A 72,089-nucleotide genomic window follows, 5' to 3' on the forward strand; every position below is an offset into this window, starting at 1 on the left:
TTTTGATTGATTTGGTTGACTTTCTTGATAGGAATTTACGAGTTGTCATAGTAGGTGATCTCTTCCCCCTCTAGGCTTAAGATCATGCCAGCCCCCGACCCTTCTTTATTGGATGCTCCATCGGTGTATAAGGTCCACTTCTGGCTGTCCCCTGGCTAGCCTATCCCTGGTGACTCTTTCGTCTGGATTACTGTCTTTGCTTTGCCCGAAATTTTGAGAAGAAAATCTGCTAACGCCTGCCCCTTGATGCTAGTACACGGGCAATAGCTGACGTGATATTCCCCCAGCTTGATTGCCCGTTTCGCCAGTCGCCCGGATGTTTCCGGCTTGAGTAGTATTTGTTTGATCGTGCAGTTTCTTAGAACTTCTATCTGTTGCACTTTGAAATAGAGCCTCAAGCATCGTGCTATGTAGATAAGTTCTGGAAATAATTTTTCAAGGATGGGTTAGTTGGTTTTGAGGCCTTTTAGTGCTCGGCTAATGAAGTAAATCGGTGCTTGCCTTCCTTACCTTTCTACAACCAGTACTGAAGAGATGGCATCATCTAAGTCTAAGTGGTATACTTGCAGTGTTTTGCCTGGAACTGGACTGGACAATGTAGGTAATTTATGCAAGGCTTCCTTAATTTGCTAGTCTGGTGCTTCTACTATTATTTTCCATTGGAAGTTGTTCTTTTCGATGCATCCTTTAAGGCTGTGGAAGAGCGACAAGGCTTTCTCTGCTGATTTGGAAATGAAATGGCTTAGTGCGGTCAGTTTACTGTTCACCCTTGAGCGTCCTGCAAGGTGTATGGGGATAGCACCTCCATCAACTCTTCCACCTTGGTTAGGCTAGGCTGAATTCCTTTTGTGCTAATGTAGTATCCCAAGAATTGGCCTTCCTAGACATCGAAGGTACATTTTCCTGGATTTAATTTCATCCTGACCTTCTCCAATGTTCTGAATGTTTCTTCCACGTCTTCCAGTAACCTCATGTCATCTGGGCTTTTTATGACCGTATCATCGACGTATACTTTGATGTTTCTTCCGATTTGCTTCGTGAAAATAGAGTCGACAAGGCGTTGATAGGTCGCCCCTGCATTCTTCAGTATGAACGACATCTTGGTGTAGAAGAAAGCCCCGTGGTCCATGTAGAAAGTTGTTTTCTCCTCGTCCTCCTTGCTCATCAAGAATTGATGGTACCCCTTATATGCGTCTAAGAAGCATTTTAGCTTGAAACCTTGCAAGGATTCAACTTTTTGATCAATTTCTGGTAGGGGGTAGCAGTCTTTGGGGCATGCCTTGTTTAGATCGGAATAGTCGATGCACATGCGCCATGATCCATCATGATTTCTCACCATGACGAGGTTGGCAATATAAGTTGGGAAAACTGCTTCCCGAAGTATCCCTACCTTGGTCAGCATAGTAACCTCAACATTGATTGCCCTATTCCTATCTCCCTCTTAAACCATTTTTTCTGGTTTCTTTAGTGTCTGTCTTGATCATAAGTTTGTGCTCTATAACCTTCCTATATACTCATACCATGTCCGTAGGGGTCCAAGCGAAGGCGTGCTAGTATTTCTTCAAGAGGTTAATCAATTCCTATCTTGTTGCTAGTGGGAGGTTACTGCCTACATCGATCGATGGGTCTGATTATTCCTTATTGATGATTTCTTTTCCACTTGTCGGCTCTAACCATGACTTTTTGCTTTCTTGCATGATCTCTTCTAGCTGCATGATTTCATAACATTGTAACTCTCTTGGCGGTGTTGCCAGGACCGTCCCTGGTCCTTCTGTTGTGCTGAACTTTATTATTCCATGCATTGTTGATGAGACTGCCCCGAATTTGAGTAGGGTCGTTCGTCCAACGATGATGTAATGCTCTACGGGATGCCTTATCATGAAAAAATCTATGTGAGTTGTCTTATTCTTTGTTTGGTCGTGGCTGGTCAGCATGAAGGGCAAGTGGATCGTGCTTAGGGGCCATAGGTTGTGCCCTGAGAAACCTGCTAGTCTTCTTGTTGCGGGTTTGAGGCTATCCTACCACCTGTCGTGTAGAAGACAGAAACAATGCTTGTAGATGATGTCCGCTAAACTTCCCGTATCAATGTACACCCGGTGGATCGTAACATTTTTGATGGGCCCATGGATTATGAGTGGGCTGTTGCCTCGCTAGCCCGCCTATCGAGGAACTTTCGCTGAAAACATTAATCGTTGCATGGATCTAGTAAGACTGTCTACATCACCATGTTCCTCCTGCCTTCCCCTCTTGGACCGTATCATCAGGATTTCGTGAGGTCGATCACGCTCCCTAGTTGCGTCCTTGACATTCTCAACATCAAACTTAGCACAGAGGCTTCGTGCTACCTCGACGAGGTTCCCTTTCTATTGTTTTTCTTCTATATCCCTTTTTAACGCTGATCAGTTGACGGTGTCATGCATCTTACTCTTGTGGTACTCACGGTACCGTCCTTTTCCTCCCTTCACCAGTTGCTTGTCAGAAACTACATAGACGTCTGGTCGCCTGCCTAGTCTTTCATCTCTTTAGAGTGGCCTAAAGCGTCCTTGCGAGCGCTTACCTCGCCCAAAGTGTCTACCCCTGCCTTGGGTCTCGGGGTGAGGCGATGGTGAGATCTAGCACTTTGTGACTGAGGCGGTCATGGTGTTCAGGTATGCTTGCTTTGTTACCTCTCCTTCCTCTTGTCTTAGGTAACATTCTACTTTCTCTTTTAGCTCTGCCCGTGTCTGCGGTTTTTCCCCCATTAGCTTCTGAGACAGCGGTCGTGGGAGGAGGCCCCATGTGAATGCGCCTGCTATTAATCCCTCGCTGTGGCCCGGGTCATCCGGTGTAGCATTAGTGAACCTAGTGAAGTATTCCCGCACTGTCTCTCCTTCCTTTTGCTTGCAGCCAATAATCGAGTGTGAATCTCCCTTGTATTTACGCAGTTGTATGAAATTTGTCAAGAAGAGATACTTTAATTTTCCGAAGTTGTAGAAGCTCCCTGGTGACAGCGTCTTGAACCACGTTCCTGCGTTGCCGTCTAGGGTTGTCAGGAAGTACGTTCACCAGAATCGCACGTATAACTTGAGTGAGGTCATCGTCCACTCGTAAGTGTCAATGTGGTTATCAGGATTTGTGGTTCCATTGTAGGTCTTGAGATGTGGTAACTTTGTTGTGTTTGGGATTTCGTAGTCTAAGAGCTCCTTGGTGAATGGAGATGTTACGCTGCGTGATAGGCAGTCTTTGTTTGGGATGGGGAGGGTACCCTATGGGTTATATTGTTGATTGGTATGTACGGTTGCATAAGCATGTTGTTATATCCCGAGGAGTGGCCAAGATTTGGCCCATTGAACGCTTGTTGTGGAAATGGGAAGGTTAGAGTTTGGCTGGGCAAGAGGGGTGAGTTTTGTGCGAGATGATTATTAGACACTATTGGCTGATAATGTGGGATTATGGTGTTGAAGGGTATGTTTGTCACAAATGGAGGTGTTTGGAAAGCGATTGTTTGATCTATCACCATTTGGTTTAGTGGCGGTGTTTGGAAAGTCATTGTTTGATTTTTCACCATCTGGTTCAATGGCGGTGTTTGGAAAACCATCAGTTATTCGCCTATCATCTAGTATACCGGTGGTGGTTGCGAGGAAGTCGGTGTGGCGCTGACGTTTTCCACCGTTGGCGGTGTTGTACTCTTTTATATCACTGTTAGTTGTGGTGTTTGCATTGGAGCGCTTTGTAGTGTTATGGCGGCGGAGGAAGTTGGTCCTTCAACGACCGATCTCTATGACTCGGTTGTTGGAGTGGTGGTTACCGTTGAGCCCTTTTGTGATGCTTCACTGATGAGCAATGTGAGAATCGGGGTGGTGGTTGGTTCTAACGACATCATAGGTCTGATGGGGCTGGTTGGTGTCCCACCGGTGTTGTTGGACGCAATTCTTTCACCAATGAGGAGTGTGTTTTTTGTTTGTTTTTCGTGACACTACAGATGGCACCAAATGATGTGACTTGGTCCCCGGACGGTGGTGTCGTACATCTCTGATGATTCCGATGAACCTGTGAGGTCACAACGAGAAATTATCATCAGTCGTTCTCCGGGAGGAGGCTCCCAGGAAAATGCTCTGGCGGCCAAGTCAGTAGATAGACTTGGGACTGTATTGTGTGTAAATTAGGAGAAGATGACTTACCTTCCAAGGCACCTGGGGTAGCCTTTTATATTAAGTCCCTCTGCTAGTTCATACGGGACAAGGGCGTTAGACCCGACCGAATCAGGGATGTTGATTGGATAATTGTGATCCTTAATCTGTCAGAACCAACGATTGGTTTAGGCAGTAATGTTCTAAGCATCTTCCTTGTCGCCTGAGGCCGTTATATTTGTCTCGGAGTAGAAGACGCCTTTAGCAGTGCCGAGCTTTCTCCGCGAGCGCCCTACTCTTAGAGGCGCTGACGAGCGCTAGACTCCGTCAGGCTTGGTCGGCTAGGTGTGGCATGCCTAGGGCATTCTATGGCGTGTCTATCCGCGACTTCTTCCTTCATGCCAAGGGCACGTTATCAATTAATAAATCAAAATCAAAAAACAAAAACAAGTTTTTGTTCAAAGAATCATAAATCACATTCTATTATGAAATAAGAAATCATTTTTCAATCACAATTCATAAATCTCGTTCATTCGGAAAATCATAAATCACTTATTTTACTTATTCCAATTTCTGTTTTCATTGGCGCCTTGGTGAACTAGATAAAAACAAATTTCAATAAAAGATTTGGATTATCATATAAACAACTTGTAAATGATCAACCATTAAGAGCAATTGAGGTGTGTGATGCGACCGCATCTATGTGCGAGACCAAGAAGCGAGGAGAATTAGAGAAAAAGGAAAGAACATCGATTGTGATTTTTTTTAATTGTTGTCATTAGCAAGTTAAACCATATTTCAGTTTTTTGAAAAAAAAAAGTCCTTTGGAATTTTCCTTTTTTTTTCTCCAATAAATCCGCTATTTACCTATTAAGTATACAATTAAATCTCAATGTTCTTATGAACAGTACATTCAGTTATTTATTTTTTACCGTTTCCATCTTCAGTACATCCTGTTATTTTTTTTTACCGTTTCAAACTTCACACGCGTTTGCTTCTGCTCTCCCACCGTTCCCTCTGCCAATCCTTTTCTTCCACTCATCGTTTTCTTCCGCTGAATATCACCGCTGCTTTTAATCATCTCCTTATGTCTCTCTCTAACCCTCGACTCGTCGAGGTCGATTTCGAATCTACCTCTCACCGCTTACTCTTCCCAATTTTATGCATACATCATTGTTTGCCTCTCTATATCAGAAGAGATCGACTTAGGGTTTAATTTTGGACTTGAAGAAAGGTATGGTTAATTTACATATGGTTTCGATTTTATTTTTCATTTCATTTGGATTTATTTCTTCCCATTGGAAGTGATGTCAAGTTCCTAGAGCTTACTATTAACTAGCTAGCTGAAGCTTTGCATAATTTACATGTTTATCCTTTTCTGTTGTTGTTGTTTTTCTGAACCCGAAGGATGAGGTTGTTTGAAGACTCTCAAAGAGAAGTCATATATTATCATATTGGTATAAAAAGTAACTACTTTTGTTGGTTTTTTTCTGTCAATTGATTCTGCTTTTGTTTCTTCACCAAATTTGATTATCGGGTTGTTTTGTTGTTTATCGAATTTACAGACTTCCATTATTTAAGCACACATGTCAGTTTATATAGTCACCCTAATTATGTTTTTCCCTTAATTTGGTGCCTTTATTTATGTCAATCCTGTTTACAAATTTTTGCAGTTGTCTTGTTGGGGACATTTGGTGCACATGGGTAAATGACACCTAGGTTCTGCGAAGAAGTGAAAAAAACCAACAAGGCAAACAATCAGGCCAGCAACCCTTTTTTTGTCTTGATTTTCAGATTTGAAATAAACTTTCATGATGCACGCCAAATGCTCGATAAAATGCTTCATTAATGTTTTTTTTTCAAACTATTATTAAGGTTGTTGAGTTGAAGACTCGTTTGAAGATTGCGTCATTGGGCTCGGCTGATAGTCCACTTATTTTGTACTCCGGTATTGGGCCTGTCCAACCATGAGTTTGCTAGGTTTATTATATAAAGATATGCTTGCATGCATATTAGGTTAAGAATTCAGAAGTAACGATTACGATAGTATTGCAGATTGATTTTATCGTTCTTGTAAACCTCCAACCCTCAACAGTTGATGTTCTTGATCGAGCTCTTCTGAGGGTTTTGTTTATAATCATTCGACTCGTTTGATTCATCGTTGAGTTGTTCTTTATTTTGCATTCGTTCTAACTGTTTAAATATTTATTCACCTGTTTAAGATCTAATCGATATTCAAGATTAAGTTTTAATCTCATCAATTGGTATCAGAGCAGGAGGCTGTGTAATCGATACACTTCTTTTCTGTGAAAATGTTTCAATTAGGGTTTTTCCGCAATTACTGATATTTATTGAGCCGTCATCTCATTATTGATGTATCTTGATATTTATTATTTTGCCCTAATCTGAGTTATTACAAGTCTGATCTTTGAACAGGTTTTTCGATCATAATGGACGAGTCGCAATCGAATCCCATCAATATTTCCAACAGCATCGGTTCAACCACGAAGATTCCCATCCTATATACCCATGATTATGAAGTCTGGGCGCATCACTTCGAAGACTACGTTATAGGATATGAGGATAATGGATACCTCATATGGGAAGCAATCATTAATGGACCTTTTTCTCACTCTGCAACGTCGAGGATTATTAAAACTCAAAAGGAGTATAATCATCTGCTGAAGGATATCAAAGATATTGCGCAAGATGAAAAGGACAAATTCCAGTGCAATATTAAGGCGTTACGATTGATCAGATTCGCCCTTCAGTCCGACACCTTCAGGTTGGTAAGCTCATGCACGACGGCAAAGGAAGTTTGGGATAGACTTCGTGAACTGTACTCTACAGACGAGGATCTTGAACACTCTATCCAAACCTTGCTCTTATCTAAGTTTGGAGAATTTAGGCAAGGAGCCGAAGAAACTGTGACCCAGACGTTCGATCGCTTCAATCATCTTCTCAGCAAGATGATCAAACATGACATCGAAAGGAAGCTTATCGAGCAGAAGGTTACGTTTCTAAATGGTTTAAGGTCAGAGTGGAGAGCAGTTGTGTCCACGGTTAAAGCCCATGAACAGTTTAAATCTTATTCCTTGGCGAAACTGGTGGGTATTCTCAAGTCTCAGGAGAAGATTGTGCTGCAGGAAAAGAACGTTGTTTCAAGCCTAGGTTCGCTAGCCCTCCTTTCAAAAAGTAAAGCTGTGATGGAGGAAGAAGACTTCAACTTGGAGGAGTATGACCTCACATCTGAGGAGTATGCTATGATGGTATCTAACCCCAAGAGGTTCTTTAAGAATAGATTCCCCAGCAACAAAAATCGAAACTGGCAGGGGAGTTATAGTTCAGAAAAGGTTAACAATGAACCGAAGGTTGAAGAGCCTAAGAAGGAACCGAAGGCAGATGGTGATTCTGGAGTGAGCTGTTACTACTGTGGTGGGAAAAACCACTACGCTAAGGATTGTGTCCTCAAAAAGATGGCTGAAAAAGATGAGGAAGCTTTGCCGCAGAAAAAGCTTGATGAGATGAGGAAGAAGAAATCTACCGCTAACCCTTCCATGAATGCTCTAATTGTGCAGCGTTCGGTTGCTGATGACGAGTTCGGTGGAGTGGAAGTTTGGTCAACCGACTCCGAAGACGATGAAGTGAGAAAGCCTTCGCATGGAAAGGCTTGTGTGGCTAAAGAAGAGAGCAGTGGAGGCAGGTGCTTGATGGTGTCTGAAGTATCTCAGATGAGGGGATACAACACCAATGGTGGAAGCAATGAACCGAAGGAGCAGCAGGATATGTGCTTTACGGCCAAACCGCTCAGCGTGCAGTTCAACGAACTCGATGAATTGATCAAGAAGGTACAATTGGTTTTTGTTTCATTTAAAGTACCACAAAGCTCCTATGAAAAAGAACTAAAAAGTGTTAATTCACGAATCTCACATTTAGATAGTAGTTTAACTCAAACTCGAGTCACCAATTCTAACCTAACTGATCAATTAAGCAGGGTGTCTTCGAAGAGTGAGGAGCGGCGCATGTGGATCGAGTTGAATGAGTCTGAATTAGTTAAAATAAAAGACGAAAACATTTATTTACAGAGAGACAATTTAAAATTGTTAAAACAGCGTAATGTTTTTTGTTTGATTGCAAAACGTCTTTACACTAATATTACTCAGCTTCACTTGGATTGTGAAATAGGACAAAAGATCCATCGCATGATTTTGCCCTTCCTTGAGTTTAAGGAGGATGAAATCGATGCTGAAGCTTATAATTGTGAGAGTGTGATTTCATCTGATGACGTGAATTCGACCTATATGTATGGACTGGACAAAATTGAATCTTTCATTAAATCCAAGGACCACAAGGACATGCTCAAAAACCTTTTGGATGAAAATGATAGACTTAAACTGAGAACCGAAACCATACAAAAATTTGACTCTTTAAACGTCGACTTGAGCTCAGAAAATAAAATTGATGTTGAAAATGCATCTGAGCTTAATGAGGATGACAACATGAGTGAAATTTCTGTAGAGGACACGGTTGACTACTCAGAATTTGTAAAAACGAACCTGAAAACCACAAGAATCTAATTTCTGAAAATTCAGTGGAGTTCGCTCGATTGTCCCAACAAAAGTCCCCGATCTTAGTAGAGAAAGCGGTTGTATATCAAAAGGTCAGAACCACTCCAAATCAAGTGTACAAGGTCACTGGAGTAAGCGAACATCAGACTGCTGAACTCACAGCTATCATAAACGAAGATAATGCTGATGGCTGCGATGAGTTCTTTTGGTCAGCTCCAATCGATAATGCAGATGAAACAAAAGGCTTGTCAGAAAGGACTTCATGGATCAGTAAAGGTAGATACATACCAGAACCCTTGAACAAGCCAGACAATTTCGATGTGCCAAGTACCAGTGGTACGAAAGACATTCCTCAAGAGAATGGAAGCTCCGCCAAAGAAGAAGTTCCCTCTAGTTCGTCAGTTCAAAGTGAAACTCCCACAGTCCAAAGTGAACCGGCCAAGGAGAAACCGAAAATGAAAGCCAATATCCATCATCAACCGAAGCAGATGAGGAATAAGAAACGTGAAAGGAACCAGAGATACAGGAAGAATCTCTCTGAAAGGAAACAATTCTGGCAATCCCAGAATGCATACTTCTCACATCAAAACAAGAATCTGAAGGTTGAGAATGATCCTGTCAAAAAGCATGAGAGCCACAACAACCGAAAGCCAAGGTTCGGTTCGGAAAAGAATACCAACCGAAAGCAAAGGTTCGGTTCTGAGGATGACTCCAACCGAAAGCCAAGGTTCGGTTCACAGAACGACTTCAACCAAAAGCAAAGGTTCGGTTCTGTTGTCAAAGGAAATCAAAACTCTAAGGTAAGTCCCACCAATGATCAAAAACAAAAGGGTCACCTAGAGTCTCCAGCCAAGAAGTCATCTCAATCTAAGCCCACTCATTCTCATTCATCTAATTCTTCTAATTCTTCCAATTCATCTCCATCTTGCTCTAAAGCTCATTCTGTTCGTTCTCAAAAATCTCATTCGTCAGCTGAACAAAAGGGCAAACAGAAGGTTTCTGCATCCACACCAGAGTCTAAACCTAACGCACCCAATCCTAATAAAATAAAAGTATTTACCATTAAAAAGAAAGATGAAACAACACTTATAAAACGAACATATCTTGTTGACATCTCTCTTACTATTCCTGTTCCTGTGAAAGGCTCACGTGGACCCAAGAAACTTTGGGTTCCTAAATCTGCTTAATTTTTGCAGGTTATAAGTGACGAGCAGTTTGACGAAGAATGGTACATCGATAGTGGCTGCTCGCGTCACATGACAGGGAGGAAAGAGGAGCTCAGGGAATACAGGTCTCTTGCAAATGGTGGCAACGTCAAGTTTGGAAACAACTCTTTCGGCACCATAAAGGGATATGGAATGATAACTAATGGTGTCTTTACTATAAGGAAGGTGGCATATGTGGAAGGACTGCAACACAACCTCATCAGTGTATCTCAGCTTGTTGGAGGTACAGATCTCAAAGTCTCATTCGACGATGAAGGTTCTGAAATTATTGAGAAGAAGACGAAGAGAATAATTCTCAAATCTGAACGTAAGGGTGAAATGTTTCCTCTAAACCTCAAACCCATCAAAGGAAACCCAACTATATGCTTGTTATCAAAAGCGCAATCTGACGAAAGCTGGTTGTGGCACCGAAGACTCTCTCATCTCAACTTTAAAGATATCAACAAACTTGTCACTGGAGGTCATGTTCGAGGTCTTCCATTGCTCAAGTTCGACAGAGATTATTTGTGTGCTGCATGCGAAATGGGGAAACAAAGTCGTCAAAGTCATCCATCCATAATTAACACTAAAGTTGTTGAACCACTCGAATTACTTCATATTGATTTGTGTGGTCCATCATCTATCGAAAGCATTGGTGGTAGCAAGTATATTCTTGTTATTGTTGATGACTTTTCACGATTTACATGGGTGTTCTTTCTAAAGCTCAAATCTGAAGCGACTCAAAAGCTGAAAGTGTTCATCAAACAGATTGAAGTTCAGCTCAAGAAGGTCGTTCACAACATCAGGAGCGACAACGGTCTGGAATTCAAGAACAGGGAATTTGAAGAATTTCTAGCAGAAAAGGGAATAAGTCACAACTTCTCAGCTCCCTACACACCTCAACAGAACGGAATTGTCGAAAGACGAAACCGATCTTTGTGTGAAGCTGCCCGAACTATGCTAAGTTTTGCTTCCTTACCTCTTTATTTTTGGGCTGATGCTATTTCTGCTGCTTGTTTTACACAGAACAGGTCATATCTAAACAAGCGCTTCACGCTCACACCTTACGAGATTCTCAACAACAGAAAGCCCAATGTGAAATTTTTCCACGTATTCGGCTCATGGTGTTTCATCTTTAACTCTAAAGAACACCACAACAAGTTCGATGTCAAAGCCGACGAGGGAATCTTTCTGGGTTACTCTCTTACTTCCAAAGCTTACAGAGTCCTAAACAAGCGTTCGAAGAAAATCGAAGAAACATATTACGTGACCTTTGATGATAGCTATGTTAAAAAGCTACAGGCCAAGGAAGACACAGCTGGGGAAATCTTTCCTCAAACTGGCCAAGTCACAGTCTCGATCGCTAATCTATACGAGAAGTTTATGGAGCTCTTTGACGAACCAAAGAAAGCCACTCTCTCAGAAGCAGGTGCAGCAGATAACAAGGTAGACCATATGAAACAAATTGTCGAAGAAGCTGCCAGGAGAATGAACGAAGGAGGATCGAACTCTGATGAATCTCCGTCCAACGATGCTTCAGCTGAGGGGGAGCCAAGCTCACATGCTGAGGGGGAGCAAAGCTCACATGTTGAGGGGGAGCCAAGCTCTACAACTGCTCCAGACAGTCCAACTCCAACCGAAAGTGCTTCACCAACCAAAGGTGCATCAACGCCTGAAAGCCTAGCACCGCAAGCAACCTCTGAATCTCAAGTTTCTCAAAGCATTCCAGAAAGCTCATCCTTCGAGGGGGAGCATGGTGATATGTCACTCTACTATGAAAGCCAATCCGAGCCAGAAGAAATGATCAATGCTGAACTAGACCCAACCTTTGATCCAAACTATCCTCCTCTCACCAAATGGACCAGAGATCATCCTATCTCTCAAGTGGTTGGTGATGTCTCTGAAAAAGTTCTGACCCGATCACAACTGAAGGCAAAACAGACATCTTTGTTTTCTAAAGTTCTGAGCCAGAAGAAATATTTGTTTCGTGTCATTATTGACATCACAGTCATTCCTAAAAAGAGTTGCTTTATTTCTTTTCTTTTTACACTCTTTGCTCGAAAATCTTTGATTTTCCAATATTCTGTTACTAATAATTACAGGCTGTATTCTTGCTTTGGTGGTTAATTTTCAAGCTATGGTCAAAAATCATCCACGTGGGTATTTAATTCAAAAGATGACATTTACCAAATAAGACAAAAAGTTGCTGACTCAGGCGGGAGTTAAAAGGATTGAATTTCAAACGACGAAAAAAATAAAAAAAATAAATAAAAAAATAAAAAATAATAAAAAAATAATAAAAAAAAGGAACGCGTGTGAATTTGGAACGTCCACACTTTTACTGACATCATGGACGCGTGTGCGAATTTCAAGTGCCACCTCTCTGGTACTTAAAGGCGCGTGAGGATTTGAACCGATTTATTCTGAAACGGCGCTTGTTGGGCGGCGTGATCCTAGGAATCTGACACTCTCTCTCGTACGTGATCATCGTCTGCCTTAACTGTCACGCATAGAAGATTTGAAACGATTTTTTTCTCTCCTTTCCCCCACTATAAAAGGCAGTCTCTACTCTCATTTACCTCTTTACTGCATCCGGAATTTCCAAGAGAGCAAACACTCCCAAAAGCTTCATTGTTCATCTTCTTCTTCTACCTTCAACAATGGCAGAATCATCCTCAGTCCATGCTACCTCACACATCCTTCCCATCCGTCCACAACAATGCTTGGTGATCGACCTCACTCCTTCGCTGTATGATTCTTACATGACGCCGACCATCGAGTGCTTGAAGTACTCTCAGATCGCTCCTGCACTCACTAGGGTTGAATCTGTGCCCATGGAGATTCTTTCGCAGGTGTATGCGACTGCTCATTACGACAAAGCAGTCGAGCGGGTATTCTTCGAGGTTGCTGATCACAAGACCTCCATTTCTCGCCAACGATTTGGTACACTGCTAGGGTTGGCTGCTGATCCTTCACGAGTTCATCCGGAGTCGATTCCGATTGGGCATCTCTACAACATGTTTTACAACATGGGGTACACGGAGGCGCTCCCCTCCGTCGCAAATTTTAAGAAGTCCTGCTTGCCGCCACAATGGAACGGCATGTTTACAGTCCTCTTCAAGGGCTTATCTGAACGGAGCTCAGGATCTGATGGTTCAAGTCGACTGTTCCTGTCGATTATGTATGCAGTTTACAACGGGGTCAATCTAGACTTTGGGTTGGTCATCTGGCAACAGCTCATCCAGAGCCTTTCTTCCTCTTCACGACACTCTGAGGTGTCATACGCCCGGTTCTGGACAATTATCACAAAGTGGGCGATGGACAAATTCGACATTCCCACTGCTGCAGGTGCATCGATGTCTTCGATCGGTACTTTTCATACCACGAAAATCATCGTCTCTGATGCATCTAAGTTCTCGTTCATTGGCTCTATTCCGGAGACAATGTACGGCGATGTTCCGTCCGACAGCAGGATTATCCGGACAATAAAGGAATTCAAGGCGTCTGGTCCTAGGGTTCTAACACAGGAAATGCTCAAGTCAATCCATGACGCTGACAAACCTGTCAACAGGGGCAAAAAGGCGGAAAAAGGGAAGCAAGTGACCAAGGCTCCTAAAGGTCCTTCTCCCAGGAAGAGGAAACAAACCAAACCGGCACAGTCCCCGCAACCGAAGAGAAGGAAGACTCAACCGAAGCGAAAGCTTATCATCGCCTCCTCTTCGAGTGATTCAGAAAACGAGAGTTCGGGTTCGGACGGCTCTCAAAGAGGTGACACCCCTCCCAAAGGCAACACCCCACCCCGATCACCTACCCCAGACATGGAAATTCATGTCTCACCAGTTCCTTCACCTCCTCCAACCATCCCTACTTCCATTCCCACCATAAACCCCTCCACCACCCTACCAAAAACCTCTTTCCCTATACCACCACCCATTTTCACAGATACCACTACCACAACCGCAAAGGTTACAACCAACGTATCTGATACGGGGGTTCATACCAGTGCAACCGAAACACCACCTATAACTGAACCACCTCAAACCGAAACTCAACATACAACCGAACCTACCCATACTCAACCACCACCCGAAACCCCACCCACAAACACTCACCCTGAACCTACCCACACCACCACACCCCCAGCTTCACCACCCCCACCATCTCCAGATCATGCCTCTGATGGAGATAACCCATTTCTTGGCGGTGACAACATGACCTTCGATTCGGTCTACTTTAGTCCGTTTCAGGTTCTTAGTGACGATGAGGACGATGCTCCAGTGACAAAGAAGCATCTCAAGGAGCTACACGAGAAGGTTGACTTACTTCTTGCGTCATCCACTACCTCTCAGTCCTCTCTCTCTGAAGCCGCTCTTCAGAAGATTGTTGACGCCTTCTCCAGGGCTCAGCATGATTCTGTTGCTTCAGCCACAGCCGCTATTGATGCCTCCACAAAAGCCTGTGAGGCAGCGACCGCAAAAGTCGATAAACTATTTTCAGACGCTTCTTCCCTGTTGAAGTCCTTACAGGAGAGCGCTGATGCCACAAAGACAACTTTGGAACCAATCGTTCAGCAATTGGCCAAGTTCGTCTCAACGGAGTTACAGTCATTCGCTACATTACGCCAATCCATCAGCGATGACAACTCGGCCCTTCGTGCCTCCATTGACGAGCGCCTCGCTAAGCTTCAGGAGGATCTCGTAGCTGAAAATTCGTTAATGGACGTTTTAGCAAGCAAAACCACCGCCCTCAAGGTCAAGAGCTCTCAGATTTCAAACTATCAGCAACAGCTTGACGCTCTTCGATCCGAACGGGAGGTTATAAAGACTTGTGTTTCGGATGTACACGCTGCCCTATCTAACATCCTGGAAGCACACGATCCCATTCTCAATCACTCGGTGAGGCGAACCCTTGCTGAGAAACTTACTCCTGCCATGGACCTTCTTAGCAAAATCGAAGGCTTACCCAGTTTCGTGTCCAATCCGAAACAAGGGGGAGAAGGGAAGAAGTCCGGATCGAAACCACCTCCTTCCTCAACAGCTGCTCACACAACCGAACCACCTCCGACTGGTCAAGCTTCGGGTTCGGGTGTGAAGGATAAAGGGAAAAACATAGCTGAGGAAGAAGATGAGGATGAAGATAAAGAAACCATTGCGGACCTGTTGAAACGCAAAAACAGTCGCAATGTGGAAGATGACAACATTCGTGTGGCGCGAGAGGCTGAAGAAGCCGAACGCAAGCAGAAGGAAGCCCACGATCTCCTTGAGAGCAGGAAGACTCTCTTCCCTGCTTGGACTCGGGAGAGAATGATCAAGGAGGACATAGACACTCCTAGCATCCTATGGCTCGAACCGGTAATATCGTTCGACTACAATAACTCTGTTGATTCGCAGTTCGATATGTCGTTGACTCGAAAGGCGTTTATCTTCCACGCCTTCTCCAATATTTATGAAGTCCCTCATCCGAACGTTGAGGTTGATAGGGAGCTTATCGAGTTCTATCTGAAAGCTGCTCAACCACAATATCATACATGGAGCGCTCAGAAGATCGTGAACGTTCGGGTCTTAAAGCCTTATACCGAAGGGAGATTTATCAACGTTCGGTTCAGGGTGATAAGGGGGTCTGCTAGAACCGAACATCTTATATCTTTGGCAGACTTACCGAACTTAAACCCTCATGATTGGATCGTTTTGCACAACATCCTTTTGACGAACGAAGCAGAATATGGTCCTATTATAGACCATCTCAAGAGGATGATTGTTTGTTACATCATGGAGGTTGCCCTTATGGATCAGGAGATTGCCACAGTCTTCAAGAAGAAACCGAAGATAGCTCCTGTGGGATCGGCCAGTGATCTCAATCAAATGAAGATGGGCAAGATCGATCTGAGACGTAATTCGGTCATGTTCACTAGAGCAGAAGGACAGAAATGTCTCTTTGCTTTGGCGGATAAGCATCTTTACACCAATACTTTCCTTGAGCATGTTTTGTCGATCATCCGAAGGTGTAAGGAGAATGCAGCAAACGATGTCAAGTACTTCAACGACATGATCCAATGGTACATCAGATTCAGGCAAACGATACTTGCTCTGATATCTCGTCTGTTTGAGACCGTGAAGAAGAAGGTACCTGGTGCTACTGCTGGCCCAAGTAAAAAGTGAAGATCTCGCTCCAATTGACGCAAAGGGGGAGATTGTTGAGTTGAAGACTCGTTTGAAGATTGCGTCATTGGGCTCGGCTGATAGTCCACTTATTTTGTACTCCGGTATTGGGCCTGTCCAACCGTGAGTTTGCTAGGTTTATTATATAAAGATATGCTTGCATGCATATTAGGTTAAGAATTCAGAAGTAACGATTACGATAGTATTGCAGATTGATTTTATCGTTCTTGTAAACCTCCAACCCTCTACAGTTGATGTTCTTGATCGAGCTCTTCTGAGGGTTTTGTTTATAATCATTCGACTCGTTTGATTCATCGTTGAGTTGTTCTTTATTTTGCATTCGTTCTAACTGTTTAAATATTTATTCACCTGTTTAAGATCTAATCGATATTCAAGATTAAGTTTTAATCTCATCAAAGGTAAGCTTAATTTTGGGCTCACTATCTGTTTAATGAGTACTTTTTTGCTATTTTTATGATCATGATGTTCATGTTGATCTATGTGACAAATGAGGCTAAATATTTGATGATCAGGTTAGTTCCCCCATGGAATTTGGTCCAGAGTAGTTAACATGCCTCCTTCACCATGCTTCTCTAAATTAAAGAATTTTTCAATCATATCTAACTTCCAATAAGCCTTTTGTTTACTTCAATTTGTTGAACTCATCATTCTTACGTCCTTACTGCTGAATTTGTTTTTGTTTCAGCCCAATTTCTATTCTATTTTTTTTTGTGAAATCTTTTCTTATTTTCACTATGATTTAATAGTTTTGTTTAGTATATTCTTATGCTAATTGGATATCTTATAAATCTTTTACACATAATAACTAATAATCAATGGTTTTACGTTTTCATCAACTGTTTGCATTGTTATTTACATTTTCCAAAAGTTTTCACATATTCATGTATTGTTTGGTAATTTTTTCAGATATGTAAGGTTAAAACTCCAGATTTGACCATCAGTCCTGTTTATTAGGCTGAAATTGGTGCAGTTGACTATAATAAGTTACCATTTTTAAGTCAGTATATATGTCTTACTTATGATTTTTTTATTTGTTATTAATTGTGACATGTCCAAACTACGAAAAGAATGACAATTCAACCTACACGTCCATGGCTCGGTCTTCTGAGGTTCCATGTTTCGGGTCAAACTCCCATGTTTGCCTCCTGATAAAGTTGTTGGTGGAATAGAAATACATATCATTGTCACCTTATATTATATTTAATCTCCGCATTTTTTTTTGTTATGAAACAATAAGTGAATGAAAAAGAAGATAAAATGGTGAAATGACTTTTCTTATGAGATTATGGTCTACAGGTCGACCCGTTATCAAGATCACCAAGTCAAACGTAAGTACACGTTAAAGCGATGAATCTTTGTTTAACTTTTGTTAAAAAGAGCATGTGAATAGGGAGGAATATGAGTATAATGATGAGTAATATGTTTTACATTGCAGTAAATAAATTAAGGAAAAAAAGAGAATAGTAATTTTCTTAAAGAATCAAAATGTCTATTTTGTTCTGTTTAGGTTTAGTTTAATGGTATATGATTTTAGTGATAAATGGTTAACTGAGAAAACGAATATTTGGAGATATTAATTTTGATTATATTTTTAAATTTAGGGATCTTTTTTCTTAGCATCCAAAGATTGTTGAAGGTTATTTATTTTTGTTAGTTGTTTATAAAATAAACATATTTTGTTGTTTCCCTCATAACTTAATTTATTAGAAATTAGTTAATCGGTTAACGAAATCGAACTTATGTTAAAAAAATATTGAAGCAATGTATTCATTTAACTTGCTAAAACACAAGCTGGCTTAACCATCCAAAAATAAGTAAATTGTTTTTTATCTTTTTTTATGTCGTAGGTTTGGCTCATTGGTAGATTTTTCCATGTGTTAGGAAAGTTTGATAACTTTGATAACTTATGAAACTCTATTTACTTTGATAACTTTATAAAATATAATTACTTTTTTCTTTTGGGTTGGCTTGGTGACCTAAGGCGAAGATGCTTGGCTATGATGACATTCAAAGGCACACATTCATGTCATAGTATTTTGATATAACTTCAAATTATCAGATTCACCATCTGACCCGTGCAACGCACGGGTATCTATGCTAGTTATAATTCATTTTGCCGCCTCTTGACTCCTAATGTAAGGCATATTTTTTTTCTTTGGTATAAATCTATACTAATGTGTTCATCCTAAAAATTTTTTTTATTTTTTTTAATTATTATTATTATTATTATTATTATTATTTTTTAAATGTATAATTAAAAATTTTGAGACCCGCCCATGTTGCCCCCATTGGCCCGACCTTGATTTTAAAATTTTTATATAAATTTGATATATTAAAAGAAATTTTATATTTATGACTAATTAATATAACTTAATATATTACATGATATTAAAAATATAAAATAATTTTATTTCATATTTAAAAAAGATTAAAATTAAAACTTTATCTCCATTTTTGAAAAAATAAATAATGTTATTTCATATTTAAAATAATACTATTTATATTTCAAAAAAGGAAAACAATAGGTTTAATGAACATTGAAAAAAATGATACTTGAAGGTGGATTAAAGATGTTTTAATAAGGCCCCTCGGTATACCTTAAATTGTACACTGCGGTGGCTGAGATGGCACCACAGTGTGCGGTGAACACTACTCAGACCCCTTGCGGTGACCGCGGTGATTCCTCCGTATCATATGGTATTACCTCACCTTGCTTTGCCTCTTTGTGACCGTTGATCATTGAATGACTGTTTTTCAATTTTTTTAAACTCCACTATAAATATTACCATTCACTTCTCATTTTACAACACAAAAAAAACACCAAATACTCTATATACAACTTATTTATTTATTTATTTAAAAATGTCTTCATTGTCGTCGTCCATTTCATCGGATACATTGGCGTTGCGGGAAGCGGGTTTTATCAGAGACATTATTCGAACAACACTAGCATATATACAAGAAAATGAAGTTGAAAGTTCGCAAGCGAAACTTAGAAATTGTTGTTTACGGATAAGTCGTGAAGTTGGGCACAACCAACCTATCAATGACCACTTTGCCGATGATGTAGTGTATGCTGTAAAATTCAGACGCCGATTCCAGATAAGGAAGAAATTATTTTTATCCATTGTCGATGACATCAAAAATCGATTTTCATATTTGCATCAGCAAGTTAACGGAAGAGGTCAGAAAGGTTTCTCCTCAACTAAAAAATGTATCGTTGGAGTTCGTCAACTAACAGTTGGCATGGGACCGGACTCATGGGATGAGTATTTGAGGATGTTAGAGCGAAGACGAGGGAATTTGCATACAAGTTTGTTAGAGTTGTGATTATTTTCTATCGTGATCGTTATTTACACAATCTACAATAAGTGACATCCACCAATTATATACAACACATGAAAATAAGCATGAGTTCTCTGGAATGCTTGGTAGTATTAATTGCATGCATTAAGGTGGTCAATGTGCCCTAATGTGTGGTGCGGTCAATTTACGCGATGTGGTCAAAAGATGCCAACAATAATTTAGAAGCAGTGGTGTTGTATGATCTTTGGATATGACATGTATTTTTTGGTCTAGTAGGTTCCAACAATGAAATCCACGTTCTAGAGCAATCGTTAATATTCAATGACATCTACCTTAAGAAATTGTATGGTGTGTCGTTTCAAGAAAATGAGACGTCTTACAAGCATGGATATTACCTTACTAACGGGATATATCCCGAGTTAACTATGCTTGTGAAATCATTTGCATGTCCAAATGATGAAAAGCGAATAAAGTTTAAGTCGGCCCAAGAATCTGTTTGGAAGGATATCAAACGAACATTTGGTGTTCTAAAAAGACATTGGCAGATACTCGCAGCACAAGCACGATCTATGGAGCGCTAATGAATAAGTAGTTTGTTGTATGAGGATTTACCAAATGTAAAAGGAGTTGCCAAGTTGGTATTGGTACGCAGACGTGCATGGTGAACATAACGGAGGTATACGACCGAGTCGTAAACCACAACCTTCCTGCGGATTTAATGGAACACGTCTTCAATGTTTGAGTTAATCCCAGTGTAGACGATTGCGATGAAAACGAATTGTTCAACTATAGTGATGACGAGTCGGGAATGTTTGAAAAAGATTTGGACGAAGATCATGACGATGTGGCTAGTGATGATGATTAGATTATGTTTTGTATTTGATGTTTTAAGTATTTTTTTTATTTATGTTTTTAACATGGTTTGTATTTTTTTTACTTAATGAAGTATTTTTTTATTAATTTATATAATTATAATTTATTAAATTATATTTTATTCACTTAAGAAAAAAAGTAATAATAAAAGATAAAAATGTTGTAAGGTATTGTATTTTATAAAATGAAAAGAAAATGATACGACGACGACTGCCCGTTCTAAAAGATCAAATGATCGATCGTATGGATAGAATGGACATCGTGCGGATCGAATTCCCCATTCCAAGATTTTAGAAATCATTATCCGAATATATATATATATATATATATATATATATATATATATATATATATATATATATATATATATATATATATATATATATATATATATATTTGATATTTCAGATAGAGAAGAAACTACAAATTTTCATATATTATATTTTTACATGAGGGCCACCGCCTACAGTCGTGTCTACTCCCAGCTCAATATCGTACATGCATGCATTTCCAATATCTGGAAATATACTTTTAGACGTATTTAATAAAAAGCTTGATTGGACCATCAATATGAATAGTCGATTGATCAATGGGTGAGAAGCATTAAATGCAGTTCATTTCGTTACCGCCTCAATACTCCATAATTCCATATTCATTTTCCCCATGAAGAAAAGAAGTTATTCAACTCCACAGCCCATTGACTATTTTCATTTCGATACTAATTTATGATGAGTTTACTCTCCAAATTAAAACCATATATGCTAGTTAATTCGTAGCATATACGTATAAAATCTTAATTTATTTTATTTTATTTTTATGTAAAAATTGTTTTTATGTATAAAAATGTATTTTTATATATTTGTGTGTGTATAAAAACTATATTATACATACAAATCTTATTTGTATACCTATATTTTAGAAAACATAAAATACATACAAAATACGATTTATATATATCAAATAGGATTTTTATACATACACAAATACATAAAAATATATTTATATACATAAAATATGTTTTTTACATATGAAAATAAGTAAAATATGTATTTTTTTAGTACATACAATAAGTATCTTTATATTTCTATTATGATATTTATATGTTTAACATTAAATAAGTTTTTTGTTTTATTTTTGTCAAATACCATTTGTGTATATAAATACGTTTAAAGGAACGATAAATACCAAAAAAACCTCAAGTTTTACACACTTGAATGGAAAAATCCACAACTTTTTTTTACATAAAAACCATAAGTTTTCTGAAAACTTTTCATTTAAAAAAATAAGAATGACCGGATAATAGCTTAAAATGGAAGGTCATCCGAAAAGTTGGTTTTAACCAATTAAAAAAATTATAGGACTTTTTTCAACTACACATGTAAATCTAATTAGGACTTTTATGATATTTGTGCTTTATTTTTTTTTTAAGCAACCAATATATTAAAAAAAAACACATAGCAAGAAGTTAAGACGGGAAAAAAAACATAACAACATAGTCGATTACAAAAGAGGAAAATAGAGTTATTCCACTCAACCTAACTACAAATGTTTTTTTGCATGTGCATTTAAGCCACATAAAACACCATTGCTTTCACCTTTTCCACCACTATCCTTGGAGCATAGAACTCATTTTGAAAAATACGATAATTTATATATTTCCGTAACACCCAAATCATCCCGTAACAGATAGCCATAAAACGTCTTTTTTTTTGGACAACGACCCCATGTTGCTACTAGCTTTAAATAATGACATTTTATAAGAATGTGATCAACACATTCCTGCTTGTTGATGCTCGCCAATACATGATCCGCATAAAGTTGATTCGATATTGATTCCTTGACGTTGAAGTGCAGTTGTAGATGGTATACGCCCAAGAACAACTCTTCATATGAAGCAGATGATTTTTAAAAGTATGGTTTTACTCCAATTTACTCTACATTACATTGAATTGCAAACTTCAATAAAACCGGAAGTTGATGTTGAAGTGCAGTTATTCGGTTTACCTTTTGGTGTCTTTTGGGTTCACTAAAACCGGAAGTTTGCATATATATATATATATATATATATATATATATATATATATATATATATATATATATATATATATATATATATATATATATATGCAAACTTCCGGTTTTAGTGAACCCAAAAGACACCAAAAGGTAAAACCGAACAATTTTTGAAAACTTAAAAGATTTTGGCATTAGCCCATAAACTAATATTCAAATATAAGTAAGGTTATACAATATATTGATGTTAATTATAGGAATCATGTGATAAAAGTAAAAAAAAAAAAAAAGGTTAGAGAAAAATAAATGTTTGAAGTGACATTTCCAAAAAAATTGTTCTTTGTAATGACAAAAGACTTCCCAAATACTTTTTGAAATGGTAAAATTTTTTTAGAAAAAACTACCGTCGGGAGATGCTTTAGCAAATTATAATTTAATTCTAATAACATTTTCTATTGTCAAATTTTAATAAATGTATATTAGTTAATAGTACGTTAATCAAATATTTCTATATATCTTAACTATATATTGATTTATACTTTAAAATATATACCAACTTAAGAATGAACTAAATCTGATATTTTGATGTAATGAATATCACACCATGCAAAAACAATTACGAACTCAAACTATAGTTAATAGCATGACTTATGTCATTGGAAAAAAAGTTACATAAGACGTTATTTTTAAAACGGATCATAAACCAAATGTCTTATTTATAAAACCGATCATAAACCAAAGTAATTGATGTCCTTGATTCAGCGGCAGGTTGGGGGAATTACCCAAAAAAGAGAAACTGCTTCTTGTAAAGCCTTTGGAAGGCAGAAAACAACAGTTTATTCAGTAACATCATAAGTCAAAACCTCACCCACAAAGATTGTTGACATCATAAAATTCATGGTGTTTATGTAGTTCAAAGCTCAAACAGCAGAAAAATGGGAGTGTTAATTGGGTAAATTGGGGTATTTGTCCATTTTTGTGTTTGTAATTTTATAAACCTCTTGAACCTCTCCCCTCGTCTAGTTTCTAGCTAGGAGTGGGTTTTTTTATATATAATTTATTCGTCAGCTCAAAAAAATAATGATAATAACATAGTCAGTTCCAAAGGTGATACTTTCAAAAGTAATTATGAATTCGAATTTTAACAATTGTAATGTGAGTGTTTTAATTTCAGTCACAAGACTCTTATGTCTATCATTTGTTGTTTACATAATTGCACTTTACATGATATTTTAGGTGTATGACAATTTAAATTTATTAAAGAAAGACAAAATTTCACGATTGGTCCCTGTGGTTTACACAATATCGCACTTTGAGGACTTTCTAGCAAAAAGTCACGCGAATGGTTCTTAAGGTTTCATTTAATTGCGCGATTGGTCCTTGACCCTAACCCCGTCATTTTTGAGCCGTTAGTGAAGGGGTAAATTTGTCTTTTCATCTTGTTGTGCATCAGAGTATATAATTTAAGGTCCGCCTTTGTATCCTTCTACTTCTCGTTCCTTGCTTCTGTTCTTCCCTCCCTACTCACATTCTATTCCAAAATTGAAGAAGATGGTGATATGCCACTGTGGAAGGCCGGCGATTTTGGTGACATCGTGGACTGACTTGAACCCAGGTCGTCGATTTTGGTCATGCTCAAGGTTAGGAGGAACATGCAGCTTTTTTGGATGGTTCGACCCTCCCATGTGCCCTAGGTCAACTGTTGTGATTCCGGGGTTGTTGCGTGGAAGAAACAATCTCGAAGCAAGATTGATGATGGTGAAATGGCTACTTTGTCTGAGTTGGTTGTTTTTCATGGTGTGTTACCTTTTCAGGTAAAAAATCAAGAAGCATTTGGGGGGGGGGGGGGGGGGGGGGAAATTTATAACTTGGAATCTGTGTTTTGGTCCCATTTTTTTCATAGCTTTTGAAGGATTTTCCCTATGATTGTATGTAATGTTGGGACAAGAAAATGTAACAGATATAATATGTAATGTAAGTTTGATGTTTTGTTTTAATGTGATGGATATTATATTAGCAAGGAAGGAAATTGTCAATTTGATTGCATGTAAGTGTAATGTTGATTATCAAAGTGCAGTAACATATCCAAAAAACTAATTACCAAAGTAGCATTACCATTAACCATAATGCATGTAAGTGTAATATCATGTTACAAACATAGAATACCCAAAAGACCTATCAAAAGTAGTTGTTTTGATTGACATACCATAACCAAACTTAGTAAACATGTTCTAACTTTAATTAGACATAATAGCAAAAGATTACTTAGAAATACAAACTAAGCTACAACATGTTTTCCCTTCTTTTGTCCACCCCCTATCCAGCTTCACTAGGACCTCCCTGCCCCTTGCAAGTCCTAGCATTGTGACCTTTGTTGTGGCATTTGCTACAAGTGACTGTCAAGTGTTTCCTACTTAACTTGGTACTTTGAATTGGCTCATCAACTGCCCTCTTCCTTTTTTTCTTTGGCCTACCAACCTATAAACAAATTCATATGGTTACATATTAACAAGTTTATTAAATAGTTTCAAGTTAAATTAAACAAAACATGTATGACAACAAACCTGTTTGTGATGTTTGGGTGGGAGAAGGGTTGTTGGACAATCAGATGTAGGCCACATGCTCCTTCCATTTATTGGGTCAATTGTGTGTTGGTACATAGCATTCCATGTACTGAGCCAGTAACATTTGCTCACCCAAGCCTCAGGATCTCCACATTCTGACCCATTATGCATCTTATCATACATTGCAGCAATAGCATGCTGGCATGGAATACCTGTAATGTCCCATTTCCTGCAAGTGCAACTCCTCTCTTTCAAATTCACAACATACTGCTCCATCCATAGACCAGTCACTTGATATTTATCAGCTCCATTAAATAGAACCCTCATCTTACTTGCCTCTGTCTTATTGTTTTCTAAGATTGTTGTTGCAGTTGGACTTAGAGAACCTTTGCATTTGTCTAGCACCTTATGAACATTTACTATTCTCTTTGTGAGGTATTCTCTAATATATTCCAAACAAGTGATTATAGGCTTGTCCCTTGCCTCATCTAGCTTGGAGTTAAATACCTCACACAAGTTATTTGTTAAACTATCAGTCAATGCCCTTCCTATATATAAAACCAAACAATTAATTACTAAAATCAGTTATGAAATATGTTAGTGAAAAGAGTATGATACTTACCAGAGAAATGGGATCTTGCCCAGTGTTTTGCAGGAATTTTACTTAACCACTCATGTGCTTCTGGGTTAAGCTTTTTCAGTTTCTCCATAGCCCTATTAAATTTTGGTATGTTGTATACTTTTCCACAACACCATACTGCTTCCCTCAATTCATCTCCTTTGTGTTTCAATTTCATGTTGTCATACACATGTCTTAAACAGAACCTTTGCTCAGCTGATGGAAATAACTTCTCTATTGCAGCCAAGATTCCCTGTGAGTACAATTAAAATAAGTTAGTAAATGAAATAATGAAAAAAAGTAAAAGTGAATAAAAAGTTAGAGGGTACCTTTTGCCGATCTGAAATGAAAGTGAAGTTAGATGAAGAATTCAAATCTAAGTCATCACCCAAGTGTTCCAAAAACCATGTCCAAGAGTTAATATTTTCAGTCTCTACAATGGCATATGCAACTGGGTAAATGCCATTGTTCGAATCAAGCCCAACTGCAGTAAGAATTTGTCCTGGAAAGGGACCCTTCAAAAATGTACCATCAAATCCAAGAAAATCCCTCAAACCTTTTTTAAATCCCTCCTTCAATGGACCTAAGCATATATATATCCGTTTGAAGATCCTTGTCTCAGAAGACACATTGGGTTCAGTTTCGACATCTATCTTCACAGTTGTTCCTGGATTCTTTGACTTCAATTCCATGGCATATTCTCTCAAAACACCGTACTGCTTTTCATAATCACCATAAACATATTGTTTTGCCATAGCTTTGGCCCGAAATACTTTCATCTTTGATATTGAAAGTGAATACCTCTGTACTAACTCCTCTTGTAAAGCACGTGTAGGGATCTTGGGGTTACTTTCAACTTGATGCAATATGTTGTTAGCTAGAAACTTAGATGAACAAGCCCTCACTGTCCTTGTTTGCAAACAAGAATGGGAATCTTCGTATGTTTTGACAGTCCAAAGTTGTTTCTCATCTGCCCTAGATATAAAAAGAACCCATGGACAAGTTGTTTTCTTGGAAAGTACTAAATTGCCCCTATCTTTATTACTGTCACCAGTCAATTCAGGAACAATACCCCTACACTTTACCCTAACTCTTGTCTTGTCATTCTTTACATAATGTAGATCCCTCCTTTCTTTTACAGAGTAGTTGGCAATAACTTCTCTTATTTTTTCCTTTTCCTTGAACGTCTGACCAATCTTAAAAGCTTTAGTGTGAACCTCACCAGATGAACAAGCAACTGGTTTTAGAATGGACCTTAACAATTTCTTCCTAGGCTCTTTTTCACTAGCAAATGACTCAACTACATCATTGTCTAAGACTTCTAAAGGTTCATCTTCAATGTCTTCATGTTCCTTAGTATTATTGTTTATCGGATCAAGCTGGCCCAAGTCCATGTCTTCATCAAGTACACTACAGAAGTTGATCATGTTCACCTCCACATCATCTATCAAAGGTTCCTCATCAAACACTGTTTTTTTTGCATCATGCTGACTATCAAAATCAATTTTATCTGCACTATCCTCACAATCATATTCATCATCTACAACTGGATCATTATTCATAACTGGCTCATCATATTGGTCATCTATGATTGGCACATCATTCATAACAGGTACATCATTCATAACTGGTTCATCATTTAAATCTGGTTCATCATTCACAACTGGTTCATCATTTAAAACCGGCTCATCAGTCATAACTGGCTCATCATCCATAACTGGCTCACTATCCTGTATCACTTGTGAAGGTCCATCAAATGTTCCATATGGCACAATGGACTGGGAGTAGTCTAATTTTATACTAGAAGACCCAACAACTTTTCCCTTCTTTTGGTTCCTATCTAGTTCAGGGGATACATCAGTAACCAACTCCTCAATAATAACCTTGGTGGGGGACAAAAAATAACTGTTAACCCTTGTATGCCCATGCTCTATGTAGATACTTAAAAGGTTATTTTTTTTCCACATAATTTGACAATACATGCACATCCCCATCATTTCCTAGAGGTAACAGACCAAAGTCCAACTCTACTTCTGGAATAAGAAAATGATAATACAAAGTTTGCCCTTCTACGTACCCTATTTCTCGAACCATTGTATCCAACTCATGCACAGAGAAAACGTCAATATCTACGAAGTCAACATAGTCTATTGTTCCATCTACGTACCTTCTCCCAGGGCTTTTCGTGAATATCCCACCATGATGGATTTTCAGAGTGAAATAGTTGCTTATTCCCTCTGAAATAAAGAATAACAAAAAAAATTTCAACAATTTGGGCATAATATCAAATCGAGAAAATCAAAGATCACTTTAGTAAGTCACTTACGGTATATCCTTTCCAAATCATACTTTGATGCTTTAGTGTGTTTGGAACGAAGTGACCATAACGTTAACACCATTATCGTTTTCAATCGACAGATGATCCTCTGCCTTGTGTTCTGTTGGAGAAGAAGATGAATGCGAAAGGGTAATGGGTAGCTGAGGAAGATGATCTTTGTACTTAATTACAGAGTTCATGCGTATATGTGCATAATGATCGATTATTAGAGTGACTGCAAGATGAAAAGACAAATTTACCCCTTCACTAACGGCTCAAAAATGACGGGGTTAGGGTCAAGGACCAATCGCGCAATTAAATGAAACCTTAAGGACCATTCGCGTGACTTTTTGCTAGAAAGTCCTCAAAATGCGATATTGTGTAAACCACAGGGACCAATCGTGAAATTTTGTCTTAAAGAAATAACTTTATTTTTGTAGAAGAGATATTTAAAAGACCACACATATGGATATGAAAACAATCTTGCATTTTGCATATCGTTAGGTTTTTTATTATTTTATTATTTTTGAGTGGTGAAAATATATTAGAAAACTAACAAAAAGATACACGAAACTAGAGAGGAAAACAACACCAATCAATCTATCTTAAGGCTAGCTCCATTCTATTCTGAATCCATCTATAGGAAGTAAGTTGGATCTTATCCGCATCATACGAGCACTAATGGATATCACTAGGTGTCATGACATTGATTAATTTGCTCAAATGAATTTTTTGTACTAATACAAATGTAAATAGAAAATAAAAATATCCTTATTTTCTAAGTTTGATTTAAGGCTTACGCTAATATATATATATATATATATATATATATATATATATATATATATATATATATATATATATATATATATATATATATATATATATATATATATATATTTCAACGTGATTTACTTATTTATAGGTGTTGTTAAATTGACATCCCTATTCAAAATGGGTGCTACTAAATTGACACATCTTAGACCGGGTGGTATGGGTAACGACGAGTGTTGTTTGTGGTGATGTGGAAAGTCTTTAACGGCGTTACCATGGGGTGAACACCGCCCCCTTCCTGATGAGGCCCGTTACGTTATCCTTCGTCACCACCGCAACACGTTATAACTTATTACGCGTAAAATTCGAAAGAAACAGTCAAAGAGACCATTGGGGAACGGTCAAAACCATTTTTTTTTACCTATTTACATATTATAATATAAATTCAAATATATACACAAACCATTTTACTATACCAATCTCTAATTCTATTTTACACAAAAAATCAATCACAAACACAAACACCCCTCCTCCAAACACAAACACATCAATTCCAATGAGGTTCGCACAATACGAGACTTATATGAACTGACTCAACACAAGCTCACTACAAATCTTATTTCAAGGAAACTTGTTTAATCCCAACTCACCCCCAATGTTATTTCTGACATCACCCTACATGCAACAAAACCCAAATATTCAACAAAACATTTTTAGTACTTTCGCTTCCATGCCACAAACAACCACACAACCACCAGCTACACAACCAATGCAAAAAACTGTTCTCGAAACGTAAGAGTCAGTCAGAAAGGTGGGGGGAAAAGGAAAATGAAAGGGAAAGCAATTGCGGAAAGTGAAGAAGAACCTCCACTATGGTGGACACCAAATGAGGAGAACGCGTTAGCAGTAGCGTGGTGCGGGACTTCAAAAAATCCAACCATAGGAAATGATATGCGGAAAGTTGGGTTTTGGGACACCGTGCTCGGAAAATTACATGCGATTTTGAAGAAACAACCATATCGCAATGTCGATATGCTTAGTAGCAAGTAGACTCCAATCAGTCGCAAGTGCACCAATTTTAATGGGATTTTCATGAGACTAGATTTGCAAAAGCAAAGTGATGCAAATGATTTCGATGTGTTCAAAGCTGTGAGGGAACAATATCACATCAAAATGGGGAAAACTTTCGAGTTTGAAAAAAATGGGAGATTGTCAAAAAAGATCAAAATAGATTAAGGCGCAAACATCATCAGATGCACAATCAAAGAGGTCTCACAATTACATTTCCGATGCACGAACTAACATCGACATCAACGCCAAAACGGATGACATCCCCAACAACATCGAAGAGATCTCCCCCCCCCCCCCCCGGTCAGCGAAACGTGCTGAACGTCATGCGAACAAAGCCAAACAAAGGGCACACGACTTCGCGGAAATGAAAGAAAAGTTCGACCAACATAATCATATCGCACAACAAAGGTTAAAGTGCAACGTGAGCCCTTTGAGTTCCTTCGTAAGAAAGCGGAGGAAAATCAAATAGCAATAGATTTAGGTGGTGTTTGTTTTTTATAAAAAAAACTTCTTACCACTTATTGCTGCGGGGCACAACACACGCGTAACACTTTTAATTTCGCAGCGGTTGGTTTTTTGAACGACTTCGAACTCAAAAACCTATTCATGTCCTCTGCCCAATACAACATTGGTCTTGGCTCTTCTCACATCTTCCTAACATAATCTTAAAAAAAAATGCCTAAACTAAAAAAAAGAAGCAGACAACAATTGCCCATCGTTGCATCTGCTTCAATCCTACATCTTCTCGTCAAATCGGGCGTAGGAGACCTTCGTCCATCGCCCTTTGATCGCCCTTCGCAGGTCTACTGGTCGTCATCTTCAACCTCTGTCGTCGTCGGCGTCTAGTCCTTCGCCATCGTCTTCATCTGCTATCACAGGTATTTTTTTTTTCTGATTTCTGATGTAGCCATCGTCTTCATATGTGTTCTTTCTCATGATTTTATGCTTCTTGAAATCGATTTTTGCTAAGTTGTTTAGAATCTCTGTGGTAGAATGAATTATAAATCGATTTTATACTTCTCATGATTTTATGCTTCTCATGATTTTATGCTTCTTGAAATCAGAAAAGTATGTATATTTATGTTGATTTGTGATATAGTTGTCCCTATTAGCTATTCATGTTGTATTTTTGTTGAAATCAAAAAGTTATGCATAATTTATGCTGATTTGTTATCAGTGTTTGCTGAAATCAGAAACTTATATGAAAATTTATGCTTATTTTTTGATTTTATTGTATAATCTTTGCTTATATGTTTTTTTTTTCTGATTCATGTTGCATTATTGTTGAAATGTCATTAATTTAAGTTATTATTATGTTTAAATATCATTATTCTTTGTTGCTAAAGTATATGATTTTTTTTTTCTGATTCATGTTGCATTATTGTATAATCTTTGCTTATTTGCTGATTTTGTTGTTAGCAATGGAAGATAAACATACATGGACCAGTGAGCAAATAAAATTCTTTTTGCATACTTGTATTGAAGAAGTACAAACTGTGGGTAGAAAAGGTTTGAGTTTGCACAAACATCCATTGAACAAGTTAGGAACAGTCATTAAGAAAAAGTATGGTGTGGATTTGACTAAAAGACAATTGAAAAATGCCTATGACAACCTTAAAGCCAAATACACATGATGGTTATACTTGAAAAACAAAACTGGCAACCTTCATAATCCTCAAACAAATACTTTTAACTTAACAAATGAGGAGTGGGGGACTTTAAAAATGTGTGTGTGTATATATATATATATACACACACACACATACACACACACACACACACACACATATATATATATATATATTGTTAATATAGTTAGGTAATTATTCTTATACTACTTTTTATTACATTATATTGGTTTAAGGACATCCGAAAGCAGCTTCTTTGAAAACTGTCCCATTGTTGTTTCCAGAGCTTTGTGCATAACTCTTTGATGGAAACAATGTGTATAGTAATCTCAGTTATGCCACATCCCAAACACCATCGGGACATGTATCATCTTCTTGCCATGTCGCACCACTACAACTTATGGACACCCCTTCTATTAACATAGATGAGGATAATTAGCTTTCCAATCATACCAGTGAACCTTTTACTCAACTACCACCTTCTGCTGCTTCACCTTCTGCTGATTCACTTTCTGCTGCTTCACCTATTGGTAACCCCAACAAAAGGGCAAAACCCTCAATTCCTAGACCGCAATCTCCTAGTGTTCACCTGTTACACCTTCTAGTGCCACACCTAATGCTTCTATTACTGCTGATGATTTAGCACTTGATATGTAAAAAGTTTTACGACATTTGAATCAAGGGCCTATAATTTCTCAATGTTTAGAGAAGCTAGAGTTGCTCGAGTTAGGCCCAGTAGACCCTCTACGATTTGTTGCTTATCACATTTTTTGGAGGGACAATGAATATAAGAGAGACGTGGGTAAAAATTTCCAACGATCCACATATATTAAGAGGATGGATCTAGATGATTGCTACAAGTTTAAGAGTTTTAAAGGATGGAAAGATTGTCCGTTAAGTTTACATATTTGAGTTGTTTAGGTTTTAATTACATGTGTTGGAACTATGTGGTTATGTTTTTTGGTTATTTGTTACTTGAATGTTATTTATGGTATTTGATACTTGAATTTTATGTTATTTGGTATTTGAATTTTATGTTATTTGGTACTTGAGTTTTATGGTTTGTTATTTGGTGCACTTGAGTTTTATGTTATGTTTTTTGGTGCTTGAAATATGTTATGTTATTTTGTACTTAAGATTAGTTTTATGGTATTTAATAATTGAGTTTTATGTTTTGTTAATGTACTTGTATTGATTAAAAGGTTCCTAATGGATGATAACAAAAAGATACTTCTCATAATTCTAATGTACTTGTACGTCCGCTACTTTTGGAAGAGGGGCATGAAACGAGTGCGGGGCAACGACTCGAAAATGACGGGACATGAATTTACGTTAGAGTTACTTCACCATAATCATCTACAATGTGTTGAAATACTACGCATGTCCCGTGAATCATTTGTCCGACTATATGGTCATTTTAGAGTAAATTATGCGTTAAAGGATAGCAAACATGTATCACTTGAGGAAAAGATGACTATGTTTTTTATGAGGATCAGTCATAACCAACGTTACGTGATTATCAAGTGAAGATTTCAACACCCAAAGCAAACAATTCATAAATTTTTTTCATGAAGTGTTGGACAAAATGCTGCTTTTCACACATGACATTATAGTACCAACTTCTTTTAATCTGAATCTAAACATTTCAGGACATAATAGGAGGCTACGATAGGTTTTCAAAGGAGCAGTTGGTGCACTTGATGATACCTTAATACATGTTGTTGTCCTTGCAGAAAAACGAGATATATATAGAAGTAGGGGAAAAGGCTATTGTTACCAAAACGTATTAGCAATATGTGACTTCAACATGATGTTTACATTTGTTGTGGCTGGTTGGGAAGGGATAACACATGATTCTAGAATATTATCAGATGTATTAGCAAATCCATATGCACCATTTTTGTTTCCACCATCAGGTAAGTATATGGTCATTTAAATATTTTTATCTTAGTTTGAACACTATATGATTTTTTCTCCTTTTTTTTTACAGATAAACATTATCTTTGTGATGCCGCCTATGCAAACATTCGACGTTTTATGGCACCGTATCGTAATATGAGGTATTGGCTTGGAGATTTCCGTCGAAGACGTGCATTAACCAATAAAGAAAAAGTTAACCATGCACACACGAAACTTCGGAACGTCATTGAGCGTGCTTTTGGTGTCTTGAAAGCATGATTCCCTATATTGAAGAGGATGACACCATTCTCGTTGGTTACACAACGAAACATTACTCTTGCATGTTTTGCACTTCATAATTTTATAAGAGAGGGGCTATGTGATGAGTATTTTGCACGATATGATGAACCACATGTCACGCTTTGGAATAATAATGTAGTCGTTGATGGTGATGAAGATGAGATTCCAACACATGGTACTGCAGCGGACCGTGAATATATGATCTAATTACGGGATGAAATTGTCGAGCAATTGATGTAAAATATGGAATGAGAATTATTAAAGTTTGGTTATATGAATTTTATTTCAAAATGTAATTGTAAGACTAATTTAGTTGTATGAATTTTATTTCAATGTTTTAAGACTAGAACTACTAAATTTTCGGTATTGAAAAATTATTTTCGGTTTATTAAATTAATTTATTTTAATTTTTTAATGTCTGCAGCAGCCTACAGATGTTAAAAAACAAACACGCTTCTTATTACAGTCTGCAGCCGTTTGGTTCACCTTTTTTGCTGCAGAGGGTTGCATGGTGGTCCGCAGACTTTATGAATTTTTGCTTCAAAAAAAAAACAAACAATACCTTAGCAATTATTCAAACTAGCGAAAAAAATATGAGACCACGACAAGTGCAAGTTCTCTAGAAAGATGAAAGTAAATGATCGAAAAGAAATATTTGGATAACTAGCATGTCGTTTTTATGTTTTAAATTAGAACCATTTTTTTTGCGTTCAATGTTTTTTTTTGTGTGTAATATTATTTTTAGTATATAAACGTTATGGTTAATTTAGGTTTTAATTAAATTACATGTCTTATTATTATTTTTTCATAAATAATGTAGGTGAATAATAAAACAAATTGGAAAAATAAAAAATAAATATATCGAAATTAAATAAATTAAAAAAAGAAAAAAAATTGAAAAAAAAAGAAAAAAGAAATGATTATATAGAAAATTGAGAGCGTTATAATATATTTGTCCGATTCCTCCCTTGATATGTTAATGTCATTAACACTATTAATGACATAACATATAAGGGGACACATTTTGGGTGTGATAACATATCATGATATGTTGCCAACACTCACTAATCTTATACACTTCTATTCAAAAGTCAAACCACTTTTAATATTAAATTTCCTACATTTATACCATTAATAGTTTTTATCATTATTATATATTTTGTTTATTTATTTTAACTAGGTTATAACCTGCGGGAACCCGGTTATAAAATAAATTAAATGTTTATAAAAAAACTTATAATTACTAATCAATTATTGTAAATAAATTATTAATTAATATATATTTTTGTATTTATATAAAATTATAATCATTGTTTTAAATGAAAATGTGAAATATATTTTGAAGATATATATCATACAGTATTTATTTGTGAAGTAATGAAGAAAAATAACAATAAATTCGTGAATATTCACTGTAGATGAGATAATATTTGTATATATATTGAGTATATTGTACAGTTGTTTACATTGTTTTATTTGAAAATTTGAAAATTACATTCTAAAAATGAATAGGTGTTATGCAGGTATTTAGTATATTTAAAGAGATTGCATAAAGGTGGTGTGATTGTTTGAAATTACAGTTATTGATTAAGAGTTATTGTAATAAATTAGGCAGCAAATATTACAAATCAAATTTTTGCCGACGTGTGTTTCATCTGTGTAAAAAGGAGGAATGAATTAGTGGAAATGTAATTAATGAGAAAAAACCAAAGACTGACAAGTGACAAATAATTAATTTCAAGCTCTAATTGATTGACACGTGACAAATCTGTTACTCTTTTATTAGGTAGGGAGATATGTTTAATTATAAATTAGTTAGATAACAATTTTTTAAATTATTTATCTAAAATTTTAAAATCTTATTATTATTATTATTATTATTATTATATGTTAAAAAGATGAAATATAAATAAAAACATAATTACATTTTTCTTTGAACAGGGGATTCATTACATATACAAATTTTAGTTTAGTAACAAAACAATTTATTTTGTTTCTCAAATTAAAATTATACGTTATCGTCCAATCTGTTTAATAGATAAAGATTATTTTTTCCGAAAAATAAAGATGTTATAACAATTATGAAAAAAGTTTTGTTATGAACATGTATACTATCTTAATTTTGTTTACAATCGGTTTTAAAAATAGTCTTTTAACATATCTTTTTTTTCCAATGACATAAATAAATGTAGGTACAAAGAATCAAAGATAAAAAATACATCTTGTTAGGTTTCAACATTATTATTCAATTTATATAAAAACGATAGGAAAAAAATTGAATTGTCACAATATATATTCAAAATTTTTTTAAATAATATATAAAATTGGTGCAAAGTGAAACACAATGTTTATTAATATTATTATGCTGAAAATATATGATATTATATAAATAATATGAAATACTAAACATATTAAATTATATAAATTCAAGGGTGTAAAACTAAAAGAAGTGATTCGTACACAACAGTTTTTTATCATACACAACAATTTATGCATTATATAGTTGTACAGTACTACATTTTAAAGCACCAATTTTGTGTATGGATAAAAATTATTGTGTACGAATCAGTTCCCAGACTAAAAAGAATGTGTTTTTTCTTGTAAACTAATTTATGTGTATAAGGTAAAAAAACAATATTTAATTATTCAAAAACATGAATTTTCTTAATTTTATGAATAATACATAATAATCTCTTGTGTTTTAAACTCAAAAAAATAAAAAATAAAAAAAATAATCATTATGTAATTATTATTTAAAAGTAAATAGAGATTATCCTATAATGATTGGATTGTCTAATTAGTAAGAGTTGTCAAATTAACCAAATTAGGTGTTGTTAATAAGACATCTATTAGACACCCCATTAACTAATTTATAAAATTTTAACCTATAATTAAGTACTTAAAATCAGCTTTTTTAGAAAACATTGCAATTTCAACCAATAAAAAAAATTTAAAATTAATTTAGGTGTTGTTTGGTTCGCAGAATGTTGCTGAAGGAATCTGAATTGGAATTGGAAAAGAAATCTGTCAGGAATTTGAATCCAATTCCATATGTTGTTTGGTTGGCAGGAAATATAAATGAAATTAATTCCAGAATCTGTTTGGTTCGCAAGAAATGGAATTGCAATTCATATAAAATGACATAATTACCATTTTTTTTTTTTTCCGTTTTGCTTAATTTTACTTTGTTTTCTATAAAAATACATTATGAAAATTATAAAAACAATAAAAATTTGGCGGTGGTGGCAGTGGCGGTGGTAGTGGCAACAATGGTGGGTGGCGGTGATGGTGGCTGCGACGGTGATGGTGACATTGATTATGGTGGCGGAAGTGGTGATGATGGTGGCAGTGTTAGCTGGTGGTGACAACGATGGCAGTGATCGTGCTGGTGGTGGCAGTGACGGCTGGTGGCGGTGGCGGTGGTGGTAACCATGTTTCCATCATCAAAGATGTAACCCTGAATCATCTCTAGTCTACGTATTTTGTCTTAATTTTGTGGAAGGCCAGTTGAGGCCATACATAGCCTCAACTTCTCCTGGGTAACCATCATACCCTGTAACAACCAATGATCCATTACTATCACTAGAAACTAACAATCCCATGATCGTTACTAGAAACTCACACCCCTACTACATATCCCTATCTTAGTCAATTGCAACTATATTTTCTATAACTTTTCAACCTTTCAAAATCTCTATCTCCAATTCCTACCTTAAAATTCATAAATCCTATATATAGATTTGTAAATCCACAAGTGAATTGGATCATATTGTTAGTTTTCCCAAGTTACTGATTAAGATGAAGGTACATTAGTCATTAGAGCTTAAATTGAAACTTATAGTTGTATGTAAAGATGCCTGTTGTAGAGCTATAAAAGAGACACCTGGTTGCTACAAAAACTCCAACTTCTCTCATGGAATGAATAATTACATATCTTTAACTTCTCAACACATACGATGTTTCAAATTGTCTATTGGAATCAAATTTGTGTTTCCATGTTCTTATATATCATTTTTTATGATTAAGTTTTACAATGATATGTTATACAAGAGAACAAGGTAAGATTATGGTTTCCATGTGACTGGCATATTTGGTTTGTTGTCGGATTTTACAAGAGTGTTTGCAGATTCGTTATCAACATATATGGTGTTAAAGATAAAGTAGGAGATGGATGAAAATGGTGTTTGAGCTTATTGTGAATACTTATAGGATTTTTATTGGGTTGTATTGGCCGATGTGTCATTGGAATAATGCATAGAAGTTTTTTAGAGTCAATTGTAGAAAATGTGCTTGAAACCTAGTATTGGTGATTATGAAATGGTGTTGGGCAACTTAGGAAGGCTAGACACTAGGTAGATCAAGAAAAGTGATATTAGGGTTTCCTAGTGAGATGTTTTCGGACAGTTTTTGTGGTGGTGGTGGTGACAAGTATAATGGTGGTAATGTCTGTGCTGACAGTGATCGATTTTAGTTACTAGAGAAGACAACGGGGGCAGGAGAATATAAGAGATTAAGACCAATTCCAAACACAAACACTAAAAAAACACTAAAATGGTGATTTTTAACACCAACATACAATTCTTATTCTAACCATACACTAAAGATTTACACCAGAAATATATTTTAATAATATTATAATAAAATATTGCATTTATATTGAAAAGTGATTTAGTGTTGGAAGCATGGTTCGTTAAATATAGCAGCCATCAATTTTCTCCACAAAAATGGTGATACTTTTAAAGGTCCATCGGAGTAAAATATAGAGGCTTTCCACCATTTTGAAGGTCCATTGGAGTTGGTCGAGACCATGGCTTTAAAAAGCATACCATGGTGTGCCTCAAGGCGTGCCATGACGTGAGGCGTGGTGTAGTCATTATGAAAACATCCAAGACGGGTTTGACGTCCAAATAGCGTGTTAAGGCGCGCATTATCGCGTTATGACGTGAATTTTTTCAAGGCGCATTTTTTTTTGTTTTTGTTTTTTTTTTCTGACCGAGCCTAAAATAATTAGGTTCTTATTAACTTTTTTATATTAAATATTAATATAACACTTCTAAAAACTTGATATATTTAATAGAATTCAATAATTTTTATCCTTTTTAATGTATATAAAGCAATCAAACCTTGAAAAACATCATGGTTCGCCAAAACTCGTCATGACTTAACTATGAATTTGTCACCGCGCTCAAGCCTCACGTTATTTAGAACTTTGGTCGAGTCAAAAGAAGAAATGTATAACCACTAAGAGAGTAGGGGGAATTATGTTTCTATTTTAATTAGTATATTTATAAAATGTTAGAAAAATATAAAAAATAAATTAAAACGATAATTAATTTTTTTAATTTTGACACTGAATCAAATTTACAACCAAACCGATTTAAAAGAAAATTACAATTTGAAACCATAGTGACCGGAATAAATATAACCGTCATACCAAAAAGTCGATATTTACAGTTGTCTCTTAAAAAATAGGGATAATGACTTAAAAGGGTAATATATTTTTCGATTTGTACACATTTAGTCACTGAGTTTTTTTTCGTCTACATTTACCTCTTAAACTTGTTGAACTGTACATATTCAGTCCTTATGACCGGTTACTTCAGGTTAGTCGGGAAAAATGATTTAATAGGGTAATATATTTTTCATTTTGTACACATTTAGTCCTTAATATTTTTGTACACATTTAGTCCTTAATATTTTTGTACACATTTAGCCCTTAATATTTTTTTGTTTCAAAATAAGTCATTTTTGTTTTTGTACACATTAAGTACTTATGAATGTTTTCTTTAGGTTTTTCTCACGACATTTTACATGGGACAATCATTGATGAAGTGTGTGAGGCTGTTGATGTTTATGTGTAATGTCTCATTTTCAAAACCAAAAAATTTCATTTTTAAATAAGGCAAAACTCCCTAATTATAAATCCATTATTAAGAAAACACGTTTATTCCAAAATATATTTATCGAAAATCAGAGTAATATAAGAAAATGTGTAATCCTCAATAATGTTGATGAGTGTGTATAGCTATGCATTCGCCTTTTCACGACCAACGATAGAACCTGAAAACATAAATAACTGGGTAAGCACAATGTTTAGTGAGTTTCCCCCAAAATACCCAACACAACAAACGTATTATTATGCATAACGGATCCACACTCATTAGATTGGTATACCTTGGCCCAATCAGTCATCGGAATGGAATGTCAACATGCAACAGGTCCAATCAGTAATCGGACCGGAATACTCAGGGTTTGTTGGTATGATGCCTTAATCCAACCGCTCTTCTTGAGTCTTCGTGCCTACAGCTTATAGCCGACCCGCACCAGGTATCTTGGCCTACAACATATAGCAGGACCACCTGAAACTATCCCACCACCATATGGCTATCCCACATAAGATGTCGTGAGAAAAACCTAAAGAAATCATTCATAAATAATGATGAATAAAAAACAAAAATGACTTATTTTGCAATAAAAAAAATATTAAGGACTAAATATGTACAAAAATATTAAGGACTAAATGTGTACAAAATGATAAATATATTACCCTATTAAGTCATTTTTACCGGCTAACCTGGAATAGCCGGTCATAAGAACTAAATGTGTATAGTTTAACAAGTTGAAAGGATAAATGTGGACGAAAAAAAAACTCAGTGATTAGATGTGTACAAATCAAAAAATATATTTACCTTTTTAAGTCATTATCCTTACAAAAATATGCTTTAAAATCCAACACAATATCCAAAATCTATTATCACATTCGAACCAAGAAATCTACTTATGATAATGGCATGGTTTCAATAAATATGCAATGCAAATGTGAAATGCACCCGTAATAAATGTGATACAACAGCCAACCGTATTCCTCCACTAAATGCGCCACCCATCCATCACCAACACTGCAACCCCAAAAGGGTGCGATTCGAAGGTGGTTATACGTTCAGACGTTCAGTAGTGTCTACTTTTATCTCACTTCATCTTTCAAAAAAACCTGAAGAATCAACAATGGAAATAGAACCCGCCAGTAGCAGCGGTGGCTACCATCGCCGTGGCAATGTCGTCAATACTGACGAAACCACCGATCATGACAGTGACGACGGCGGAGTAACTATGGCTCCGAGCAGGAGTATGAAGGAAAGAGCAACGTATTTGGTGTGGCGAGATCTAACGGTGGTGCTACCTAACTTCGGCCATGGACACACCAAGAGATTGCTTAATGGAATCTCCGGATTTGCAGAACCAGGTCGAATCATGGCCATTATGGGCCCATCTGGCTCCGGGAAATCCACTCTTCTCGATTCCCTAGCAGGTATACATACATTTTGCTTGTCTTTTCAAATCAATTAAGTGGCTATACAGCTTTGATCATAACGATTAGTCGATTACAGATCGATTATCGAAGAACGTGGTGAGGACCGGCGACATTCTTCTCAACGGCGAGAAGAGAAAACTAAGCTACGGCACTGTCGTAAGTGATTTCAACTCCAACAACAATTTTCCTCACCAACAATTCCATTTCCCCCTTTTGAAATTGTGAAATGAATCAATAATCGCAGGCTTATGTCACACAAGAAGACGTACTAATGGGAACGCTCACAGTTCGAGAAACAATCACATACTCAGCCTATTTGCGTCTTCCAACGACATTATCAAACGAAGAAGTGAACGATATCATAGAAGGAACAATAATGGAGATGGGTTTAGAGGATTGCAGCGACAGACTCATCGGAAACTGGCATTTGAGAGGATTAAGCGGCGGAGAAAAGAAACGATTAAGTATTGCTCTTGAAATCCTTGTTCGACCTCGACTGTTGTTTCTGGATGAACCTACTAGTGGTCTGGATAGTGCATCGGCGTTTTTTGTGGTTCAAGCTCTTAAGAGTGTAGCTCGTGATGGAAGAACTGTGGTGTCTTCGATTCATCAACCGAGTAGTGAAGTTTTTGCATTGTTTGATGATCTGTTTTTGTTGTCTGGAGGTGAAATGGTGTATTTTGGAGAAGCGAAAGATGCGATTAAGTTTTTTGCAGAGACTGGGTTTCCATGTCCGACGAAGAGGAATCCCTCCGATCATTTTTTGCGGTGTATCAATTCGGATTTTGACGTCGTGACAGCGACCTTGAAAGGATCACAAAGAAATTACGTAAGTTTCTCCGAGTTACTTTCGAATCTAGTGCAAGAAATAGATTATTTATTTATTTATTATTGTATTATATTACCTAACCAAAGACTATGTTTTTTTCTCTTTTGATTTTAGGATTTTTTTTTTTGGTTGGGGGGGGGGGGGGGGGGGTTTATATGTCGTTAAAAAAACCATATAATAATTTTTAATAGACATCGTAAATATGTGTTATCATTTTAATTTTTAACATTAATAATCATCTAAATACAAAATGATATACCACTACTTAGATTTTCCAAATTATAATGTCCTAGAAAATGAAAGTACAATTTTCTAAATAAGTATATTTTTCAAATTACAATATCTTCCTAAGAAAAACTTGTTATGTTTTTGCATTAGCCATTCTTTCTCTACAACACTCTACTATCTGTTTTTTTTCTTATCAAGACATTCACTCTAAATTATCAACCCAATCATAGCATTGTACTTTCATTTTTTTTGCTTTATTAAAGACAAAATACTTTAAAAATTCCACACAATTTATAACAATGAAAATTACTTCGAATTTGAATGACATTGCTATAATGTCGTATGATTTTCAAAGTATATTGTTCTAACTTCTAATATAAAAAAACAAATCAATCATAGTATATTGTTATTTCTTACATTCAACCCTCTAATATATCAACATGAATGCAACGCTAATCTTTTTGATTTGATGCGCTTTAGGAAGAACCGAAAGGATTAGACACATACATGAAGTTCACAACCTCCGAGATAAAAGCCACACTAGTCGATAAATACAAATGGTCAAAATATGCCAAGAAAGCTCAATCAAAGATGAAACAAACATCCACATTAGTAAGTTTTCCAAAATCAAACCCCCTCACAAATTCAAAAAATAGCAACATACTTCCATTTACTAAATTACTACCTTTTTATTAATGAAGCATGGACCACAAACAAGCACGATTACAAAAAGCCAAGCGGGATGGTGGAAGCAACTCACAACATTGACTAGACGCTCGTTTACAAACATGTCACGAGATATTGGATATTATTGGCTACGAGTAATTATTTACTCAATTGTATCAATATGTGTTGGTACAATCTTTTTTGATGTTGGTACGGGTTACACTGCGATCTTAGCACGAGGTGCATGCGGCGGTTTTATAACCGGATTCATGGTTTTTATGTCGATTGGAAGCTTCCCGTCTTTCATCGAAGATATGAAGGTACTAGCAATGTTTTTCATTTAATTATTATAGCATCATACAATACCTTAGTTTTTCTTTTGCGAATGAATTGTAGTTAAAATAAAAACTCATTTAAAGCATTTAGTTTCAATCTTTTTCTTATGATCATATGCAAGAAAAGTACATTACCATTTCTTTGGCTCTACTAATCAACATTATTACAGATTTTCACACGAGAACGACTCAACGGTTACTACGGGGTATCCGTATTCATACTCGCAAACTTGTTTTCATCTTTACCATTCATGCTCGCGATTTCATTAGTCACCGGGACAATCACATGGAACATGGTCAAATTCCGCAACGGCTTCTCCCGATACGCTTACTATTGCCTCAATCTCTTCGCCTCAATTGCAGTTGTCGAAAGCTGCATGATGGTTGTTGCATCACTCGTTCCCAATTTCCTTATGGGAATAGTAACCGGAGCCGGAGTCATTGTAAGAATCTAAACACCACATTCTATTACAACATTATACTTTGAGAAATATACACAATATAACTAAATGAGTAATTATGTGAATTTGATGTAGGGTGTCATGATGATGACTTCCGGTTTCTTTCGCCAACTACCCGATCTTCCAAAAATCTTTTGGCGCTATCCCATTTCATATATAAACTATGGATCATGGTCCCTTCAGGTAATTCAAACTAAAAATTATGAGAATTTTCAAATTCCAGGACCGATTAACTTGGAATTTGAAAATTCTCATAATTTTTAGTTTACATATTGGGTAAAAAAAATATAAATATGAATATTTGAATTAAAAATAGAATACTTTCTATTATGTGTTCTAGATGTAAAATTGGATTTAAAAATGCAGGGAGCATACAAAAACGACATGATAGGGTTGGTGTTTGATGGGTTATCACCAGGGGACCCAAAAATGACAGGAGAAGATGTGATTAGGAAAATGTATCGATTACCATTAGATCACTCAAAATGGTGGGATTTGTTGGCGATATTTGCAATTCTGGTTGCTTATCGCATCCTATTCTTCATCGTTTTGAAATTGAAGGAGAGTGCGTCGCCGTTTTTCCAATCGATGTATACAAAAAGAACACTTGATCGTTTAAACAAGAGAGCATCGTTTAAGCGATTCTCGTCTTCTAGGCGAAACCATAATCTTCGATCGTTGTCTTCACAAGAGGGCCTTAGTTCTCCGCTTCCTTAGCTTCAAAAGATATACTTTATTATTATTATATTATACGATTTGATTTGTTTTGTTTTGTTTTGTTTTTGAAATTTTCAAATAAAAAATCTTTGATTGTATGCTTAATTTGTCTTTTGACCTAAGTAATTCCGTATATATGTAATAGGTTAGGGGTGAGAACGATTATGGAACATTAGAGTGTGAAAATATGAAAAAGTTGGCAATATTGTAATGTTTGTAAATTTATAACTTAATTATATAAACATTAAAAAGTAATGTTAGCGATGGTTTCCACTGACGTATCCTATATATTTTCAAATATATTTTTTAAAATACTTTGCGAAATAATATTTTTTAACCTTATATTTTTTATTTAACCACCATACTTTTATAAAAAATGATTGTTTCTACCTTATATTTTTCAGTATTGTAAAAATTGGCTTAGACGGCCGATTAACCGGCGCCTAGGCGCTAGGCGGTCGCCAACCGATTACGTTTATACCTAATCGGCCTATGTAATCAGTTTGGGTCAAATTCGGTCAAAGTCGGACCTAATCAGAGCTAGGCGGAGTTGGGCGCCCTAATCGGTCAAAATACAGTCAATAGAATTCAAAATTTTCAGGGGCAAAATCGTCAAACCATTGCTAGGGTTCGTTTCTTCTTACTCATTCCATCTCAATCTCATTATCAATTTCACTCTCACACATCAAAAACGGCGATTTCTTCTTCTTCTTCTAAGCATTATGTCTGTTCCAAGATCGACGTTGCCTTCCAAGATCGTTGTTGCCTTCCAAGATCATTGTTTCCTTCCAATATCGTCATCGCATTCTAGTCATCTACAAGATTGCGTTGTCGCTCCTTCTCCTTCGACATCCTCTGTCGTTGTTCCTTCCCCTCCGACATCCTCTGCTCCTCTATAATCCCTCTGATGCCTTCAGCTCCTCTATTCCCGATGATACTGCCGACCTATACAAAGTTCCTGACGATACTGAAACTGCAAAGGTAATCATCCAAATGTTGAAATTCCTTGATTAGATCTTGAATTAAGCTTAGCTTTTCACTTGGGTTATGCTAATTTTGCATCTTATAGTCAATATTTGTTCATATATTAGTTTTTTTTTTATTGTTCTTGGTTATAGAAATGAATAAAGTGAAAGCTTCTTTGAATTTTGTCATCGTTGATGATTATAGTTATTAAAGTGTGAAAGCTTCTTTGAATTTTACAGTTTTTGATTGTTTTTTGTTCTGCTAATTCCAGTTAAATTAATATGAAGTATATACAGAGCCTGCTGATTTGTGATGATATTATATGAAGTGATGATAAATTGATATGAATATGTTGTTAATGTGATGATATACTTAATTTTTTTGTTAAAATGATATGTGAGTGAGTATATTTAATGTGTTAATGTGATTTTTTAATGTGTTAAACTGATATGAATATGGTGTTAATGTGATGATATATTAGATGAAGTGATGATAAACTCATATGATACATAGCATGTTGATTTGAGTGAACAATTTTAACGTGTTAATGTGAGTTTTTTTATAACAGTTGATGAAGCTCTTGCAACTGATGTTAGTCAAGCACCCCGAGAAAGTCCAAAAATGAGGGAACTTTTCAATGAAGATTTCGAGTCCGAGAGTGAGGAGTAAGTGTTAGAAGAAGATGAATACGAGTCAGATGGGGTTCAAATAATGGAAGTATGTGGAGAATATTAGAATAAAATTGTTGTGCTTGTTAAACTCACTATTAAACTTTTATGGACTTGTTGGATGATGATTTTGTGTGTTTGTTAAACTTATTATTAAACTTTTATGCTTATTTTGGATGATAAATGGTTGTGCTTGTTAAATTTATTAAGTTATTATTAAACTTTTATGCTTATTTACTTATATTCTTAGTATTAAAGTTAGATTTATAAATTTTTGAATTACTTTTTTAATAATTAATGGTCCCCGATTAATTCCCGTCTAACCGATTAATCCCTAGACCCCAGTCCACCGCCTAGCTAACGTCTAGCGTTTTCTGCAACCTTGATATTTTTAAAATTATTTTGTAAAATAATATTTTTTTTACCATTATATTTTTTAAATTTACAGTATTCACCTTACACTTTTTAAGACACTTTTTAAAAATGCTATTTTCCATTTTTTAAAATATCATTTTCATGATCCACTTTGAACTTCATAAAATGTTATTTTCATCCCTTTATTTTTGAAACTTTTGTGTTTACCCTCGGTATATGTATAATATCATTTTACTTAATAGATTTCGTTTGTTAGCATAATTTTTTTTTGATGTATTTATATTAATGTATGTGTTGGTACAAGTTTATGATGGTCAACGTTTCGAGCATAAATTTACAGCTTTTTGTTATTATTATTATTATTTTTTAAAATATAACTATTTTTTTATGAACGTGTCACTGTAAATTTGAGTTTATCTATGTTTTGACATCATTTTCTTTTTTACATTTACGTGTTTATTTTTATGTACATTTTCTAAGTATAAATCGGGTTATATATAATAAAATTTTAATTATTTGAAATTCCGTTTCACTTTAAAAAATATTATCTATTTATTTTTATGTATGTGTCGATATAAATTTGAGTTTCTTTATGTTTCGACAGAAATTTTATATATGTTTCCGTACTTATTTTTATATACATTTTCTACGTATGAGTTCGGTCATATATAATATGTTTTATTAATATAATAATATGTTTTATCAGTACCGGTGGCTACTGACCTTGTATATTTATCTACTTGCAAATGCAATAATATTTTACCTTCTTATTTTTATGTATATGTCGATACAAATTCAGGGTAATCCATGTTTCAACGTATATTTAGAACTTTTATTCGTTAAGTTTTTTTAAACAAACTTTCTTGCTTTATATATATATATATATATATATATATATATATATATATATATATATATATATATATATATATATGTGTGTGTGTCTGTATAAATTCGAGTTTGTCTACTTTCAACGTAATTTTTTACGCTTTTGAGCTTATTTTTATGGATGTTTCCTACATACGAGTCAGGTCACATATAATATAATACGTTTTTTTTTATTTGTACTTTTGTTCGTTAACTTAAAAAAATCTTACTTACTTATTGTTATGTACGTTTCAGTATAAGTTCGAGTTTCTTTACGTTTCGATGTAAATTTTGTGTACATTTTCATGCTTATTTTTATGTATGTTTCCTACGTATGACTTTGGTCACATATAATACCTTTTCATACAAAAATATAAACTTGACTTACCTTGTATATTTATCTACCAACAACGAAATATTATTTAATTTTTATCAATAAAATCATCAAAATTCAAATTAAAAACAGATTAGGGTTGCCACGCACAACAGCAAGTTACTAGTAAACATTAAAAGGCAACGCCGGTGGTTGTTTTCACCGACATTTCCTAACCTATATCTTCTAACATGATATGTTTTACACCATGATAATATTGCTTGATTTCAATCCAATCTGTTCCAGGAACCTTCCATGCTCCTCTTCTAACTCATTTTGCACCATTCTTGCAGGATAAGGCAAAGGTGGTTGGAAATTCTTCAGAACTAAATTTTTTTCTGGGACGTACAACGTGATGTGAAGGATTGTTGTTCGCCACGTGAAATGCAAATAATGAGACTTTCTTTTTCGCCTTTTGTTTTGGATGGCACAAATGGTAAAATATTAGTAATAACAAGTTTTAAAGACTTAGAAATTTACCTTCTGTAATAATGGCTTTAACATGGGCTTTTAGATTTGTTTCCATGTTGCCAGGCAACGTTCCCAAAAGACGTTCTTGTAGGAGCCTCAATAGTTTTCCCATTTGTTGTTCTATATTGAGAATAAAAACTTGTTGGTTCTAAAATGTTGCTTGTTGGTCTTTAAGAGCAGAATCTGTAGTGTTATGGCATTTCTTACAAGATTCAGCGAATCGAGTTCAAATCAACTCTAAATCACTCTTCTTTTCTTGAGTTGGTTGCTCTTTTTGATAAAGTCCTCCATCCTTTTTCTTGAGTTGGTTACTCTTCATAAGTTTTCCATTCTCTTCTATTTTTCCTCAAGTCTTGTTCATATTTTCACCACCAGAGTAACAAACTTATTCCTTCTTTCTTCTATTTTCATCAAGATCAAAATCCTTTGTTAAGTGAGATCCACCACAATTATCACAATTAACCAACTTGAATCGCATGGATGGTGTGATTAAGTTTCTAGATACTCTGGTCCATGTTGTCAAGCTTTACATTTAACGATGTTAATGTAGAGTCGAAAGTTGTAGTGAGTAGTCGAAAGCTATGTCTTTAGATTTTGCATCTGTAAATATGAAAAGTTAAGTACTTTCATTATCATATCTATTTACAAGGCATTTACTGGTTTCACATTGTATGTTCAGTCCTTGTATTTTTTGTGTCAGTGAGGTACCCTATAAATAGGGTATGTACTTAGGTCTAAACGAAGACTCTGAGATTACTCTTTGTACTCAAAACCTTTGTACTCAAAACCTTTGTACTCCTTCCAAACACAATTGAAGCTAAACATATCATATTTAGATCTTGGTGTTCTTTATCGCTTTCTAATATTCAATTGATTCAAACATTATTTCAAACACTCTTCAATTGGTATCGTAGCGGGATTCACTTCTTTGATTGAAGAATCTTGTCACACCCCTGAACCGGACGGCGGAAACGTCCAGGGGCTTGTGCGTGACTTTATCTTGTAATATCATCACAATGCATATAATTGAAACAAGACAACACCATCATCATACATATAAAAGTACAACCAACATTGTTTACATCAAGTATAGTATCATAAATTACATGCCAAAATATTCAATGTATGATGATAATAGAATACAACAAATTCCGCATGTTCTTGCCGACCTTTCCGCTTTAACGATTCCCTGAGAATACAAGTTATTTTGAAAATGTCAACATATATAATGTTGGTGAGTTCATAAGCATGTTTGCATGAAAAGTTTTGTATCTTTCGTATAACGCCAGAAAATCCGATATTTTCTGAAAAATGGTTTAAAAGTGACGTGTCAAAATCATGTACTAATGCATGTGTGTTTTCTATTTTTGGAATGTATATAAAAATGTAATACGGAAAAGATCCTATAATTTTCTGTTGTAAGTAAAAGGTATTGTTTAACTGTATATTTCCGCAGAAAATCCTATATTTTTTGTTTACAAAAGTGTCGTGGTCTCAAAACTCTAAGATCAAATATCAGTGTATGTATGTTTTTGTATCAAAAAGGTTCTATATGTATTCCATAAAATTATGATGGAGAGAATCTCTATGTGAGCTGTTTTAACCATACTTGATTATGAAGAATTCGCCTGTCGTGACGTTTTCAGGCGCCAACTTGTTTAAGGTAAGGTTTGTCACCCTAGACTGGCTTAGTGTAACTGTAGCGAATAGCTTAGGTGTGGGGTGTCACCCCGTATAGATCTATACACAAACTCTCGCTCTCCCTCCAGGAGACTTTGGTTATAACTACGGGCTACGATTGTACACTCGAGAAGTGTTAACCGACATGTCTCACTAGCATCCTTAACTACGTTTATGCGAATATTGTATTATCTTATATATATATATATATATATATATATATATAATGTTTCCGTGTGCGTTTTATGTTTGAAAAGTCCAATGAGTATGTATGTGAAAGTATGAGGCCCAACAGACATGTAGAAGGACCACTAAGGCCCAATAAGCATGTAAATGGACCACTAAGGCCCAATAAACATGTAATGTATAATCCAGGCCCAATAAACATGTAAATGGACCACTAAGGCTCAATAAACATGTAATGCATAATCCATGACCAATAAGCATGTAAATAGGCCACTAAGGCCCAATAACATGGATTGTAAGCATTAGACCCAATAAACATGCAATCGATGAATTTAGTTCGTTTGGTATTGCATTGTTTGTTTTAACTTGATTGTTTTCTAAATTGACATAAATAGCCCACCTTGTGTGATGATGACAGGTTTTGGCCCATTAAGCCGAAAATTTACAAGTTAGGCATATTTTTTTTGATGAAATTGACACTTTAGGTCCGTCAAGACCAAAAATTTACTCCTTTGGCCCCTTTTAAAACCCTGATGTCATAAAAACCCATTTTTATACAAAAATGACTCCTTGGTCCTTAAAAAACCGTAAGTGTCATAAAAGCTTCATCCTTTTTGTTTATTTGTCAAAAATGGTCCCTTTACAAGATTGTGTTTAGTTTTTCAACATCCTTAACATGTTTAACACTTTCATCCTTATGGTAAGTTGTATAAAGTGTTTTAGTTTACAAATATTTTCAAGATTTGATAGAGTTTTCGAGATCTATGAAATTTCTTCACATAATCACAACATATAACTTAGAAAACACACATAAACATGCATAAATACATAAATATATCACATAAGCAACTTGTATCCTCCCCCAAAACATAGTAAAATCAAAAAATAAGGGGTATGAACTCACATTGGGGTTTGGATTCGGTTTGATGAAGAGTTTGAAGAAGGTTTTCGACCCTAGGAGCTTCCTTGAGGAGATTTTCGAAATCTATGAAGTTCAAGAGTACAGATCATGAAATGATGTGGGTTAGGAAGAGATTTTTGATGTAATCTTGGAGTTAGACCATAGGTTTAAGCAAAGACTTACCAAGAGTAATGAACTTGATGAAAGAACTATTGAAAGAACACACCAAAGTCACGAAAATGGCAAAGGAAATGAGGGAATTTTTCCTTGAGCTTGAGGGGAATTATGAGAGAGTTTGAAAGTGAAAATGTATGTGTTTGTGGGTTCTCTCAGCCAAGAGAAATAAGAGAAGAGAGAGAAGGATTTTATTGGTCATTACATGGTGGATTAGAGAGTTTTAGCTTAAATACATGTGAGATCAATTGCATGGATACACTAAATAGATTAGTGAGGTGTCAAGTTATTAATAAACCTCATTTTCTCCCTTTTTTTGTTTTAATTGGGCCGAGAATGGGCTAGGAGAAAAAAGAAATGAGATAGTTTGGTCCATTCCTTGACTTAGTTTGAAATCATGAGGCCTAAAATAAATATTTTTCGGCCTCTTGGGCCTTTATGAGGGTTCACAGCCCTGTGACAACCCGAAATTTCTATCATGTACAACCATTCAATTCAATCAAAGTCAGACTCGTTGCTGCTATCTTTTAGCATTGTTTAGGGTCCGTGTGAGTGTTCTAAGCCTAGTGAATTCAAAGATAGAGCTTATAAATGAGTTACTTAGGTTCTTCATGTTTCATTCAAGCCAAACACTCCTTCAAGAGGAGTGTACGGCCGTACACATGGTGTACACATGGGAGTACGACCGTACACCCAATATGGCCGTGAACTCATGCCCATATATGAGTTATGCCTTCATTTCTAGTCATTTCTTACATTTCCAAGTCAAGAGAAGGCAAATCTCTCTCAACTATCATCAAGCATTTCACCTTGATCTTCAAAAATATAAGCCATTCTTCCATTGATTAGTTTTTAACCTTCTTGATCTAGTATCACCCTTTGATTTCATCCATGGAATTCATCTTGTTGGGTAGATCTTCAAGATTTCATTACATTCACCAAGAACACCTACTAGTTCTTGGGCCGTGAACTTCATAAGAACCTTCAAAAGTGTGAGTACTTCTTCTACCTTCTAGTTGAGCATAATAAACACTTGATTCCTAGCCTTAATCATCATAAAATGTATGATCTTCAAGAGTGTATGGCCGTACACCACTCATATGGTCATAAACCCTTGTTTAAAATGCATGATTTGGCTTCAACTCACATTATGTCCCAATATAAGATCATGAACACTTAGAGGATGCAAGTTAAGGCCATAAACACCTTCTTTGCATGTTCTACCATGAGTGTACGGCCGTACACTCCATTGGCCGTACACATCTTGGCTGTACACACCATAGTGTGGCTGTGGCCATAAACCCCTTAATGCAATCATATGTGATTTAGACACTTTAATCCAAGTGTTTTCTAGTCGCTAAGGTGGTTTCCTCGCATAATTAGTTGTATATACACTAATTGTATACATATATGTGTCATTATATGCTTAATAGGATCCGTTTGTGCTCGAGGCTTCACTTAACACTTAGCATCCTGTATCGAACTTACATTCGTATCACTCACTGTAGGTGAGTTCATACCCCTTAAATTATCTTTTAAATGATTTTAAAATGCTTTTATTGGGGGTGGGGGAATATAAGTAGAACTATTATAGTTATTATATCAATCACATGTGATTAATAACTATCAAACAAGTGGATTTTCTTATGCTTTAATTGTTTTATCAAGTAAACTATTTCAAAACACTTTATAGACTGACATCAAGTCATCAATAACCATTCAAATGGTTTAAACCTTTTTTATATGCTAAACTCTTTATTAAACTCTTTTAAAACATATATTGTCAAAAATCATGTCTATATAGATATAGTTATATAAGTAAGGTTGAAAGGACTTAGGACTGATAACTCACTTTATTTCTTGTTCCTTGTTTGGTTGTGGACTTAGGGTATCCAGTTATTTGTCCAAGTGTCGTTTGACTCTTAGTTATATATTATGTATATATGTATAGATATAAAAGTTCTTACATCAGTTCAACACCTTTCGGTAGCAAAGGTGTACAAACATACACAGTCATTCAAACAACATTACTAGTAAACTATAATAGGTATAGTTTAGAGGTTTAGTACTAACTACTTCTAGTACAATGAAACATATAAGAGTCAGCTTATTCATGAGTCAATACAAACTTACTATTTTGAGAAACAAAAAGAACATACTAGGATTAGAAAGTAAGAGAACATACACTACACTATACCAAGAGAACATACTATACATTAGAACAGAGAGAAGATACAATACACTAGAGCATACTATACAAACACTAGAATACTATAACATTAATGTGAGCCACTACTTCATGGCATGACAATCTACTGTTGTTTCATGTTTTGTAACCAGAGTCTCCTGGAGGGAGAGCGTGAGAGGTCTATGAGAGACAATGAGGCTCTGCAACAAGAATTAGCTGCAACTCACGATGAAGTCATAGAGCTCCGAGTACGCCAAAGAGTATACGAGTGACACCTCCTTGATGTGGAGCACCAGTTGGATGACTTGAGGGTTCGCCCGAGGGGTACCCGTCGCCGGTAGAAGATGCCTTATTCATCTTTTATTTTGGTTTAAGGAATAGCCTTCATATCTATGCTCTATGTAGCACTTTTCCCTTTAAATATTCCTATCTTTCTAGTAATGTTGCTAGGTCTCTATACTGTCAAAATTTTCTCATTCTGGTTTGATGTAAGACCTACTTTTAGGTCATTTTTCCCGAACTTGTTACATCATTAATGCCAATATTATTGATAGTCATCTAATCTGTTGGGAAATCAATTTCCAAGTGTTTTCAGACTTCTACTGTTAGATCTCTATATCAAACATACTCTCATCTGTTTTGTTGGACTATGGAGACTTAGTCCATGGATCACTCACACTATACTTGCAATTGAATCTTACTATCATCTTCATCTTTGTAAACTTTTAGTTGAAAGATGCCTCCACACCGAACACCGAGACGCAATGCTCCGATAATTCCAACGCAACCACCTCCACCACCTCCACAATACAATCCGGCAGCTATCCAAGCTGCAGTGGCGGCGACTATTTTGGCAGCCTTAGCCCAATTCAGTGCTGGTGGTACTAGCGGGAGTGGAACAACTGTGCATTCCACTCAAGGTGATGTTTCAGTGCGCTCGAGAGAGTGCTCGTACAAGGACTTCACCAACTGCAAGCCTAGGTCCTTCAACGAGACTGGCGGAATCATTGCCCTCTCATAATGGTTCGAGAAAACAGAATCGATCTTTGAGATCTGTTCCTGTCTGGAAGGAAGCAAAGTTAAATTTGCTTCCTGTACCTTTGCGGACAGAGCCCTAACATGGTGGAATAGCCATGTCAAGTCACTAACTATAATAGTGGCTAATGCTATGGGATGGGAAGCTCTAAGGAGCTCATGATAGAAGAGTACTGCCTGAGGGGAGAAGTTCAGAAACTTGAACAGGAATTCTGGAGCCTAACCATGAAGGGCTCCAACATAGTGGCCTATACTGCCAGATTCAGCGATCTGGTGGCACTATGTCCGGGAATGGTCCCTACTAAGGGAAAGAAAATAGAGAGGTATATCTGGGGGCTAGTGCATCCATTTCAGGGGAATGTCTTAGCTTCAAACCCCACTACCTTCGATAGTGCCAAGAGATTGGCACAACGGCTCATTGATCATGGAGTCCGCACCCCAACTACAACAAAAACCCTGGCCATCCCAGAACCCTCCAAAGCCGCTAACAACAAGCGGAAGTTCTGGGATAACAAGAAGAAGAACGTGACGTAGAATTCTGCCAAAAAGCAGTAGGTTGTGGTCATTCATGTTGCGATAGCACCTACTGCTACTGCGCCAATGAAGCAGTATGATGGAATCATTCCTAAGTACAACTTCCATCAGAACGGACCCTGACGGGAAATGCAGTGTGCTAACTACAACAGGAAAGGGTACACAACCCGTTTCTGCAAGGCTCCGACAAGGCCAATCACCCAAGTCTCTGACGTTGGTGTGGTCCAGGCTTTCTACGGATGTGGCGAGGTGGGTCACTACAAGAGGAACTGCCCGAAGGCAGGGAACGCTGGCGGAGTGGAAAGAGTTTTGGCTATAGGCCACGAGGAAGCGGTTGCTGACCCCACAGTGGTCCTTGGTATGTTTTTGCTCGATAACTTATATGCATGCATACTGTTTGGTAGTGGAGCGGAGAGGAGTTTCGTGAACCAGAAATTTGCTCACCTACTTAAACATCAATCACGTGCACTTAAAGAACCATTCATTATAAAAATGGATATTGGAAAGACAGAGAGCACTAGCAGTATATTCATAGGATGTACTCTAACTCTAGATAGCCATTCATTTCCAATCGACCTCATGCCGGTCTTAATTAAAAGTCTCAATGTCATTATCGACATGGATTGGTTGAGTCTTCATCATGCCGACATCATGTGTTATGAAAAGTCCGTTCTCCTTAATCTGCCGTCTAGCGAAACCCTAGTGATCTATGGCTACAAACCCGACACGAACATTCGCATCATTTCGAGTATTCAAGCCCAAAAGTAGTTGCGAAAGGAATGTCACGCATTCCTTGCTCATGTGGTTGATATGAGACAAGAGAAGAAAGACATATAAAACATCCCAAAAGTATGCGACTTTCCCGACATCTTTCCAGAAGAACTCCCAGGATTACCTCCACAGCGTCAACTCGAGTTCCGAATCGACTTAGTTCCAGGGGCTACCCCAGTAGCCAACTTAACGAACTGCTCAGCAAGGGCTTTGTTAGACCAAGCTTCTCACCCTGGGGAGATCCGGTCTTTTTCGTGAAGAAGAAAGATGGATCGTTATGTATGTGCATTGACTACAGAGAACTAAACAAGCTAACTGTCAAGAATCGCTACCCTATGCCCCACATAGACGATTTGTTCGACTAACTGCAAGCGGTGAGTTACTTTTCAAAAATAGATCTGAGATCCGGGTATCACCAGTTACGAGTGCTTGAGGAGGATGTTCCCAAGATAGCCTTCCGAACTTGTTATGGACATTACGAGTTTGTAGTGATGCCATTCGGATTGACTAATGCGCCCGCAGTATTCATGGACTTAATGAATAGGGTATGCCGTCCTTACTTGGATCAGTTCATCATTGTGTTCATTGATGACATACTTATCTACTCTCGTAGTAAGGAAGAGCATAGCAAGCATCTACGTCAGATATTGGAAACGTTACGATCAGAGTAGCTCTACGTGAAGTTCTCAAAGTGCGAGTTTTGGATTCGAAGAGTCAAATTCTTGGGTAACGTTGTTAGTGAAGAGGGAATTCATGTGGACCCTTCGAAAATAAAGACGATTAAGAACTGGTCAGCACCGAAGATGCCTACAGAAATTCATCAATTTCTAGGCCTCACTGACTACTATCGCAGATTCATTCAGAACTTCTCTAGGATCGCGAAACCGCTTACTACATTGACCCAGAAAGGCGTGGCCTTTGAATGGGAAGAGAAACAAGAGAAAGTGTTCCAAACGCTAAAACGAGCCTTATGCAGCGCACCGATACCATCCCTCCCAGAAGGGATAAAAGACTCACGGTGGTTTCAGAGACATAGTCATGACAGAAGCGCACAACACTCGATATTGCGTCCACCCAGGTTCAAATAAGATGTATCTGGATATTAAAAAGCTATACTGGTGACCTAACATGAAAGCAGAGATTGCTACCTTTGTGAGCAAGTTCCTTACTTGCGCCAAGGTAAAGGTAGAATACCAGAAACCATTAGGTTCACTACAGCAACCAGAGATACCTGAATGGAAATGGGAGCGGATCACAATGGACTTCATAACCAAGTTGCCCAAGACAACGGGTGGTCTCGATACCATTTGCGTGATCGTAGGCAGGTTAACCAAGTCTGTCCACTTCCTGCCTATCAAAGAGACTGACAAGATGGAGAAACTAACTAGAACCTACATTAGGGAGATCATACGACTACATGGTGTTCTCATATCCATTATCTCTGATAGAGATAATAGATTCACTTCAAGGTTATGGTAGTCGCTACAAAGTTCCCTAGGAACTAGGATGGACATGAGTATAACCTACCATCTGCAAACCAACGGACAAAGTGAGAGGACTATTCAAACTTTGGAAGATATGTTGCGAGTCTATGTGATTAACTTTGGAAATGCATGGGATATTCATCTACCTCTTTTCGAGTTCTCCTACAATAATAGTTATCACACGAGCATAAAGGCTGCTCCATTTGAAGCCCTCTATGGCCGTAAATGCAGATCCCCTCTATGCTGGGCTGAGGTGGGTGACACTCGGTTAGCTAAAGGACGCGTTCCTGATAACACTCTCATAGGTCCGGAAATCATTCGGGAAACGACAGAGAAGATCGTTCAGATTCATGAATGATTGAAAGCCTCTAGAGACCGACCGAAAAGCTACGCAGACAAGAGAAGGAAACCTTTGGAATTCTAGGTTGGTGACCATGTTTTATTGAAGGTTTCACCCCGGAAGGGCTTGATATGCTTCGGAAAGCGTGGAAAGCTAAATCCAAGATACGTATGGCCTTTCGAGATGATCGTTAGAATTGGCCCTAGAGCTTACAAACTCAAACTCGCTTGCGAACTTAGTAGCGTACATTCTACTTTCCACGTCTCGAACTTGAAAAAGTGTCTATCCGACAAGACTCTTGTAATCCCACTCGACGAGATCAAGATCAATGAGAGCCTCAACTTCGTGGAAGAACTAGTAGAGATCATGGACCGGGAGGTCAAACAAACAAAGCAAAGTCGTATCCCGATAGTGAAGGTTCGTTGGAATGCCAAGCGAGGACCTGAATTCACTTAGGAGCACGAGGATCAAATGAAACTAAAATATCCTGATCTTTTCACTTAGTTATTTGTAATAGCTTAAATTGCTTAATTGCTAAAATTCTAATTTCGGGAAAAAATTATATCTAACGGGGGTATGATGTGACAACCCAAAATTTCTATCTTGTACAATCATTCAATTCAATCAAATTCAGAATCATTGCTGCTATCTTTTAGCATTGTTTAGGGTCTGTTTGAGTGTTTTAAGCCTAGTACACTCAAAGATAGAGCTTAGAAATGAGTTACTTAGGTTCTTCATGTTTCATTCAAGCCAAACGCTCCTTCAAGAGGAGTGTATGGCCGTACACATGGTGTACACATGGGAGTACGGCCGTACACCCAATATGGTCGTGAACTCATGCCCATATATGAGTTATGCCTTCATTTCTAGTCATTTCTTACATTTCCAAGTTAAGAGAAGGCAAATCTCTCACAACTATCATCAAGCATTTCACTTTGATTTTCAAAAATGTAAGCCATTCTTCCATTTGATTAGTTGTTAACCATCGTGATCTAGTATCACCCTTTGATTTCATCCATGGAATTCATCTTCTTGGGTAGATTTTCAAGTATTCATCACATTCACCAAAAACACATACTAGTTCTTGGGCCGTGAACTTCATAAGAACCTTCAAAAGTCTGAGTACCTATTCTAGCTTCTAGTTGAGCTTAAGAAACACTTGATTCCTAGCCTTAATCATCATAAAATGCATGATCTTCAAGGGTGTACGGTCGTACACCACTCATATGGCCGTAAACCCTTGTTTAAAATGCATGATTTGGCTTCAACTCACCTTATGTACCAATATAAGACCATGAACACTTAGAGGATGCAAGTTAAGGCCATAAACACCTTCTTTGCATGTTCTACCATGAGTGTACGGCCGTACACTCCATTGGCCGTACACATCTTGGCTGTACACACCATAGTGTGGCTGTGGCCATAAACCCCTTAATGCAATCATATGTGATTTAGACACTTTAATCCAAGTGTTTTCTAGTCGCTAAGGTGGTTTCCTCGCATAATTAGTTGTATATACACCAATTGTATACATATATGTGTCATTATATGCTTAATAGGATCCGTTTGTGCTCGAGGCTTCACTTGACACTTAGCATCCTGTATCGAACTTACATTCGTATCACTCACTGTAGGTGAGTTCATACCCCTTAAATTATCTTTTAAATGATTTTAAAATGCTTTTATGGGGGGGGGGATACAAGTAGAACTATTATAGTTATTATATCTATGATTAATAACTATCAAACAAGTGGGTTTTCTTATACTTCAACTGTTTTATCAAGTAAACTATTTCAAAACACTTTACAGACTGACATCAAGTCATCAATAACCATTCAAATGGTTAAAACCCTTTTTATATGCTAAACTATTTATTAAACTCTTTTAAAACTTATATATTGTTAAAAATCATGTCTATATAGATATAGTTATATAAGTAAGGTTGAAAGGACTTAGGACTGATAACTCACTTTATTTCTTGTTCCTTGTTTCGTTGTGGACTTAGGGTATCTGGTTATTTGTACGAGTGTCGTTTGAATCTTAGTTATATATTATGTATATATGTATAGATATAAAAGTTTTTACATCAGTTCAACACCTTTGGGTAGCAAAGGTGTACAAACATACACAGTCATTCAAACAACATTACTAGTAAACTATAATAGGTGTAGTTTAGAGGTTTACTACTAACTACTTCTAGTACAATGAAACATACAAGAGTCAGTTCATTCATGAGTCAATACAAACTTACTATTTTGAGAAATAGAAAGAACATACTATGATTAGAAAGTAAGAGAACATACACTACACTATACAAAGAGAACATACTATACACTAGAATAGAGAGAAGATACAATACACTAGAGCATACTATACAAACACTAGAATACTATAACATTAATGTGAGCCACTACTTCATGGCATGGCAATCTACTGCTGTGTCATGTTTTCTAACCAGAGTCTCCTGGAGGGAGAGTGTGAGTTTGTGTATAGATCTATACGGGACTGACCGTCCTATACCTTGCTGCTAGCTACAGTGGGACCTGTAGGTCTACGGTGATGAATGTCATACCATTTTCGACGTTTTTGATCATCGTGTTTTACTAGTCAATCAAGTATGGTTACAACCTCATCACATTTTTGAAGGGTTTTGAGCATTCTAACACTCCTAAGGTGTACATGTAACCCTAAATACCCTGGATCTATGTTTTCTCTATTATACATGCAAATATCAATTTTCCAAGGTATTGTTCTAACTAGCATAATATGAAGTACATATAATATAAATTGTATTAGAATTACATACCTCTTTGTTGTAGCTTGATTACATGGAGCTTAAGAGCCTAGTGCCTCAAGTGTGACACCTCAAATGGTTCACACAACATCACCAACATCTTGGAATAACTTGAGAGAAAAGGTTCCTATGCTCAAATCGGCTAGCCCTCATGTGTACACACACTAGTGCCCATTTCTTGAGCCATGGGGTCCTTATATATTGTGGCTATTAGGGTTACACCATGTAACTCATGTATTTCCATATTCTTCATGCTCCATGGGTTAAAACCTCCATTGAGTATCCATGGGTTTAGCCCAACATGAAGAACTATGGATCATAAGCCCACATATATAAGAATGAATGATTTACACAATCAATCTCCATATATTTAATTAGTCTCCTTTTGATCACAAAATTAATTCCAAATTAATTCTTGATCAATAGTAATTAAATCATATGATTTCATACTAATATATTAGAACTTATAATATATTAACAAATCATAAATATCCTTTTCTTACAAATGTCTATCCAAATTGTTCCGATGCCATGCAACCTAAATGCACCATGCCAATTGGTTCAAGTACATACCAATTATAGTTATGTACTTAGACACTAATACAACAGTCTCCCACTTGGATAAGTCTAAAAGTATTATTGTGTATGACTTCAAAACCCGACTAGCAATCGTAGCTCTTGAAAGCTGTTGTCGAACTCTGAACAAATCAATGACACGTCCATTAGATAAGGGATCATATATTCCTCCATTCTAGATATCATATGGACCGAGACATGGATTATAATCATTCTCTCTGTCCATTTGTTGTTTCTTGATTTCCGATTTATGATGACCGACTTATTGAACAAATCGAATCAGTACTGGCTTGGCCAAGCACTTCGGTGTGTCATCACTAAATTATCGAGGGGCCCACATATATCGCTTTTATCCCTTTAAGGGTAAAAGGAATGGATAAAATTCGATTCATATGCTTGTTCTACTACTTGTTGAATCATACACAAAGGCACATTTTATAACATCGAGTTATCAATGCGTTTTTGTACAATCATTGTATAACCAACTCATAGGCAACAACTCATATCTCTAGGTTTGAAGAATATAAGATATTATCGTCTCATGATAACTCGTGATAAAATCCATCAAGTGAGTTAAATGAGCATGGGTTTAATCCAATACTCAGAGCTTATGAGCACTCATGAATGTTGCAGCAACTCTTGCTATGTCCATTACCTTGGACATCTACAAACCAGCTTCATGATAGTCTTGATTCATATCTACTTCCAACATATGACCGATTGTGGAAGGTTTGAATAACATAGTCATTCAGGAAGAACATCCTAGTTATTCTGGAAGTCAAAACATGCAAAGTGAAACAAAAGAATAATCTAATCCAATATGGTCTCAGAACTTATGAATATATATTGAACACCTTTTATTTATCACCATATTGATTACACATTATTCATTGCATATTGTTTCTAACTATCAACTTTATACTTGAATTAAAACAATAGTTGTCCCATGCTCCAAGCATGTACACTATGTTTTTCTAAACACTAGTCATGCCATACACCAAGTATGCACACTAAGTTTTTCCAAACATTAGTTATGCCATACACCAAGTATGCACACTAAGTTTGTCTATGATCTTTACTTTGTGAAATAGATCGATTGAACATAATTCCAATATTTCTCATTTCATAATCCCAAATCCTTACCGCAAATGCAAGAATTCCAAATTCCTGCCATTTACCTAAATCTATTAGATACTAAACTTATATGCATAGATCCTCTGTAACGATTATGCACAAAGTCACAAAGACTTGTCAACAGACATTACAAAGTATTCGAATGGAGATCAACTCTATGGAAACGAGGTCTCAAATTCAAAGTATATTGCTTGAACATCCTTCTTGCATTAAGTTTCCTAATCTTATACAGATTTAATGAATAACTTCCACCTATGGGAACATTTCCATATTCCCATTTTGACTATCACTCCTGAACAAGAGTTGCCTCTTTTCAGAATATGTCAATATGGTCCTTCCAAAATTAAAACTATACTTCAAACTGTCTCTGAGCAACCAATCTTTTGTAAACCTTAGATTGTCCTCGACAATTGCTTAATCAAATTTGTCATATCTAGTTCTAGTACTTTTTCCCTCTAAATTCTCTAGGCATTTGGAAAAATTTAGAACAGATGAAGATTATAGCACATGTAATCGATCCTATATCTGAAGCATATGGGACACGATTCATGATGTCTTACATAAAGACATGATACTGGACCAGTCTTTTGCTATGATATTTCTATTTCTATTTTCCATGTTCACATAATTCATATTATGAAAAGGGATGCCATAATCATAATCGAATTTTAGAACACAAATAATGTTCCCATATATAAAATTTCCTTATGTCAAGCCATTCCAACATAAACTTCCTTGACTAAATATGATTAAAACCTCAATTTAAGCTTTTAGAATTGAAATGAAGTATAATTCCCTTAATTATAGCAAAACAACTTTTTCTCAATTGAAACTTTTGTTTTCTATAATTAACATTGCTAACTTGCAACACTTATCGTAATTATCATGCTCCCACTAACATGAGAATTATCAGCATAACAGTTATGCTCCCACTAGATTTGACATGTACTCAGAAATCAGCTGGACTTCTAGAAATCAATACTTTATACTTTCTTACTAAATTTCAGACTTCGAGATGCTTTGATAAAAACTTTATCAAAATCATACACCTTTCCTTAGATAGCACACATGTGTGTCTAATCAATTTCAGAATTATGAAAAGATATGCCGTAATCATAGTCTCAATTGTTTAGACCTTTGCCATTCCTCACAAGTCCATGTTAGTGTGCCGGTTAACCACACATGCTCCACTAACGACTTTGAGAATGAAAATATCACAAATGATATATATACTTAAAATCTACTTAGTGAAAGCGTTTCCTCACCATCATTTTCATGAATCGGAGAGAAACCTTATGACTCTTAGATATTATGGTGTATGACTTCCTGTCCATGTGAATTTGTTAAAACCATAATCACAAGACAAGGTTAATGACAAATCCAAACTCATATGGACTGAACTTGTGCAATCTTAATTTCTTACCACCTGGTAGCACAAGGGCCTGCCATTGCTTCCAAGTTGTTATGAAACCAATTGAGAACCCTCAAAACTCATATGCAAAGCCAACTTTAACTGGAATGGGCACAAAAATAGGAAAAATGTCAACACGATAGGTTATAAACCTCAAGTCGTGAGCTAGTGAGAAACTACAAGTTTTATTCTTGATTAGATCTTGAAATTCTTTCAGGATCTTTTAGACTCCCACTGTCCTCTTGACATACAAGACTCTCTTGCCAAGACCTATTACTTGGCAAACAAATATTCAAGAGATAGTGTTGATTCTTATCAAGACAAACACTTCACACAATTGGCCTAAGTTGGTCTCTGTTTTATCTAAAACATCACAACTTACCCATTTCAAATGTACAAGAGTAGGACACATTTTAATCTTAAATTTGACTAGTGTTAATAAATCTTCTTCAAGATGTGTCACTCAAATTACAATCTTGGAGTATGACTCTAAGACTCTGTTTTTGGGAACAAAGTATAACTCATCTTCTTGATTTAACCATTTCAGCAATTCTTGATTCCTCTTCTTAGCCATAGGAATGCACTAAAATGTCCTTAGAGGACCAATTGTGATATGGTTTCTTAATCATTAAGATGATCATAAAACATGATACTAAAGTACACTCCCATCTTTTCAGATTTGAGAAACTTTTATCTTTCTGCCTAATTTGAATTTACTAAACTTTAGTAAATTCATGGGTTTAGCCCAACATGAAGAACTATGGATCATAATCCCACATATATAAGAATGAATGATTTACACAATCAATCCCCATATATTTAATTAGTCTCCTTTTGATCACAAAATTAATTCCAAATTAATTCTTGATCAATACTAATTAAAAAATATGATTTCATATTAATATATTAGAACTTATAATATATTAACAAATCATAAATATCCTTTTCTCACCAAAGTCTATCCAAATTGTTCCGATGCCATGCAACCCAAATGGACTATGCCAATCGGGTTAAGTACATACCAATTATAGTTATGGACTTTGACACTAATCCAACAATTTTACCTTAATTAACAAACTGGTTTAAGGTAGTTAGTACATTGGTAGTTACTTATATACAATACTACAATACATCGTTATTTTGCCATTGCATTCACATTGTGATCTTCTCACATAAATGGTAATGTAAACTATATACAATACTACAATACATCGTCATACTTGGGAAAGATACACACTTTTACAAACAAACAACATACAAAACATTCGGGCCTTGGTAGAAGGCTACTTTTTAGTAGAAAATATAGTATTTTATAGGAGATACAAACATTTACTACAAACACTTACCAACATTTACAATAAACATTTACAAACACTTTCATACAAATAATGACACCAAAATACTTATGAACTCACCAGCTTTAATGTTGATCTACTCTTTCAAAATAACTTGTATTCTCAGGTCACCAATAGACAGGTACCGATGACTAGGTTTTGAGAAGACGGAGCTTTCAAGACTCGTCTTTATTTTGATTATTCATTTTTGGTGTCTTATAAACTATTCACAGAACACACTTGTATTAAATTATATTATTAATACAATGGATAATGTTGTGGCTTGTTTACTATTATGCATTGTTTTGATACTGTACGTGACGTCCTCCGCCCCAGAACGTTTCTGCCGTTCTGGTTTTGGGGTGTGACAGCCCAATGGTGCCCAAGGATGTAGTTTACGACCCATTAGGGCTTATGAAACTAGTTATGGCCCATCATGGCCCATTAGAAGTAAGATGGATTATTCTAGGCCCATATGACCCAAAATACCCTAATCTCATGGATATAAGTCCACATAGAGCCCAAATAGGGTTCCTTGGCCCAAAATAGTCAAATTGAAAGTTTATCGGTCCATTAGGCCCAATAAGAGGATCCTAGTCCATATTAACTTGAACTAAGATTTATAGGGTTTTCAATCCATATAAGATGTATTGTATTAGGTTTTGAACTTAAATCAAGAGTTTGGATTCAAATGGATGGTTTTGATTAAGCATAGAGTATGATTTTCACTTAGAGTACATGCCTTACAATAGATGATGTTTACATGAGAATAACTTTTCCTAGCTAAAATGCTAGTTGTGACAAATCTACATAGCGTTTTTCATTATGATTTAAATGTTTGTGGCTGCGTATAAGTCTGGTCCCTCATTATTTTTAAAGCTCACGTCGTAAGTGTTGGTGCTCACGCCGTGAGGTTCAACGTCGTGGGGCTTAATCCCACGTCGTGGTTTTGCAAATTATGACCAAAAACTATATTAGTTTTTAAAAAAAACCTACCACTCTTGAATTGAATCCCATGCTTGATTTTTTTTCTTTTAAAAATTAAAGATGACTAAGATGATTTATCCTATGAATTAAAGGAAAATGCAAAACTAAATAAAAAGAAAACGAAAACAAAAATGCAAACCGAGCTCGGGTTGCCTCCCGAGAAGCGCTTCTTTTTGAGGAGTCGTCAGATGGACTCCTTCCCACTCTACGTTGTTGCGTGTGGGAGTGAGATTTCTTGCTACTCCTTCCATCTTCTTTTGTACGCTTGAACTCACCTTAAGTACACCTTTTTCGAGTTTTTTTCTTCCTTTGATTGGCATTTTCTTCGTGCTTGCATTTCAATCCCCTATCTTTAACTTTTGACTTGTCTCTTTCCAGGTTCTTCTTTTCAAAATGTGACACATCATTCTCTTCTTCTTTTTCATCAATTGGCTATGTGTCTTGATCTGGTGGTATTGTAAAAGCAAAAACCTCAAAAATCATAGTCGTTGAAACTAGATGTGTCAATTGATTTACTTCTTTTTTCGATTGCTCTTTGGGTAAAGGCTCATCCCATTCTTCCCACTCTTCTTCCTTAACGCTTTCAAACTTATCATGCTCAAGGAACTTCATGTTTTCTTGTTTCACAAGATTTGAATTGGAATGATTTGGGAAAGGGAGAGGTGGTTGATATGGATTAATGAAAGAAAAATCATAATTTTCTTTTAGTGCCCACGGCGTGGCACTGTTGCCTCCACGTCGTTGCGACTGGGCAGAGTTACGCTGCTCTTCTTCTTATTTCCCTTTTGCTTCAAGTTACTGATCATACTGTTCTTCGAGGTTCCATATATGTACCAATTTGTCTTGTTCTTCTTCTGTATAAACATCCATGACTTGAGCGATTGGGATTGACTTGACTTTTCTTGAAGGTAAATCTAGTAGCTTTTCTTGCACAAGCTTTGTTAATTGCCCCTCTTGCGTACAAATGCGCAAAATAGATTATATTTGTTCTCTATGTGTTGCATCTGTAGCATTATGTTGTTTTTCGCTAGCTTCCATAAACCTAAACAACATGGACTTGAGAGCTGATATCTTCTCGAATTGGACTTGTTCTAATTGGTAGAGATCATGGTTAATGTCACAACTAGCATTTTTAGCTAGGAGATTCGATTTTCTTGTAAACATCAGGTATTGCAAGACTTTTACTCTAAGTGAATGTCATGCTATATGCTAAAATGAAACCATCCATTTGAATCCAAACTCCTGAGTGAAGTTCAAAACCTAATACAATACATCTTATATATTCAACTATGGGTTGAAAACCCTAAAAATCCCGATTCAAGCTTATTATGGACTAGGATCCTCTTATTGGGCCTAACGGACAAGTAAACTTTCAATTTGGCTATTTTGGGCTAAGGAACCAATTTGGGCTCTAATTGGACCCACATCCATAAAACTAAAGTATTTTGGGTCATGTGGGCCTAGAATGATTCATCTTATCTCTAATGGGCCATGATGGGCCGTAAACTACATTCTTGGGCTTCATTGGGCCGTAAACCTTCATAAGGGCCCAATGGGCCGAAAATCTTCATCTTGGGCCCCCTAAATTTGAACTAAACCAAGAAAGGGCCCAAAATCTTTCATTCCTTCTTCCTTTTCCCTTATACTCGGCCCAACAAGAAAAGAAAAAAATGGAAAAACAAATGGGAAGGAAATGAAGTGACACCTCATCAGTACCTAATGGATATCCATGCAAGAGTGCATGTATCCATGCAACCCTCAAATCACCCTCTTCACAAGTCAACCCTTCCCCTCTCTTATCTCTCTAACTATCTCCCTCTCTCACTCTCCAACCTCACTTACCATTTTAAACACAACACAATTTCTCTCAACTTTCAACACTCTTCCACTATCAATCTCTCAAGAAATTCGTTCGTATTAGGAGTGTTTTCAAGAAGATCACTTCAAGCTTCACATTGTGGTAAGATCATACAAACTTAAGTTGATATACTTCATTTTAAGCTCAATCACTCTTCCTAAACACATGTTTTTCGTGAATCATGATTTCTAGAACTTCCTAAGTTCGAAAATCCTCTCAAGAACACACCTAGGGCTAAGATCTCCACATTCCCCCACAAAAATCCGTAAAACTACAAAGCAATGTGAGTTCATACCCCTTATTTTAGATTTTTACCTTGTTTTGGGGAAGAATACAAGTTGTTTGTGTAGATCTATGTGTGTATGCATGATTTGGCGTGCTTTTTTCTAGTTTATATATATATATATATATATGTGTGTGTGTGTGTGTGTGTGTGTGTGTGTGTTTTTGTGTTATAACTCCATGAACTTAAATATCTACTAAAAGATGATGATATTGGTTTGACATAACACTTATTTCAACTCATCTTACAAGAAAAAGGTTTAAAGTACATGTAGTTTACTTGAAGCTAAGAAAAACTTCATAAAAGGGGTTAAAATCAACAAAATGACAAAAGTATGGGTTATTTATGTAACCCACGACTAGTAAAGAGTTCAAAAGGAAATTTTTGCTAAACAAGGCTAATCTCGACATTTGAAACCTTACAAGGACTAAAAATATAAACATTTTCATAAATGGGCATTATTTGGGCTTCTCACGATTTTGGGCCCAAAACTTGTAAATTTTAATCTTTTGTGGGCTTAAATGCCATTTTCAAGAAAATTGTGCCAAAAATGTAAGTTTTTGATAAGAATGGTTAAAGTTGTGAAAATATAAAAATTTGGGCAAAAAAGAGAAAATTTTCTATAATGGGCCGAATATGTATATTTTTATAAAAATCAAGCCAAAAATGATATTTTTGACAAAAGTGAGTTAAAAATGTTATTTTTACGAAAACTAGCCTTAAATACAAGTTTTGTCCAAAAAGGGGCCTAAAATGTTATTTTTACTAAAGTTGGGTCTTAATTGTAAATTTTTGCCTTAATGGGCCAAGAATGTCATTTTTACAAAAAGTAGGCCTTTAATGCCAGTTTGGTAAATAATTGAGCTAATACTAGCAATATAATAACAAACGGGCTAATTTTGCCATTATCATGTTATTGGGCCTTAGTGACCCATTTATATGCTTGATAGGCCCTGAATACTCTTTATATGTTTATTAGGCCTCATTAACCTATTAACACGCTCGACGAACCTTGGATACTCTTTACATGCTATTTGGGCCTGTAAGTACCTTACATGTGAAATGGGCATTAGTTGTTCTTATACATATATTGTGGGCCTATGTTATATAATCTCATTCCTTTCGGGCTTGGAAATGACTTACATGTTTAGTGAGCCTTAGTTGTTCACTTACATGGTTCATTGGGTATGGAATGTGTTTTATATGTTTCTCTTTGCATAAATTCGATTAAGGATCTAGTGAATTGTGACGGTTGACACCTATTGAGAGTATGATCGTAGCCTGTAGTTATAACTAGAGTCTCTTGGGGGGGGGGGGGGAGAGCGGGGGTTTGTGTATAGATCTATACGGGGATGACACCCCACACCTGAGCTGTTCGCTACAATTAGAATAAATCAGACTAGGGTGACGAAAACCTTATTCTGTTTTCTGTCGGCATTCAACAACACCAAGACAGGCGAATTCTCATTATCTAGTATGTATAACGACTCACTTAGAGGAATTAACGTTATAAATTTACGGGAGACCATTCTCTTTTCTCTTTGGATTACTCGGGAAGATACTCGCGCCAGTACTCGACCTCGGGGGTTGACATACCAACATTCTTTTTACAGGCAACATTGGGTTGTCTGGGGGCATTCTCTTTACATTCTCGTTACATTCTCTTCATTCATTTTTGGAATTCTATTAAGCAATAACACACATGCATTAATACAAGATCGGACACAAACATACTAAACTATTTTAAGAAAATACAGGATTTTCTTGTGATTACAAGGTTATATAAATCATTATCTCAAACATGCTTATGAACTCACCAACATTTTTATGTTGACCTTTTTAAATTAACTTGTATTCTCAGGAAACCATTGAAGCAGGTTGGGCTGAACAAACTAATGGATTTTTTGTTATAATTTATCTCACCAGACTTTTATTATTTTAGGATGTAATATTCAAACACAAGACTCGATGTAAACAATGTATGTTGTTATATTACATGTATGGTGATGATGATGTTATGTTTCAATTATATACTATGTGATGATACTACAAGGATGAAGTCATGCACAAGCCCCCAGACATTTCCGCCGTCTGGTTCGGGGGTGTGACAGATTGGTATCAGAGCATTGTTTATAGTGAACTAGCATATCTAATCATACATGATATGCAACTATAAATACGATGGGACTAAAACAATCTGAATAAGATGATACCAAAGCATGCATTAAAAACTATAATACTAAAAGTCTCTGGAGGAAATTGAACACCGTGGTTAAACCCGAACAATTATGTAGTCATATTGGGGATAAATATGGCCTGATCAACTATATTTGTTCAAAATACGACCAACATGTGTTCGGGAGTGACCATGTTAGGAAATAAATATAGAAACTTACCTCGTATCCAAAAATCTTTAGGGAACTCAAACATAAACAATGAAAATACTATAAGAGTACTTTGGAAACATATTTACACATACTCCCTTTACACACTTCTCACTCCCAGTTTCTCGCGCAGTCGCAATGGATGAGGCACATCAAGGCATCCTTTACTACTAGGCCCTAGTGGCCCACGGAGTGATCAAGGAAGACCCTGTGATGGGTCAGGAGGCCGCCCCCGGTGTTGGGCCTGAGGAGTGCATGGAGACAGACTACGAGTTTGGAGAAACCGCCTAGGTCATGGAGGAAGACGGGGACACTAATGAAGTCCCCAGCGAGCCTCCTACCTCAGAGGTGAGGCAGGACCACCCTGTACCACCGAGGGACCCCATTGATAGGACTCGCTCCTTAGAGGAGGAGGTTGCCACTCTTAGGCAACAACTATTAGCAGCAAAGGCCCGATTCGTACAGGCGGAGTACAAGAGGGACGAGGTCGTTAGGGAGATGACCGAGATGGCTGATCTTGTGGCCCAAAATTTTGGCATATGATTTCACCACTAGACCCTTCTCGTCGCAGCTAGTACCTGTTCACCCACTACCGTTATGATTTTCCTTTATGCACTACTCTATGTACTATCGACTACATGATTAAGTGATTACACTACTCATGTAGTTGTTAATCTGTCGGATTTTATTTCATGTATTGTGTGCCTTATGTAGGCAAATTTTCATGCACTCAAAAGTTATCATTAATGAAAACGGCTATATATTTTCTCATGATGTTGTTATCTATTATGTGCTCTGTTACTATTATTACATGTTGATTTTATGCACTCACTTGCTTATACACAGCCGAATCACTGACACCATTCTATAATCACGAAATTGCGAAACTGAAATACACTGGATACTAAATATCTTTCCGTTCCATGACAAAAAGATGCCTCGAAGACAGACACGTGGAAACCGTAATGCAACACCACAACCACCGCCTCCACTAGAAATAAACTTAGTTGCATTTCAAGCAACAGTTTCAGCTGCATTTATAACAACACTGGCTCATATCCACAACTGAAACAACGGTGGAGGTATTGGGCAAGGGACTAGAATCTCAAACCATGGGATGAATCAAGGACCCACCAGAACCTGTACCTACAAGGACTTCGCAAATGCGAAGCCTCGAACCTTCAACGAGATGGGAGGCGTGATGACTCTGAAAAGGTGGTTAGAAAAAGTGGAATCGGTGTTTGAGATTTGTGGATGTTATGATGAGTGCAAGGTGAAGTTTGCGGCTGGCACATTCGTTGATTAAGCTCTCTCTTGGTGGAATGGTCACGTGGAGGCCATGAAACTCCCTATGGAAAATGCTATGCAATGGGAGGAGCTCAAGGAAATGTTGATGGCTAAGTACTGTCCAAGGGGAGAAATCCAGAAGTTAGAGCAGGAACTGTGGCGTCTCACAATCCAAAACTCTGACATTGATGCATACATCTCAAGGTTCGGTGAGCTATCACTCTTGTGTCCAGGGATGATCACGTCTGAGGGGAAAAAGATTGAAAGATTTATTTGGTGATTGACCTCTCCGATTCAAGGAAATGTAATCGCAGCAAACCCTGGAACGTATGACAGTGCTAAAAGGGTAGCAAAGAAGTTATACAACCATGGAAACAAGAAGGGTGCCAAAGCAGAAAAAGCTGAAGTCAAAAACGAAAGTGATAGCAAGAAAGGCAAGAACAACAAGTGGAAAGGATGAAAAACCCAAGAAACATCAAAGAAGCAACAAACAGTAGCTGTCCATGCTGCTACTGCTCAAGTTACCACAACACTACATGCTCGAGTCTCATCTACACCAACTACTCCCAAACAATACTCAGGGACCCTACCCTAGTGTAGCAAATGCAATTTTCACCACCATGGAGAATGCAGGGAGATGCATTGCATGAGTTGCAATAGAAAGTGTCATACCGCAAGATACTGTAGAACTCAGCCTCCACAGAACCCACAATCCAGTAACAACAACAACAACAATCGCAACAACAATAACAACAACAATGCTGGGGCCAGTTACACTTGTTATGGGTGTGGAGAAACTGGTCATTTCAAACGCAATTTCCCCAAACCCAACAACCAAGGGGCAGGAGTGTCAGGAAGGGTATTGACAATGGGTCAAGGTGAAGCAGTTCAGGACCCAACGGTTGTGACTGGTATGTTCCTACTTAACAACACTTATGCATGCATTTTACTCGATAGCGGAGCCGAGAGAAGCTTCGTTAGTAACAAATTAAATCGCTTACTAAACCAACAACCCCATAAGCTCAACAAAGCCTTCATGGTGGAGATGGCTAATG

General features: G+C 36.5%; 1 protein-coding gene and 1 long non-coding RNA gene across 2 annotated transcripts; both read left to right on the forward strand.

Annotated features, from left to right (window-relative positions):
• Nucleotides 1–4,950: 4,950 nt before the first annotated feature.
• On the forward strand, nucleotides 4,951–18,227 carry LOC111898742 (uncharacterized). Its single transcript, XR_006187986.2, has 4 exons — nucleotides 4,951–5,343; nucleotides 5,783–5,984; nucleotides 16,460–17,389; nucleotides 17,909–18,227. It is a non-coding gene; the product is annotated as an uncharacterized LOC111898742 (long non-coding RNA).
• A 21,993-nt stretch (nucleotides 18,228–40,220) lies between these two features.
• Nucleotides 40,221–44,233, forward strand: LOC111898741 (ABC transporter G family member 15). The gene is made up of 8 exons (XM_023894612.3): nucleotides 40,221–40,734; nucleotides 40,814–40,893; nucleotides 40,982–41,566; nucleotides 42,275–42,406; nucleotides 42,496–42,780; nucleotides 42,966–43,238; nucleotides 43,332–43,439; nucleotides 43,623–44,233. The coding sequence occupies exons 1-8, from the start codon at nucleotides 40,431–40,433 to the stop codon at nucleotides 43,971–43,973; spliced, it is 2,118 nt and encodes a 705-aa protein (XP_023750380.1). The 5' UTR covers nucleotides 40,221–40,430; the 3' UTR covers nucleotides 43,974–44,233.
• The last annotated feature ends 27,856 nt before the right edge of the window (nucleotides 44,234–72,089 follow it).

Source organism: Lactuca sativa, chromosome 2, assembly GCF_002870075.4.
Source record: "Lactuca sativa cultivar Salinas chromosome 2, Lsat_Salinas_v11, whole genome shotgun sequence".
Lineage (NCBI taxonomy): Eukaryota > Viridiplantae > Streptophyta > Magnoliopsida > Asterales > Asteraceae > Lactuca > Lactuca sativa.

What these genes read in the sequence shown, in the direction of transcription:
- LOC111898741 (XM_023894612.3), top strand. Translation starts at nt 40,431, where the DNA reads ATGGAAATAGAACCCGCCAGTAGCAGCGGTGGCTACCATCGCCGTGGC. An exon ending in AAGGATCACAAAGAAATTAC is followed by an intron (nt 41,567 to 42,274) that starts GTAAGTTTCTCC and finishes GATGCGCTTTAG; the next exon opens with GAAGAACCGAAAGGATTAGA. An exon ending in ATGGATCATGGTCCCTTCAG is followed by an intron (nt 43,440 to 43,622) that starts GTAATTCAAACT and finishes TTAAAAATGCAG; the next exon opens with GGAGCATACAAAAACGACAT.